Source organism: Moschus berezovskii, chromosome 22 (assembly GCF_049115385.1).
Source record: "Moschus berezovskii isolate FMDL1 chromosome 22, NW_MosBer_1.0, whole genome shotgun sequence".
NCBI lineage: Eukaryota > Metazoa > Chordata > Mammalia > Artiodactyla > Moschidae > Moschus > Moschus berezovskii.
This window is the reverse complement of record NC_142481.1, coordinates 37,448,264-37,515,809: the sequence shown is the minus strand read 5'-3', so window position 1 is coordinate 37,515,809 and position 67,546 is coordinate 37,448,264. Positions and strand designations below refer to the sequence as shown.

At 53.5% G+C, this 67,546-nt stretch overlaps 1 protein-coding gene across 1 annotated transcript; it reads left to right on the top strand.

Moving 5' to 3' along the window:
- Positions 1–11,960: 11,960 nt before the first annotated feature.
- On the top strand, positions 11,961–33,352 carry MMP15 (matrix metallopeptidase 15). Its single transcript, XM_055412648.2, has 10 exons — positions 11,961–12,759; positions 24,285–24,433; positions 25,063–25,191; positions 26,441–26,748; positions 27,077–27,238; positions 28,138–28,391; positions 28,982–29,120; positions 30,050–30,200; positions 30,313–30,428; positions 31,424–33,352. The coding sequence occupies exons 1-10, from the start codon at positions 12,598–12,600 to the stop codon at positions 31,876–31,878; spliced, it is 2,025 nt and encodes a 674-aa protein (XP_055268623.1). The 5' UTR covers positions 11,961–12,597; the 3' UTR covers positions 31,879–33,352.
- The last annotated feature ends 34,194 nt before the right edge of the window (positions 33,353–67,546 follow it).

The following is a 67,546-nucleotide window of genomic DNA, read 5'->3' as shown; positions in this document are numbered from 1 at the left end:
AAATTACCCCAGCTTGTTTGTTTATTCCAGGTCTCGGTACCAGGAGCCCCGAGGGGCCCGCAGCAGGGCGGCCAGGGGTTGGGGGTGGGGGGCTCCGGGCCTGCCTCCAACCCACCCTACCTTTCCTTTACTGAATGAGGGATCTTGGCCTCTACCTGAGCCAGAACCTGCCTTTTACCAATAAAGAGGTTGACCCCAAAAGGGGAGATCACCTGCTCAAGATGGCCCAGTAAATTAAAAGTTTAAAAAAGGTTGCCCAGTAAGTAAATTTGTGCTGGGCCGGAACCCCTAGCCTGGATTTGGATCCAGAGCTATTTGTATAACCTCTCACACCCCAGCAGGGTCTCAGAATGAAACTGTGCTGTGAAATGAGGTGTCTGGGATTTAATTCAAAAAGACTCCAGGACGAAAATGTGGGGAGAGTTAGGGGCTAGATGAAAAGATTGAGGCAAGATGTGGGTGGTGTTTCAAAGCCGGGTGACTGAGAATAGATAGATGTATATATATAACTGAGTCACTTTGCTGTACACCTGAAATTAACAAGACAATCAACTGTACTCCAATTAAAAAAAAACAACTGGGTTGGAGTTCACAGGGCTCAGACCCACTGGTCCCCTTAGGCCTTGGGGTCTGGCCAGAGCCATGGAACTGCAGACCCCTGTGATGGGTGCACAACCTACCTTGGAGCCCTGAGGTACCTGTAGGGGCCAAAACCAGTCACCAGAGAGAAAACAATGACCAGCCCTGACCATGGGTAAGCAGACAGCACTCCTTATGGTTCCTGGGCTCCCGTCCTTGCTGCTGCTGCTGCTAAGTCGCTTCAGGCGTGTCCGACTCTGTGCGATCCCATAGACAGCATCCCACCAGGTTCCCCCGTCCCTGGGATTCTCCAGGCAAGAACACTGGAGTGGGTTGCCATTTCCTTCTCCAATGCATGAAAGGGAAAAGAGAAAGTGAAGTCGCTCAGTCGTGTCTGACTCTTCACGACCCCATGGACTGCAACCTACTAGACTCCTCCGTCCATGGGATTTTCCAGGCAAGAGTAGTGGAATGGGTCGCCACTGCCTTCTCCCCTGTCCTTACTAGGGACCCCCTAAAAGCAAGCCTTTTTTTTTTAGTTTGCCAGTTGTGAATAAATATTATGAAAGATTGCAGTGCAATCAGTTACATGGAGACCCCTGTTGTCAGTTTCTGATGACTACACTACATTTCCCAGAAGGAAATTTCAAAGTAGAAATCCATTTCCCAAATGAGGGACCCCCACACAAAAGTTGGTGGAAATGGATGAAATTGTCCCCTTTGTCCAAACCTCAACTTCTTTTCCCTCAGGATGCTCTGTTCAACACCAGGTATTGTCCACCGTCGGTGCTGACCAAGATTCTGTGCTTGACCAAACTTTAACAAGGAACAGAGGCTGAGTTAGAACCCCATGTTTCTCTGTAAGTGAAAAGGCACCATGTTCAAGAACATACGGGCTTCTTGGGACTTCCCTGGGGATCTGGTGGCTGAGACTCCACGTGCCCAATGCTGGGGTCCTGGGTTCCATACCTGGTCAGGGAACTAGATCCCACATGCCACATTTAAGAATGAAGATGGAAGATCTCGACTGCCACAACTAAGACCCGGTGCAGCCAAATTAATTAATTTTTTAAAAAAGCATTAGTTTAAAAAAAATAAACATGGGGGCTTGTTGATTGACTGAAACCGTCTTCATATTCCTGTGGACCACACGCTTCTACGGCCATAGTACTGTCTGTTTTCACTGATAATACCTTACCCAAAACTCTAGAGCTAACACAGCCCCTCTTGGGGTTCCTGGAATCTGTTGAAATTAGTCTACCTAAGGGGAAGCCCTAGGGCAAAACAGAACTCAAATTTCTGATGCACGATGGTCCACTTTTTTCACTTGCTATGAAGAAGCCAAGAAGCAGCTGATTCAAACTATTGAAGTTCTTCAACAATGTCTTAGGAAAACATTTTCTGACCCAGTAAACCCCACAGACCCCTTCACAGTGCCTGAGTCCCCTTCCCAGCTCTCTATGACATCTGTCCTTCTCCCCAAAATGTCCTTCACCAGCAGTGGACATGGGTTTGATACATGGGGCATGCCATGGGGCAAATAAGCCCATGCGCCACAACTACCAAAGCCTGTGTGCCGAGAGCCCACACCCCACAACAAGAGAAGCCACGGCAATGAGAAGCCTGTGCACCAGGAGTGGAGGGTAGCCACCGCTCACCACAACTAGAGAAAGTCTATGCATAGCAAGGAATACCCAGTGCAGCCAAAAATAAAGAACGGGTTTTTTTTTTAACTTTCCTGATCTGCCGAAAGAAAAGGGAAAGATTTATTGAAGAACTGAAGAATGTCCTGGGAGCATACTCTCCAGATTCCCCAACTGATATCAACTTATCCCCCTACCAGTTGACCCTAGGGATGCTGCCCTTTGGTTTGGAAGGCCAAAGGGAACCCCATCTCTGAAGATCCTCAAGAGTCTCAGATGTCCCTGATTCTCACGGGAGAATGAGGGAAATAAGAGAAAAGTCACCAGGAGCCATCCCACCAAAACGGAGGGGTACTGTATTCAAAATTGTAAACAGCAAAGAGATGAGCTGTGGCTGCCCAGCTAGTTGATGGCTATCTCCGTCAATTAGAGACAACAAAGTAAGAGCACCCAGGGCTGGACCTGACCTCCCCTAACGGCCTCTGCTCTGACCACAAGCTTTGTACATGGCCTCAGGCCAGAGCTCCAGGACACATTACAGAGAAATAATATTAACGGGCAAAATGCAAACTTGTCTGACTCCAGGCATTAGCCCAGCATTATGAAGATGGTATTTCCAAAAAATTGCAAGCTTAAGGCACTGTAGTTAAAACAGCTAGAAGGACCTGAAAATTTTAATCTATGCCAAGCTCTAAAATCATGGTCCCCTCCTTCTGAAATTGTAAGAAAGAAGGACTTGAGTCTAGGAGTGGCCAGACCTCGAGAAGAGGGGAAAGCTACCCCTTAAGATAGAAATGGATCTTTCCATGCCCCTGCCTAGGATTCCCCAATAGCACTGAAAGCCACAAGGTCTTGAGGGGCCCTGACTGATAATCCAAGATTTATTAGAAAGGAAATGCTCAGCCCCTACTTCTAATCCATGCATGCCTCCCATTTGGGCCATCAAAACCCACAATGGGCAAGGAGGTTAGTCAGTCCAGATCTGAGATTTATTAAAATCATCAAACTCAGATTTTCCCTGATGCCAAATCGGAGCCCTATCCCGTCTGCTGTTCCTCCCAACACCCAATACTTTTCAGCCCTGAACTTGTGTTCTGCCTTGTTTAGGATTCCCCTTTATAAGGAATCCAGTACATGTTGCCTTCACCTGGGATAACCAATAACACACCTGGACTATTATGCCCCAGGGATTATTGAGGCTCCCACTTCCTTCTCACACATCCTGAATGTCATTTCCAGGGACTTAAAATTTCCAGGAGACTCCACTATAATCCAACAGGCATATGACGTCCTTCTATGTTCTGGCAGTCATGACAACCCCTTTTGGATGCTGAAGACCTTTCGAAGGCATTCGCAAGAAAGGGCCGCGAGGAGGCTAGAGACGAATTTCAGCTATGCTCTCTGTGTGTCTGCTATCTGGGTCATGATATTTCAGCTGCAGGGAAAACCGTCTCCCCAGACTCTGCTATTCAACATTTTTCCTCTCCCTGAAAGAAAAGGACAACTGCAGGGTTTGGGGGTCCTTTGGGATATTATAGGCCATCGAAACCTCATTTTCTTTAAGTATTTTTATTTATTTTTAAATTATTTCTGGCCATGCCAGGTCTTTGTTGCCGTGTGGGCTTGCTCTAGTTGCGGCGAGCAGGGCAGGGGCTCCTCTCTGGCTGTGGCGCGCAGGCTTCTCGTGGTGGGGGCTTCCCTTGAGGCAGAGCACAGGCTGCAGGGCAAGCAGGCTTCAGTAGTTGCAAAGCACTTAGTTGTTCCAAGGCATGCGGCATCTTCCCGGACCAGGGATCGATCCTCTGTCCCCAGCACTGGTAGGCAGATTCTTAACCACTGGAGCACCAGGGAACTCCCATAATTTCTCTGTGATTACCTCACCCCTCTATGCCATGACTGGGGAGGCACCCCCAGTCCCAGAAGTTCAGAACCCCCTTTCCAAAGATGCTTTCCAAGAACCTTTAGGGCTCTCTGCTTTCACTTCCCACCTTTGAACTTTCCAAGGACTCCCCGCCTCTTTTTTATCTGTGCATAAATGAGAGGGTCATGCCCTCAGAGTGTTATCCTAGAAGCGTAATGGACACCCAAGACCTCTGGGATATTATAGTTTGACCTTTGACCCACCGGCTACGGCCTATCCCCCGTGCCTGTGAGCCACGGCTACAACCACCACACTTGTCTGAGCTACCCCCGATTTAGTATTAGGTCATCCGCTTGATATATATGTCCCTTGTGCTCCACAGACCCTGTCACCTAATGAAAATACACCGTACTTTTCTTCATCTTGACTGACCTTTCATGAAAGCTACTCTCTCTCTGCTACTCTCTCTCCTCACGGTCCTATACATCAAAGTCAAAACCTTAACCCTGCTCCCTTGCTTCCTTTACCCACTGATGGGACATCCCTGATTGTGTCATTAACACTAGATCATTGTTCTGTCCTAGGCTAGATTTATCAGAAAAGCCCCTCCCCCAAGTCGACCTCACTCTTCAGAGGTCAATGGCTCCTACCTCTGGAAGGAAGATGAGGCCTTCCAGGCTGCACAGGCCATCACTGATCAACATAAACCTCGAGAATATCGAGGCTTGCCAAACGTCAGTTCAGCCCACGTAGCTGAGTTAATTGCTCTTACCTGGGCTTGCCTAAGAGCAGAAGGAATGAAGGTTAACATCTATGCTGATAGCCACTACACCTTGGGTTAGTGGATGATTTTGGTATATGCTAGAAATAGAAGATTCATGACAGTAGCTGGTACCCTGATCAAAAATGGGCCCCAAATAGCAGAACTTCTAAAGGTATTGTTATTACCCCAGCAGATCATGACAGTTAAAACTGAAAGACATAGCACAAAAAATTCCAGATAAAGTCCAATAAATACAATAAATTAGCAGCATCTTCCCCAACCACCCAAAAAATCTAAGCAGTTTCCATGCTTTGGGATGGAGCCCCCTGCATCCCTCTTTGAGGCCCTAGACCCCAGTGGGATTATTCACCTTCCCTCGAGGGACAGCACTAGTTTAGAAGGACTCCTGGGACTTTCCTGGCTGTCCTGCGGCTAAGACTCTGTGCTTCCAATGCAGGGGGTCTGGGTTCGATCCCTGGTTGGGGAACTAGATTCCACATGCCACAAGTGATCCTCCATGCCGCAACAAAAACTGAAGATCCCTCCTGCTGCAAGTCACCCGGTGCAGCCAAATTAATTAGTTTTTAAAAAAGAATGACTCCTAAGAAAATCATAAAAGAGGTCCACATGGCCCAGATAACAGCTTCAGACTCAGAAAGAATTGGATGGGGAAAGCTGTCTGTTCAAGCCATTCAGATGGACTCTGGAATCACCAAGATGTCTGCTCGGTAGCCCTTAAGTATTAATATCTCTCTCGAGTCTTTTCATATGGTTCACACAACATGACTCATACAGAAAGAACAGGATGCAGGATATATCAGGCAAAAGGTAGTGTGGACCATTTGGCTTTTATTTGGTTCAAGCAGTTCACTTGCCTCAATTGCCAGAAATATAAGTAAAAGTTGGGCAGGAAGGGAGGCAGCTCCCCCTCAGACCTTTCTTCACCGGCAAGTACTTTATATCCAGTCACCAAAAGCACGAGGCTACCAGTATGTTCTCACCGCTGTCTGCCTGTTTTCTAAAGGGGAAGAGGCTTTCCCCTGCCCAAATGCCTCAGCAATCTCAGTTGCCAAAGGGTTCCTGCAACAAATCTTCCCCACCTGTGGCATCCCCTCTACCATCTCTAGCAACAGGGGATCACATTTCACTGGTAAAATTATACAGGGAATGGAAAAGGCAACACAGCAGTCAAAGACTCCACTGTCCTTAGCATCCTCAGCCATCGAGTGCCATAGAAAGAGCATAGAGATACCACCCTCAAGGCCAGACTGGCTCCACTGTCCAAAGGACTGGGCCCACACGCCCACAAGCCCTGCCCCTTGCTCTCAGGACTCTCACATCGTCACCCCTATCTTCAGGCAAGCTATCTCCCTTTTTTAAAAAAATATTTATTATTTTTAATTATTTATTTATCCGGCGGTGCCGGGACTCAGTTACAACACGTGGTTCCTTTAGCTGTGGTAGTATCTTTCAGTTGTGGCAATGCGGGATCCTTAGTTGTGAGGCATCTGGGATCTAGTTTCCTGACCAGAGATTGAACCCAGGCCCCCTGCACCGGGAGCACAGAGTCCTAGCCACTGGACCACCAGGGAGGTCCCAAGCTATCCCAGGCCCCCTGCACCGGGAGCACAGAGTCCTAGCCACTGGACCACCAGGGAGGTCCCAAGCTATCCCCTTATGAAACAATCACAGGAAGGCTCATGGGGACGCCTTATTCATCTTGACTAGTGGAAGATTCTAACTTTATTCAAGGTGACATCCTTAGATACTGTCAAGAATCAACAAAACACTTGATCCTAAATCAACAAGTCAAGGTTCCATTAACTGCCTTCCCTTTAGAACTTCCTGATTATCCTTCATGTGACTACAATAAGCAATCTAGTATTCTAGAAATGCCACTGTCAAAAAAAACAATCTCAAGCCTAGAAGGCTCAAGATTATTATATCACTTTACTCATCACTAATGCTGCTGTCAAATCACTGGGTATTCAACACTGGAGTTGTGTTTCATAACTAAAGAAATAAGAGTCACATATAAGCAAGCTCATATAACTCAACATCAAAAACACAAACAACCTGATTTTTTTCAATGGACAGAAGAACTGAATAAATATTTTTTCCAAAGAGGAAATGCAGATGGCCAATAGGCACATGAAATGATGCTCCATATCGCTAATCATCAGGGAAATGTAAACCTACATCACAATGAAAAGGACTTCCCTGGTGGTCCAGTGGACAAGAATCCACCTGCCAATGCAAGGGACACAAGTTTGATCCCTGGTCTGGGAAGATTCCACATGCCGAGGGCAATTAAGCCCACATAACCCAACTACTGAGCCTGCACTCTAGAGCCTGCAAGCCACAACTAATGAGCCGCTGTGTCCCAAGTACTGAAGTCCATGTGCCTAGAGCCCATACTCTGCAACAAGAGAAGCCACTACAGTGAGAAGCCCACTCACTGCAACTAGAGAAAAGTCTGAGCAGTAATGAAGACCCAGCATGGCCAAAAATAAATAATTTTTAAAAGACAATGGAAAAAACAAGGGAGGAGTTCCCTCGTGGTTCAATGGTTAGGACTCAGCACTTTCACTGCCAGGGCCTGGGTACAACTACTGATCAGGGAGCTATGATCCCACAAGCCATGTGACACAGCCAAAAAGAAAAAAAATAAGGTGAGAAAACCACAATGAGGTATCACCTCACACTGGTCAGAATGACTATCATCAAAAAGAACACCGAGAACAAATGTTGGCAAGGATGCAGAGAAGAGGGAACGCTTGCACACAGTTGGGGGAAATGTAAATTGGTCCAGCCATTATGAAAAATGGTACGGAGGTTTCTCAAAAGTCTAAAAACAGAACTACTGCATGACCCAGCAATTCCACTCCTGGGTATATACCTGAAAAAAAAACACTTATTTGAAAAGATATGTGCACCCCAACGTTCGTAGCAGCATTTTTAACAATAGCCAAATATAGGGAAGCAACCTAGATGTCTATCAACAGATGAAAGGATAAAGAAAATGAGATATATATATTTAACGGAATGCCACTAAACCGTAGAAAGAATGAAATTTTGCTATTTCAGCAACATGGATGGATTTGGAGGGTATTATGCTAAAGTGAAATAAATCAGACAAACACTGCATATCACTCACAGGTGAAATCTAAAAAATACAACAAATTAGTGAATATAACAAAAAGGATGCAAATTCACAGATAAAGAGAACAAATTAGTGGTTATGGGGCAGGGGGGAGGAAAGGGGAAAGGGGAAAATACAGGTAGGGGTACGCACTATTAGGTATCAAATAAGCTGCAAGGATATACTGTACAACATAAAGCCCCCAAGCCACTACAGGAACTCTGCACATCCCTTATACAAGTGGAAATGATCCCACTGCCCCTCCCAGACTAATTGCTAGGAGATCAACCTCCCAGATCAACCACAGGAGGACTACCTTCAAACAAATCCTTTCCCCACCCAAGTTTAGCATCCTTTGGTTACCTTCAGCCATCAGATAACTATCTCTATAGCCCCTACCTAACTCCAGATGATTCTTATTTTGTCCATGGAACCCATGCTTATTGGTTGTTACCTACCATCTGGGCCAGATACTGCTACCTTGACAATCTCACCCATCCCCTCATCTTACTCTATTTCCCACGATCTCCTTCCTCTCTTAAACTATCTCTAAAACAGTCATCACTCCTTCAGTTTCATTTCCTCCCACTACAAGAACAAAAGGTATTCAGGACATCATCTACATCACCATCTACAAATACCCTTGTAGATGATCTCGGTTCCTGGGGAGCAATTTAGAAAAAAACAGTTATAGAATTGGGCCTACATTCCATCCACGACCTCACTACTACTTGGGGGTAAAGGTTTGCCACCTTTTGGGTACCATTCCCAGGAATCTATCATCTGGCTCAAGAGGTTAGACTCAACAATAGAATCACCTGCTCATTGCTGAAGCAATTCACCTTGTCCTCAGATAACATCGCCACTGGCCTCAAATCAGTGACTCACCAAGGATAACTGCAACAGCCTCGATATGACCCAAGAAGGGGACACATGCGCAGTGGTCAGAAGCAACTGCTGCATCTCTGTCCTTGGCAATCTACATGAAATCTCTGCCTTAACCAGGAAGGTTCGAGACATGAATGAAGAAGTGTGTGCATTACTTCCATCACCACCCACGGAGGAAGGACAACAGGTCTGGGGACTTCTTCTGGAGGCTCCCTGAAGGTCTACGAAGTTGGGCACAGGACCAGTTCGGCCTCTAGGCTTCATCTTTCTATTTATCTTCAAGGTATTTCCTCTCATCAAATGTCTGTGGATCCCACAGCACAGCAATTATCAACCCTCATCAAGTCTCAACAGATGATTCAGCTGGTTCTAAATGAATAAAAAGCAACCAAATGAAAAATGAATATATTAATATATTGATCAGAGGAAAGAAGAACGCCTCTGCTTCCCTGGAACAACGTTAGTCAGGCTCCCTTGAATCTTCTCCCCAGCAAGGCCCATCCCTGTACTTCCTTATAGAATCCAGTTTTAGCAAGAATCTTGCTAAGTCAATTTAGCTGAATACCCCACCCTTGACACCTGATTAAACTCAGCATCCCCACTATACCCTGGGGATATGTGATCACCCTCACCTACCTTCAGCCAGAATGGCCCCCAAAGACTTGATAACTCTTCTTAGTAATTTTCCATCCACCAAAGCTGCCCCACCCCCCACTTGCTCCTTGGCAGTAAATCCCCACTTGTTCTGGTTGTATTTTGAATCAGGCCCAGTTCTATATCCAAGTCTCTATTGCAATCTTTTTTTTTTTTTTTAATAAAATCTGTCTTGGCCATTTTAACTTCTGCCTGTTCTCTTTAACAGTGCTATTTTCTGGACTTCCCTGGTAATGCAATGGATAAGAATCTGCCTGCCAATGCAGGGGACATGGGTTCAATCCCTGGTCCAGAAGGATTCCACATGCTACTGAGAAATGGAGTATTTCCTGCCATATCAGTAAACAAGGATGTCCCAGGCATCAGCAATTCTGTCCCTCCAAATGTTAATTTCTGAGCTACAAGGGCACCCAGGAAGTACCTATAATCTGGTAGCCCTTAGGCTGCAGTCACTCCCAATGGTGAGCCTTGAGAAACTAAGGATATTGACCCCAGATAGCTGAGATGCATCTGAAAGGAAAGATTTCAGTGACCCTAGACTCTTACATCTTCCCCTACACAGAAAAGTGCTAAATTCCTTAACTTGAAATATCTGGTTTTACTTCCTAATAATCTTTAGATGGTCAGATTACCTGCCCTGTTGCAAACTTCTATATAACCTGATCCCCCTGACACACACACCCTCATACCACCCCTCTCCTCAGACCTGTTCTTGAGAACAGGTCACTTGAGATGCTGTCTCCCAGGCTTTAAGTCCTAAAAATTCCCACCAAATAAAACATAACTCTCAATTTTCAGGCTGTGACTATTTTTTAAGTTGACACTGCAGAGCAACTAAGCCAGTGTGTCACAACTACTGACCCTGCTGCAACAACTGAAGCCTGCATGCTCAAGGCCCAGGAGCCACAAGTACTGAGCCCATGTGCTGCAACTACTGAATTCCATGCACCCAGAGCCAGGGCTTTGCAATGACAGAAGCCACTGCAATGAGAAGCCTGTGCACCAAAACTGGAGAGTAGCCCCCACCCCCCCCCAAAAAAAAACTAGAGAAAGCCGCAAGCAACAAGGATGCCCCTGCTGCTAAGTCACTTCAGTCGTGTCCGACTCTGTGTGACCCCACAGACGGAAGCCCCAGCGCAACCAAAAAAATAAATAAAAAGATTAACCCCTCCCAATCCAATCTGAAGTGAAAGCAAGGCCATTTAAAAAAGAACAAACAGTGCTCTTTGTCTTCACCTGGCAGGTCGGTGAACAGGCCTTTTCTGAAGCCCTGCCAGATCTCTGCGGATTTCCAGGTTGGGAGGCCTGCCGGCGACCCCAGGGCTTACTCTACCGAAACCTGCCCTCAGGTAAAGAAAGCTCCCATTTCCGGGGCTGGGAGGAGGCTTCGGCGAGGTCTCCGCCCTCCTGGCCTCCCGCGGGCGCCATCACCTCCTGACCTGACGCCAGTCCGTCGGGTCAGTACTTCTCTAGGTCTGGAAGGTTACCTTTGTGAACCTTAGACTCCAGGCCTCCCACCTCTAGCCTTCAGCATCCAAACCAACCAGATCCTCAAATCGATCTTGGAATAAAATTAAATGAAAGTTACTCAATCGTGTCTGACTCTTTGTGACCACCTGGGCTGTAGCCCGCCAGGCTCCTGTGTCCATGGAATTCTCCAGGCAGGAGTACTGGAGTGGGTTGCCATGCCCTTCTCCAGGGGATCTTCCCGACCCAGGCATCGAGCCCGGGTCTTCCACATTGCAGGCAGGTTCGTTACCATCTGAGCCACCAGGGACTAGCACTTTAAAGTCCGCTCTGCGGGCAGTTTTGCCCACCCTCCCAGCACCCTGTGGGGCTGCACTGTCACATTTCATTTGTACAAAATAATGTTCTTTGCTTGGACACCCAACGTGTGCTAGGCCAGGAGCTGGAAGCATATCTTAACTGCCCACCCCAGCCCTTTGCCCTGCGTTCCAGATAAGGACTTGGCGGCTCAGAAAAGTTAAGTAACTTGCGCATCTCCATGCTGCACGTTTGTAGCCACCCAGGACGGCAACCTCATCTCTGTCGCATGGCATCCAAGGTACCCAACGCCTCACTGGGCAACTGAGAAAAGTCCTAAAAAGGGCCAAAGATAGCCCGAGGCTTTTGAAAAGAGGCCTTAAGCCAACCAATCTCTGGGTTTTTATCTTTTTTTTTTTTTCCAGCCTAAGACCAGACACTTGGATCCCCTTCCAAGGCCCAGCTTGCTGACCCCGCTGCCTCAGTTTACGCCCACCCACCCAATAGGCGGGAGAAAGAGGCGTCTTCATTCCTCCTTGCCCCTCCTTCTGTGGGGCGGGCCGCTTTGGGGGTGGGCGTCAATCCGGCTCCCCCAAAGCAAGGATGGGAGTGGCGGGGGCGGGCTGGAGAGGATTCCCGCCGTCCCGGAAGAGTAAAAGGGGCCGCGGGTCCCGCTCCACCGCCGGCACCTGCTACCTAGAAACCGCGGGCTGAGGTACCGCCCCCGGCCCCCGCCCGGGCCCGTGCGCCACAAAAGCGCTGGCCCTTTAAGAGCGGCGGTAGGGGATCGCAAGGAGGAGGGCCGGGAGCGCCGGGAGCTGCGCGGAATTCGCCGGGAACCTCGGGCGCCGGATCCCTGGCTAGCTCTCTCGCTCCGACCCGCGCCCTGCGCCTCGTTCTTAGGCGGCCTGGGGAGCCGGGCCGGGTCGGACGCGGGGCGAGCAGGGTTCACGGGCGGGAGGCGCGCGCTCCCGGCAGCTCCTGCCCCTCAGCATGGACAGAAGGAGCTGGGCGCGCAGGGCACGCCGCGGGATCGGGCGGCCGGAGCGCTGAGGCAGACAAAGGCTCCGGAGTTGCGCTTGCTCTCCGCCGGGCCCCGGGCGCCGAGGCTGCAGGACTCCGCGGCGGGCGGCTCCGGCCCGCCCTCCCCCTAGTGGGCCGGCTCCGCGCGCCCGGACCTGCCCGGCCCGCTTCTCCTCGGCCGTGGGAATTTGCCGAGGCTCGGGCGGGGAGCCAGGGAGCGTCGCGAGTTCCGAGCCGCGTGCGGGGACCCGGCGCCCGCCAGCGGGCGAGCCCCGCGGGCATGGGCAGCGAGCGGAGCGCGCCCGGACTGCCGGGCTGGGCGGGCAGTCTCCTTGGCGGCCGGGAGGCGGCTGCGCGGCCGCAACTGCTGCCGCTGCTGCTGGTGCTTCTGAGCTGCCTGGGCCGCGGCGCAGCGGCGGAGGACGCCGAAGTCAATGCCGAGGTAAGGACCCTCGCCAGCCGCTCTGCCGGGGGTTGGAGAACTTGAGGCTGGGGGACTGGAGGGTGGGGAGGAAGCCACGCCCGCAGCTTGAAGCGTGGAGGGGAAGCGCGCAGAGATGAGCCCCTGCCCCGGAGTTGGGGGCGGGGAAGAAAGGGGACCGGGCCAGCTGACCCTCTCCAGCTGGCCCTTGGCGGTGCACCTCTTCACAAACCCTGGAGGATGTAGGACTTGAGCCCACTCTCTACTCCTTCAGCCCTGTCCTGGGCACTGATCCTTCACAACCCGCCTCCCGGGAGCTGCTTCTGCGGCCCCCAGCCCCAGTTCCTCTCCCCTCTCTTCCGGACGCCCGATTCCTCGAGAGCCCTGCAGACGCGCGGTGACGTTCTTTGCTAACCGAGAGGGGGCTGCTCTGGGGACCGGAGGTGGGGGTGGGGACCTTGAGCACAGTGGCAGCGCTCCCGCCTAAGAGTTTGGGTGACACTGAGCCGCGTGCGGCGCTCTGGGGTAGGGGGAAGGGGTGCGAACCTCCGAGGCAGCCGATCAGGGTTGAGGGGGCGCTTTGGCGACTTTCTCGGACTCTTGCGCGCAAGTCGTGCCACCGCCAGATGGGATCAAGAGGGAGACCGGATCTCAGCCGGCGCTTCCACCACCGGCGCCCGTACGGCCAAGGCCGGGTCTAAGAGGGTGGACTCCGAACATCTTTTCATCAGGAACCCGCCTGACGTCCCTACGGGGACTCATCTCTGGATCGGTTCAATGTATAATGTATGATTAGGCGGGGCCTCCTGGCGTAGAGCTGAGTCCAGCCAGCGCCCCCGGCTCCACGGGGTCGCCGAGCGCTGTCCTCCGGACTAGGGACAGTGAGGGCACTAGCGCCACTCAGTCAGATCAAAAGCGAAGATGTTCTTTCTCCGACACCCAAAACGCTGCTTCCTGCCCCAGAGAAGAGGTGAGGTTTGGGTGCATGGTGGAGGAAGACACCATTCTCTGCACGTCCCCGGTTGGCTTGGGCCTCGGTGCCCTTGGGTCGGCCTGGAGCCGCCCGCCGCCCGGGTTACGGGCCTGAGTGCCGTTTCTATTTGCAGCCAGGCCGGTGCTCCCTCCCAGCACCAACCCCCCCAACCCTCCCTGCCCTGCGGCTTCCCCACCTCCCCGGCTGCCTGGGAGTTTTTTCCGATAGAAGCCTGCCCTTCCCCGCCCTACTTTAATAAAAGCTCGGAGGAAGGGCAGGGAATTCCTCCCAGCTCAAGTTACACCTCCCAGCCAGTTCCCCACCTGCTCTGCCCTCCCTCTACGGCCTGGCCAGGGAAAGCAGCAGGGAGCCAGGCCCTGGCAGGAGGCAGAGGGGGAGCCCAGGCCATGCCCAGTCCAGCTCCACCACCCCGCCCCTGATTCACACATGCAGACAGGCGGGGGCTTATTTGAAGACTCCTGCTGGTGGGAAATGGCCCTCAGCCTGCCTCCAGGTACTGGCCAGAGAGTGCTGTTTCCACCCACCTGCCACTCTCTGGAGTGGAATACCAAAGAATTGCAAGTCACAGACCCACCCCACAGGAGTTTATAATCTATTTAGAAATGGCATCTCTGAACAGAAAGCAGTCATGGACCAAACTGGGATTTGGTAGCTAGGTATTGTGATGTGGCATCTTAGATGGATAGGAGCTAGGGCACTGGGACCCGTGGTCTGAGGGTATTTGTTCTCTCCTTTGCTTCCGCTTCTCCATCACCCTCTCCTCTCCCAGCTGAGTGAGTACCTGCTGCCCAGGGTCTGCAGTGGGGGCTTCCCTGTGGGCTCTGATGGTAAGGAATTCACCTGCAATGGCAGAGACCCTGGTTCAATCTCTGGGTTGGGAAGATCCCCAGGAGAAGAGAATGGCAACCCACTCCAGTATTCTTGCCTGGAGAATTCCATGGACAGAGGAGCCTGGCAGGCTACAGTTTATGGGGTTGCACAGAGTGGGACACGACTGAAGGACTAACACCTTTCACCTTTCAGGGTCTGCACTGAGGGCACAGACCATGGTCCTGCGTCGGAGTGGCACTGACTAGGGATTGATTGACCTGAAGCCCCTCTCCTCCGGAAACTTGGGTTGGGCTATTGCGGGAAGAAACTCTGGAAAGTACAGGGGAACCTTGAATGCTGGAAGCCAAGGTAGATGGGGGGCTCAAGATTGGTGGGCTAGCCCAGATTGTACAGTTGGCTTTCAGGTACAGGCTGTTGCTCCTTAGGGTCCCATCAAGTCTGGCCAGATCTGGGCCCACAGCCAGCCCACTTGCCCCGAGGCTATAGGAAAACTGTGCCAAGTCCAGGCTCTCTAAGTACCAGCCTCCAGAGATTCATGGGCCTGGCTACACCCCGTGTCCAGAGTCTCTGTCCCTTGAAGAATGGCTTTGGTCCTTAACCATAGCTCCAGACCTTGGGTCAGGTCATGGCTAGGACAGTCTCTGAACATCTGAGTCAAGGCCAGCCCCTCTCGCCCTCCCTCCCTCCCTCCCAGGGCAGAGTTTCGTCTGGCTAAGGAATCAAGCAGGTGCTCAGAGCCAGCACACACCTGCAACCTGCCAGTCCCCAGCCTGGAGAAGGCTGTCTTTCTGGGGGAAGCCACCACTGAGCCACTCTGCCCTGTCCCACTCCCTCCCTGGCTGTCAAACCCCAATCTGCAGCCATTCTGCATGACCCCTCCCTGCCTGACTGAGGTGCTAGGTGCAGCTCCTGGCCTCCTCGGCCTGAGAATCCAGGCCCCCCTTTCTGTCCTCCTATCTCTGGCTCCAGCACCTAGTCTACTTAAGTGCCTTTGGTTTTCATCAGAGAAGCTTTGGTCTCTCCCCAGACACACCTCTAGGCCCTCAGCCCTCCTGCCCTGCCCCAGGCAGGTGACTCAGGCTGCCAGAGTTCACAGGTGTGGTGCCCCTGCCACTAAATCATGGGCACACCCACTTTCCCTGAGCAGACTCCTGGATGTCTTCCTTGCCCTTACCCAGCAGCTGAGGAGGAGAGCAGACGAAGGAGGGTGGGGGTCAGCTCAAACTCTGCCTTTGACCTTCAGGTCTAACTGGTGAACCACAGCCCCAGGCTTCCGGCGTTCCTCTGTCCACACTTCCGTGCTGGCCCCTGGGGCCCCGCGGGTGCGCTCATGTTAGTGCCCTGTCCTAAGTACAGAGCCGAAGCTGCAGGGGCCTCCATGCCCTCCCTCAAGGGGAAGAGGTGTGATGGTGTGAGGGCCTTGTCTTTGAGAACCTACAGAAGCTGAATCTTCTTTTCTTTCTGTTCTCTTATCAGTAGCAAGCCACTCTTCTCCATTCTTTGTTTCAAAACCCAGGGTGAACTGGGCTGATGAGTGCTGCCAGGGACTCAGGATCTGATTGGGCCACGCCCGCTATGCCAAGTCCTTCGCCAGGGCTCTGTGTTTGGGCTGCCCTGGGGTCCAGTCAGTCGGCTGCCTCCTCACAGAGAACAGACCTGCCTGTTCTGACCCCTGGACGCAAACTGCTTCATTTGTGTCCAAGGAGAGTGGGGAGGAAATAACCTATAAACACACTCTGATCCCCCCAACCAAAGAAGACTTCCCCCAGAATCCCTCCAAATACTTCCTTCAAAATCCCTCCCAATACTGCCCACGTTCTCTAATGCCAACTCAGAATAGCAGGACTGCCAGGCAAGGATAAACCTCTCCCCGCCAAGCACTGGGTTCTGGCCACCCCTCCGTGCCCTGCAGGTGTTCCCTGCCATGGGCCCCTCTGCCCAGCCAACAGTTTGTTCTGCCTGAGGCCAGCTCAGCTGTGGTGGTGGCTGCAGCTTCCCACCTCTGATTAAAGTTGTTGCTATAGACTGAGTGAAGCCCCTCCCCTCCCTCTACCTACCCCCACCTTCCTCAAATAATATGTTGAAACCTAACTTCCCCAAGGTGATGATATTTGAAGGTGGGGGCCTTTGCGAAGTGATTAGGCCATGAGGGCCGAGTCCTTGTGGGTGGGATTAGTGTTATTCTAAAAACTAGTCTGAGGGACTTAACTGGTGTTGCACTGGTTAAGACTCCAGGCTTCCAATGCAGAGGGTGTGGGTTTGGTCCCTGGTCAGGGAACTAAGCTTCCCTGATGGCTCAGTGATAAAGAATCCACCTGCCAATGCAGAAGACGTGGGTTCAATCTCTGGGTTGAGAAGATCCCCTGGAGAAGGAAATGGCAACCCAAACCCACTCCAGTATTCTTGCCTGGAGAATTTCATGGACGGAGGAACGTGGTGGGCTACAACCCATGGGGTTGCAAAGGAATCAGACATGATATAGTGGCTAAACAACATCAGTTAACTAAGATTCCACATGCCTCACCGTGAGACTGAGATGTAAAAAGATAAAATACAAAAACTGTTGGAGAAATCATCCTTGCCCCTTCCATCATGTGAGGACACAGCAAGAAGTTAGCAGCCAGACCAGAGCATGCTGTCACTCTGAACTTGAATTTCTTACTTCCAGAACTGGGAGAAATGTTGTTATGAGCCACTCAGCTTATGGTATTTTTATTATAGCAGCCAGGATGGACTAAGGCAGTTGGCACCTTCAATATTGTCCCAAGATTTATGTAGTTCACACAGCTGGCTCCTTAGGCAGGGGCCAGACCCCATGGCCAGCTCTGCCTTGGGCATGGAGAAGTGTTCTCTGGGTCAGCAGAAGCAGAGAGGGCTCGGGGCTCTCTGCTTAGAGCTTCTTCCAGCTCAGAGAGGGCCCCAGGAGGAGTCCACAGATGAAGGTGAGGACCTGGCACCCTGTCAGCTGCTGAACACGCCAGGCCTAAGGCACACAGTAGGTCCTTTCTGACTGGACAAGCCTCGACTGAGTTAGGCTCATAGGAAGCCATTCCCCAGCAGGACCCTGGTTTTAGGGATGCCTGAGCGCTTTAGGGGAGTAGCACAGATTTTTGCAGCTGTTTTTTTGGGCAAAAACAGCCGAGATGTATAAGGTGGGCCTGGATCAGAGAGACAAAAAGGAACGCCTCTCGCCAACTCCCATTTCCCTCATGGGATCAGCAGACAATGAACAAGTAGACCCAACTCAACCTCTAGGATCTAGACAGACAGCCCCTGGGTCCCAGCCATTAGCCAGCCCTCAGAGATGCCCCCTGGCCATGGAGGCTGGAGGCCAAGGTTTGGAGCTGCTCTCCAGGACTAACCCTTGAGCCTTGGACACCACCTTGTCCTCCTCCCAGAAGGTACTGACCACCACGACCACCACCACCCCCCAGGGGTGAGAGCCCAACTTCGAGTCCACCGTACTTGAGCACGGCACCTGGTACATAGGACGTGCTTACAAAATGGTGGCAAACTACAGTGAGAAGCAAATGGCATTTGCTGTTGGGCAAATCATTGACCCCATCTGAGCCTCAGCTAGGTAACACGGTTAGAGACGGTTCCATAGCATCACTGACTCAATGGACATGAATCTGAGTGAAGGACGGGGAAGCCTGATGTAATGTACTGTGGTCTATGGGGTCGCAGAGTTGGACTTAGCAACTAAGACAGACAGAGCCTCACTTTCCTTGTCTACAAAATGAGTGTGTTTGTATATAAGATACCCAGTGCTCCACACGGTGTCCCTCACGCGGTGCCCAGGGGAGGACCAGGTGTTACTTTTGAGCACCTTCAACATACTTGATTCCATCCTGGGCAGGGCCTACAGGTGTTTTGTAAGATTTTCACATTTAATCCTGAATTGGCTCTGTAGGTTTAGGTGCAATCATGACCCCACTGTACAGAGGAGGAAGTGGAGACTGAGGTGAGAGAAATCACCCTTGATCCTGCAGCCTGGATGGTAGCAGAGCCGGTCAGTGTGGCTTGGAGCCTGAGCTCCCAGCTCCCGGCTGGGTGAGAGGCTGCAGGTCAGAGCCCAGGGTGTCATTGTTTGGAAGTTCCATGGCCAGACTGGAGCCTGCTGGGCCAGAGCCAGGTGAGGAGGGGATGGGGGTGGGGCCAGGGCCTCCCTCAACCAAGTGAGCCTGGAGCCCTACCCCCATCTGTCCAGCCACACGGTCTGGGCCCACTGAAAAGACCACACCTACAGGGGGGTTTCCAGGTGGATGGCCCAGGCCTGGCCCTCAGCCAACCTGAAACTACCAGCTAACAGGGCCCTTTCACCCCACCCCTGCCCACCCACTGGCCAAAGGACCCGGCTGTTGTTTTCTCCAGGTTAAGGAGTGCAGGGGGAGCCCCTGGGGTAAAGAAGTGGCATCCCCTTCCTTCCTGTTTCCCCGGCTTGACATCCCTACCCCGCCAATTCTCCCTACCACCCGGAACCCCTTCCCCACCTACAGCTGTCCCATTTTGAGGGCTCAGATTTAAGCCCCAGAAGAGCAAGTGTATTCTCAAACCGCTTGAATATGAACCATGCTACCTCTAAAGGAAGTAAATGGTCCACCAAGGACAGGGCGGCCTGGCTTGGGGCCCCTGTAACTGGTCCCAGGACACCATGAAAGGTCTGTGTCCATTGCTGACAGGCCTGACAAGACGCCTTTTGTGCCTGTCTGGGCAATCCTGCCAGGGTCTGCCTGGCCTGCAGAGAAAGCGGGGTGACAGAAGCAGAGCTGAGCCAGAAGAGATTGCTCTTATCGTGTGGGGTCTGATAAGGCTGGGTGGGAGGGGGCTCCACTGATCTGAGCCTGGAGGAGCTGGCTGTGGGGTAGCTGAGGCTTGCCCCTACCCCGGAGACTGCTTAATGCACATTATTGATCTGGTGGCTCCTTCCCAGACACGCCCTTAGGATGGGGGAGGGCCTGCCTTGGCGAGGTCTCAGCAGTCCTGGGGAGCAGCCCTGCTGATGTGGCCCAGTGCCCAGACCCAGACGCCCATGGTGAGGAGGATTAGACTCCCTCCCCCAGTGTCCTCCTCCAGCACTGTGCTGGGCACGGTTCACCAGATGGGCCAGAGCCCAACATCCCCAGCCTCAGGCCAAGAGGAGCCAACAGTACTGCCTCTGGGCTCCAGTTCTACCCACAGACCAGCTGTGTGACCCTGGGTGAGCCATGCACCCTCTCTGAACCTTGCAGTCTGTGTAGTGGGGATGGGCTACTTGTGAGCATTGAATGGGGTGATGAGAATCGACAGCCTGGCTCCAGCAGATTCTCAGCCCCAGCTTCTCTATTTATGGCCTCTCCTATAGGGCCAAGGGGCCAGGAATGCCCCCACCCCCAGACTCTTGATAGCTCTACATCTCCTTGCCTGGGGCCAGCCACTCACCTGAAGCTTCTTTCCATACTTATGGGGTGGGGTCTGGAGCTGGAGAAAGCAATAGCTGAAAGAAGGCTTGGTGGGGGCAGTTCTCCCACAACAACCTCCCTCCCTGGGCTGCAGGAGGCAGGAGGGGGTCTCATGCTCTCCCTGTAGAACCCTTCCCTGCCTCCCACTGGGCAGTGGTCCTCACGGAGGGGATCTCCCTACTCTGCTGCTTATGGACCTGCCTGAGCCTCAGTTTCCCCTTGTGAGAAACAGAACTTCACTGCTTTCCCATCTGTGAAACTCAGGTGACAGGAAAAGGAGTCCTGGTAGAAGGGGGCAGGAGGTAGTGTTTATACCGGTAGGAGCAGCGGAGGCTTGAGCAAGCCTCTCCCCCACATTGAGGCCAGGGGTCTGTCGTGACTTTGGGAATTGCTCCCCATTTTTGTCCCATGGCTGCAGAGCCCCTCGGGAGACTGGAGTCAGGGCAGCACCTGCCATACACCGGTGCCTGCCCCTGCCCCTGCCCCATGCTCTTTTCCTTCCACCCCCAGGGCTCGTTGCACTTAGAACAGTAGGGTGATGAGAAATTTCCTCCTGGATACTGGCGGAGGCAGGGAGGGGGGAGCCCCAGCCCCACGGGTGGTGTAGACTGGTTGGTGCTTGGTCAGCTCCGAGTCCATTGCTTGCCAGTCAGGCGTCTCCATCAGCTCCTTCGCCTTATCATCCAGGGACTCAGCTGCTCTGCCAAGGCCGTTTCAGCCTAATCCACTCACGTCACCAGTCCTCAGCCTCAGCTTTCTACCCAGACACTGACCGAGAGACATTTGTCACCGGGAAGGCTTGGCTGATACGGAGGTGGAAGCTCTTGGCTTCCCTGGGGCTCAGAGGGTGCCTGGCAGTGTGACGGAGGGTCCACAGGCGCCCTTGGGCCTTTGGTGTCAGTCCCCGAGCTGCCTCAGTACTGAAGGGGCCCCTCTGCCCCTTCCGCCCCGCTGGGCTCTGGACCTCTTCACTGCAGACAGGCCCGGCTCCCTCCCTTGCCCTCCTCTCCCCTCCCCAGGGCCCCAGCCAGCCTCTCCCGCCTGCCCTGCCCTCCTCCTGTCACTCGCCAGACACCACTAATCAGCCCCTTGGTGGCCTGTGATTGCGCTCCCCGGATATTTTTACCTTATGCAAATAGGCGACAACGTAGAGGTGCCCTAGTCTGTCAGCTGCAGCCCCTAGCCCTCCCCCCACCTCCAGCTGGATTCCTCTCACTGTGAGAGCTAGCCAGCCTCACAGCCTCGCCTTCTAGATCTCTCCAGGCTTCTTCAGGCAACCTGTGTCCATCATAGGTGGTGGACGTCCCCTCTCCAGACATAACAGGAGCCTCTGGAAAGGTTTCTGTGCTTGGGAAGAAGGCTGTGGAGGGCTCCCGGAACACTGCCAGGGTCTGAAAGCTGGAGGGGTGAGGGGGGCCCCCAGCTGCCCTGCACCCACCTGAGGCTGGCTTGTCCCAACCTGGATCCTTCAGCCCTGTCGATAGAGGCAAAAGTCTGCCGTTCTAGGAACAATGGGGCAGTCCTCCACCCCTACCCCAGCCTCTGTCATTAGTAATACGTTTATTGAGCCCTTTCCCTGCCCAGCATGGTGCCCAAGGCGCCTGTGGACATCCCCATTTCATCCTCATGGAAACCCATGAGAAGAAGCAGGTCCTGATCCCACCCCTTTTACAGAGGCACAGGAATATAAAGGCGGCTGACGAGGCTTGTCCCCAGAGCCGTGGTGGTTTCTTAGTTCGGTGTCTCTGCCTCGTTCGTTGTCCTGTGACTGTCACCCAGGGCCCTGCGAGCCCTCCAAGCTGAGGCTCGGCATCCTCAGCCTCTGGCCGTCTCCCCACTCCGCCCTTGTTGGCTCAGCCTCCGCTCCCTCCAGCGGCAGCCTGGCATGGCTGAGCCGGGCTGTGTGGGCAGCCCGTCCGCTCCGGGGGCCTGGCCAGGTGCCAGGGTGGCACCGAGGGGAGCCAGTACCTGAGGAACTGGACGTGGCCCTGGTGGCAGACTGATGTGGGTGTGGCCCAGGCAGCTGGCACGTGGCTGTCGGCCCAGAGCAGCCTCTGTGTCCAGCCGCCATCTGCCCCACGGCCCTTGCTCTGCAGCCTCTGCCTTCCAGAGCCTCTCAGAGCAGGTCCCCTCACTCGGGTTTCAGAAACTGAGGATAACAAGGAAAGCTTCAAAGGACATGCCTCCGTGTAGCCAAGGCCCACAGCAGTCCCTGGCCTCTGTGCTGACCAACCTCCCACAGTGGTCACTGTGATGTCATTGCCTTGTGAGCACAAGGTGGGCAGGGCAGAGTCCCCTTTCTCAACACTACTCAGCGTGGCTCACTGGGGATCCCACCGTCGGGTTTCAACTGCAGTGGTCCTGTCTGCTCACAGACTCACAGGTGTGAACTTCTCTTCAGTGGGTCTCTGCAGGGAAATCGTAAGCCCCTGGAGGTCAGCCGCCTCCTCCTTGGCCTTCAGCTGGCATGGTGCCTGGCACAGAGAGGGTGCTCAGAAACATTTGGCAGGGTGGCTGGCTGGGTGGCTGGACAGACAGACAGATGGGTAGATGGATGAGAAGATTTGCCCAAGGACTTCCCTGGTGGTCCAGGGGCTAAGACTCCGAACTCCCAATGCAGGGGGCCTGGGTTCAATCCCTGGTCAGGGAACTAGATCCCACAGGCTGCAGCCAAGAGTTTGCACACCGCAACTAAAGATCTCACATGTCGCAAGGAAGATCGAAGATCCCACATGCGGCGATTAAGACCCAGCACAGCCAAATAAATATACAATTTTTTAAATCTTTTTTTTTATATCAGAAAAGAAGACTAGCCAAGCAAATTCTGAAGGGGATAGGCACCCCCACTGTGTCCCAGCCACTCTTCCCAGGGCCGTCTCTCTCACATTGCACCCACCAGTAACCCTATGGCTCCCCATCCTTCACATGAGAAAAGTCAGGCCCAGAGAGAACAGAGTGGCAGAGCAGAGACTGAACTTCAGGCCTCCGGGCCCACCCTGCTGGGTCTGGGTGAACTCCCTGAACCCGTCTGCTCTCCCTCCAGAAGGCTTAGGGTCTGGTGAAAGTGTTAGTTGCTCAGTTGTGTCCGACTCTTTGCAATCCCATGGACTGTAGCCTGCCAGGCTTCTCTGTCCATGGATTTCCCAGGTAATAAAACTGGAGTGGGTAGCCATTCCCTTCTCCAGGGTATCTTCCTGACCCAGGGATCAAATCCGGATCTCCCACATTGCAGGATGATTCTTTACCACCTGAGCCACTAGGGAAGCCCCATGGTTTTCCTGCTGCTGTGCTGCTGTTAAGTCACTTCAGTCGTGTCTGACTCTGTGCGACCCCATAGATGGCAGCCCACCAGTCTCCCCCATCCCTAGGATTCTCCAGGCAAGAACACTGGAGTGGGTTGCCATTTCCTTCTCCAATCCATGAAAGTGAAAAGTGAAAGTGAAGTCGCTCAGTTGTGTCCAACTATTAGCGACCCCATGGACTGCAGCCTTCCAGGCTCCTCTGTCCATGGGATTTTACAGGCAAGAGTACTGGAGTGGGGTGCCATTGCCTTCTCTGCCATGGTTTTCCTACTAGGTGAGAACTCAAGAGGTTCTAAACCCCATAGGGGTCCCAATGGTCTGCCTGGATGGTAGGGGACCCACCCCTGCAGGGACCAGTGCAATAATAAAGATGGCAACTGTGGGCTGTCCTCATGGACACAGCTACCATCCTTATGGGGGAAGACAAACGATAAACAGCCAAGTGAAATATAGTGTGTCAGATGGTGACAAGGGCAGGCAAGCAGGAGAGGGAGGGAGTACAGGGCACAGCAGGTGGGTGTGTTTTCTGTATTTGTCAGAGAATACCCCTCCAATAAGGTAAGGAAGCAGAGACCTGAAGACAGACAGGGCGTGAGCCATGCAGATGTCTGGGAAGAGCAGTCCAGGCAGCAGGAACAGCAAATGCGAAGGCCCAAGGCAAGAGTGAGCCCGGCTGGGCTGAATGATAAGAGTGACGTCTGAGAGCCAACTTGGGGCCCAGTAGCTCCTGTAAGAATTGGCTTTTCCTCTGAGACGGGGAGTCTTTGGAGGGTTCTAGGCAGAGGACTGATCAGACCCAGCCTTTTGTTCCAGCTCTTGTGTGAGAACAGACCACAGGAAGTGGAAGCAGGGAGAGTGATCCAGAAGCCCACACTGGTGGGAAGTGATGGTGGGGGGAGGTGGTGGGAGGCAGACTGCGCATGCTTGGAGGCCAGGGTGCCAGGACCTGCTGACCAGGCCGTGGCCTCTCCTTTGCAGAACTGGCTGCGGCTCTACGGCTACCTGCCCCAGCCCAGCCGTCACATGTCCACCATGCGCTCCGCCCAGATCCTGGCCTCGGCCCTCGCCGAGATGCAGCGCTTCTACGGGATCCCCGTCACGGGTGTGCTGGACGAAGAGACCAAGGCGTGAGTCCTTCCGTCAGGTCATTCCCAGACCCCACTAGCACCTGCCCTCCTTCCAGCCTGCTCTGATGAAGTCTTGGCCTGTGGAGTTTTCCAGGAAAGGGTGGCCTAGATACGAGGTGGCAAAGGGTTTGATCCTCCATGCTAGCTCTCATTGGTTTGGAAGGGCTGCTGCTGTCTTGTGTTGAGAAAGCTCCTGAGGCCAAAACCCAGCTCAGCAGGGTTTCTGCCACAGGCTTGGGAACGGGAGGTGCTGTGATTGCCTAGTTAGGCCTTGCTCTGCGTCTGACAGAGATGCTGTGACCCAGAGCCACATTCTTGATGAGCACTCAGAGCAGAAGGTATCAGGGATAAAAGGCCTCAGGGTAACTCACCTCCTGTTCCTGGACGATACTGATAAACAGGGGCTCTCCTTTGCAGAGCCACTCCTAGGCACCCAGTCTTCCAGTACCAGGTCATCATACCATTTTCCTGAGGAGGAGGTCAAAGCTTAGGGAGAGTCTTCTCACTGCCGCTGCCCTCATAATAGGTGCAGCTAGAGGCCGGTGGTCAGAGGGTGGGAGATGGTGGACTGCCTGGAAGAGGCAGTGCCCAGCAGGCAGGTGTGTTGAGAGGAGGCTTTGTGCTCCCAGGTGGATGAAGCGGCCCCGCTGTGGGGTGCCAGACCAGTTCGGGGTACGTGTAAAAGCCAACCTGCGGCGGCGGAGGAAGCGCTACGCCCTCACGGGGAGGAAGTGGAACAACCACCACCTGACCTTCAGGTAGAGACCCCAGCTGCCCAGGGTGGCAGCCCCTCAGGGCATGTTTCTGAAGTGCTGGGACCTCTGCTTCCCAGTGCGCTTGTCTGGAAGGCTTCCTTTCCCAGCAGCCCACTGCAGGGTGCCAGGCCTCCCCATCCAATCCCACCCCCATGCTGATTAGATCGCCCCTCCCCCACCGCAGTTTCCCTCGAGAGAAGGGTCGGACCCTTTGAACTCCGCTCTCTCCTCCTTTCCTCCCTCCTTGTACCCACCAACAGCCGAGGACTGGCCTCACCCACCCAGGTGGGATCCTACACTGGTGAGAACTGGAGGCTTCGGGGGTGTGAAGGATAAGGGAGGCCCTGGTGCATCTGGGCAGTCCAGCATCTGCCCAGGGGGGATCTGTGCACCAAGTCATCTGCACAAACCCTGCTTCAAATACCCCTCCTTCCTTTCTGCCAAGTTCTTTGGCAAGAAACCGCCCCCCCCCCCCGCCGAGCCTTGAGCTGCATGGCAGTCCTCAAGGGTCCCCCACGACCCCACCCTCAGCTCCATCTCCCGAGGTCCTAAGGGACCCAGGCCACCAGAGTGAACTCACGATCCATGAGCTGATTCATGATCTCTGATGGAGCTCTGTCTAGCACACAGATGCTTAACCTGCTTTAAATGGGAAATAACAGGCTTCACCATTCTTTTATCATGTGCAGGCACATATTCTACGTGAGTTAAACCATTGAATCCTCCCAGGGACTCCATAATAAAAGTGCTGCCTTCCTTTTCCCATTTTACAGATGAGAAAGCTGAAACTCAGAGAGACTTAAGTTGCTTGCCCAAGGTCACACAGAATATGTTAGAGTCCAGCCTTGAACCTGATTCAGCCTGACTCTGGAGCCCAATATTCATAACCACTTGGCCTGTGTTTCCCAAACCTCAGCCATTTGCATCCCACTTTCTAGGTCTTTCTCTTAGCTCTGTATCACCTATACTTTTAATTACTTAATGTTTTCTTAAAATAAGCTTATTTGGCAAAATGCAACCTTATTCAGTGATATCCTAATGAATTCCTGGGCTTGACAGCTTAGTTCTTTTTTTTTTCAAATTCACATCAGAGTAAATTAACAGTCGATATTCATGAGCCTCGTCCACGAACCAGCTCAGATCCTATGCCCTTTCCTTGAGACCGTGTGTCCCCGCCCCCAACCCAGTGGATGCTAGCAATGGACAGCAGCCCCGGCCGTGGGCTCACTCACGTATTCCCGTCTGCCTGCAGCATCCAGAACTACACAGAGAAGCTCGGCTGGTACCACTCGCTGGAGGCGGTGCGCCGGGCCTTCCGTGTGTGGGAGCAGGCCACGCCCCTGGTCTTCCAGGAGGTGCCTTATGAGGACATCCGCCTGAGGCGGCAGAAGGAGGCGGACATCATGGTCCTCTTTGCCTCTGGTTTCCATGGTGACAGCTCGCCATTTGATGGCACGGGTGGCTTTCTAGCCCACGCCTATTTCCCTGGCCCCGGTTTGGGCGGGGACACCCATTTCGATGCAGATGAGCCCTGGACCTTCTCCAGCACTGACCTGCATGGTGAGCACCTCTGGTCAGGGTGACAACAGGGGTTGGGGGTTGGGAAGGGTAGATTTGGGGGCTGGGAGGGGAGAGCATCTTCCATGCAGTTCTTGGCAGCATTGACTCTTGGTCTCAGTCTGCTGTCAATCATCTCCAAGGGCGGTGATAGGGAAAGGAAGGGAGGGATTGGTGTACCCATTTTCCAGATGGGGAAGATAGAGGACCAGAAGTCACAGTGGCTCAGCTTCTTCTGAGAGTGAAGCATGGGCAGGCTCTTTGGACCCCTCAACCCATAGTGGGGTGTCCTGGGCCAGGCCAGAGCTGACCCCACTGCCCACCATGACAGGAAACAGCCTCTTCCTGGTAGCAGTGCACGAGCTGGGGCACGCACTGGGGCTGGAGCACTCGAGCAACCCCAGCGCCATCATGGCACCGTTCTACCAGTGGATGGACATCGACAACTTCCAGCTGCCCGAAGATGACCTTCGGGGCATTCAGCAGCTCTACGGTGAGTGGGCGGCAGTGGAGGACGGGGGCTCTGCGCACCTGCTCTCAGCTCCCAGCCCCATGAAGCATAGGGACCGTGGCCACACCCACTTTGTAGATAAGGAAACTGAGGCCCCAAGAGAATTAGCGATGGTCCAAGTCATCCAGTCAGTAGAGGATGGTACTAGAAATCAGTCCAGGGCTGGCTGACTCCAGGCCCAGGCCCTCACCCAGAGATTCCATGGTGGCTCCAGGGGACACAGGTGGCCCCAGGGCCCCTCACTGCCTCCGTTTTCCTTGTCACCCTGAGGGATATCCTTATTAGACTCAGGGTGTCCCTGGGGTCCCTGTTCCTCCCACCGTCACACCCAGCCCAAGCATGTCCCACTGAGGCTCTCCTCTGAGCACTGCTGGTTTATCACTTCCCAGCTCCTTTGAGGCATGTAACACCCTGCACCCCCACCCCACCCCCACCAAAGAAGCCCCCAGTGGGGAGGTCTCTGGGGTCCAGTTCAGTGGGTCAGTGCCCACCCCAAGCCCTCACTGTGTTCACAGCCACCTGGGAACCACATTCTTCCCTCTGCTTGTGTCTACTGCTTCTGGAGCCTCCACTGGAACTGGCCAGCCTCCTAAGAGGAGCATCCCCAAGGAGAAGTGCAGCCAGGGGTGGCCTCAGGGCACAGTGACCCTAGCGCAGTGTGGGGAGGTCAATGCAGGGGCTGCGTGGAAGAGCTGGAGGTCCCCCCAAGCGATGGTAGTGTGGGGAGGGGTCCGCTGTGGTCAGATAGGGCCTCTCACCTGGGTGGGCTGCCCGTGGGGCATGGGTCTCCCCAAGCCGCCAAGGTTCCAAGTAGGAGAAGTTGACATCCTGGCTGGGTTCTGGGGCTACCCTCCTCACTTCCCCCTCCCACCCTTCTGCAGGCACCCCTGATGGCCAGCCACAGCCCACCCAACCTCTTCCCACTGTGACCCCCCGGCGGCCTAGCCGGCCAGACCACCGGCCCCCCAGACCCCCTCAGCCACCTCCCCCGGGTGGGAAGCCAGAACGGCCTCCAAAGCCAGGCCCCCCACCCCAACCCCGTGCTACGGAGCGGCCCGACCAGTATGGCCCCAACATCTGCGACGGGGACTTCGACACGGTGGCCATGCTGCGGGGGGAGATGTTCGTGTTCAAGGTCTGACCCCTGCCTATGCCTCCCGCCCCCCCAGCCCCTTGGCCCAGGCTCAGAGCAGAGAGCTCCCTCCCACTTCTCCCCCAGACTCCTGCCCCACATCCACCCGCCTCACTCAGCGGCCCCTGGGGAGCCCTCAGACCCTAGACCAAGAAGAAAACAGCCTGAGGGACAAGGGACTTGCCCGGGGTCGTACAATAAGCCTAGGGGCCCACACCCACCTGGGGCTCTCTCTCCTTGTGCACCCCACTTCCTAAAACCCCCTGCCCCAGACTCCCAGGCAGGGGGAGTTGTCCACGTCATCCACTGAGTCAAGGTGATGCTGGAAACCACCCAGAGCTGGCCAACTTCAGGGCCTGGCCCTCACTCAGCCCTCACCCAGAGCTTCCGTGGTGGCTCCAGGGGACACAGATGGCCCCAGGGCCCCTTGCTGCCCCTTCATCGCCCCAGTCCAAATATGTTACTAGACCGAGGGTGTTCCTGGGCTCCCAGGACCCATTCTTCTCCCTGTCACTCCAAGCCCAAGCGTGTCCCCCTGGAAGGGGTGGATGGGGGGCCCCCATGCCGTCCACTCACCCCCACGCCCTCCCCAGGGCCGTTGGTTCTGGCGGGTACGGCACAACCGCGTTCTGGACAACTATCCCATGCCCATCGGGCACTTCTGGCGGGGCCTGCCCAGTGACATCAGTGCCGCCTATGAGCGCCAGGACGGGCGTTTTGTCTTTTTCAAAGGTGAGTTGGGGCAGGTGGGAGGGAGGGGGCTGGGCAGCCTTCCTGCCGTCACCTGACCTCTGGCCTGACCTCTGACCCAGCTGAGCCTGAGGGAGGATGGAAAAGAAGGACCGCACATCTCGTCCTGTCGCCCACTGCGGGCTTACTCAGGGGGACCTGACCCTGGCAGCAGCGTAGGGGTGGGGGGGGTAGACAGAGGCCAGAGGTCCGGGGGGCAGAGGCGGACTGACTGAGGGCCTGTCCACCTCCTACAGCACAGGGGCTCCACCCCATCGCCCTTCTTCCTTGTATCCTAGGCCTCTTCCTTGCCCCTTCCTCATAAGAGTGGGTCCCCAAGCCCACTCTGGGGAGTGTCCCTGGGTCTGTCTACAGAGACAGCAGAGCTCCCTCCCCCCAGCCCCTACTCTGGGGCCTGCCCCCCAGGAAGGGCCTCAAGGGCAGCACCCCTGAAGGATTGGCTGTGTCCCCAGCCCCCCTGGCCTGAGTCTCAACCAGGCAGGAAGTCCCCAAGGACCGGGCGGGGCTCACACGAAAAGGGAGGAGCCTGGGCCATGCACTGGGGGACCCCAGGGACACAGTCCCCAGATCCAGAGGCCAGGCCTCTTCCCTCTCTGTGTGCAAGAACTGTGTGTGGGGGGAGTGGATGTTCAAACAGGATCGGAGGCTCATGTGTATTTTGAGTGTGTGGTGTGTGTGTCACTGTGAGCTGGCAAAGTGTATTCACGTAAATGGGTGCATTCCAGGTGTCCCTGAGTGCCGCGCGCGTGTGATGCAAGCGTGAGTTGTCTTGGGTGTGGAGTGTCAGTGTTTGTTCTATGTTCAAGGATGAGAGTGTGTGTGTGTGCGTGGTGAGTGTAGCGGTGAATGTGAACAGATTTGGGGACCCAGATTCTCACTCCCCGTGCCCGCCCCCCCAACCCCTCCCGCAGGTGACCGCTACTGGCTCTTCCGAGAAGCAAACCTGGAGCCGGGTTACCCACAGCCGCTGACCAGCTACGGCTTGGGCATCCCCTACGACCGCATCGACACAGCCATCTGGTGGGAGCCCACAGGTCACACCTTCTTCTTCCAAGAGGACAGGTGAGCGCCCTTCCACTAAAGGGAAAAGGCCCCCTTCCTCAGGCCCTCCCAGAAAGAACCCATGGCCTGGACAGACTGCGCGCAGCCCACAGCCTGGTGCTTTTGGCCACAGGTATTGGCGCTTCAACGAGGACACGCAGCGTGGAGACCCCGGCTACCCTAAGCCCATCAGCGTGTGGCAGGGGATCCCCGCCTCCCCTAAAGGGGCCTTCCTGAGCAACGATGCAGGTACCAGGGCCGGCCCCCACCCAGCCTGCCCAGCACCCACCATCCCCCCCGCCTCCATACACATGGGACAGGGCTTGGTTGCAGTCACCAGCATCAAGATGGCAGGCACGGGGGACCCAGCTGGGCCAGGAGCCCATTGACACCATTTACAGAGGCCACAGAGAGCTTGAATAAAGGGCCCCAAATCCCACAGTGAGGAAGTGGTGGAGTCAGGAGTCCAGCCAGGCCAGCCTGTGTCCAGAGCTGGTATTCAGGGCTGCCCTGCTCCCCACAGAGCCTTGAGCCCGGAGGGGTTGTGGGGTGAGCTTGAGCTCAGAGCCTCGGGAGCAAGAGTCCTCCCGGGGAACCCCCCCTTACCTGCCTGGCAGGGAAGCCTGATCTCTGTCGTTATAACTGAGCAACAGGGAGTTGCGGCTTTTATTTCTCCTGCGGGGTCTCTGGTGAGTTTCAGAATGCCCATCAGCCTTCAGGTTTTCAGGGGCTCAGGGGAGACCCGGCTGGCTTTGCTAATGTTCAGGCGGGTCACACGGCTTCCGTGCACGGTGGCTTCACTCTGCGGCTGCTGTGACCTCATTGTGCTCCGCTGAGCAGGGACGCATCTGGTGGCTCAAACCTGGTCCTTCCTGGGGTTTAAAGGATGTGGACAGAGTGCCCTGGACCAGAGATCTGGTCCGAGGGGGCATCAGGCTCCACTCGGGTCTTACTGTGTGGCCTTGAGCAAGACACTGTCCTCTCCAGTGTAGGAGGAAGCCAGACTGGATCCCCTGACTCTAGCCCCTGACCCAGCAGGCTCTAGGACCCCTCTTTGCACTGCCTTGGTCAGTGTCAGCCCAGCCAGAAAGCATGGACAGATTTAAAAATGCCCAGGGAAGCCAGTGAGAAAGAGGGTGTTTTAAAGCCAGGGCCCCTTTAGCTCTCCCTGGCTCTCGTCGTGGGTCTCTGGCTGGCAGGGAGCCCCCACCTAATGCTCCTCTGGCCTGCTTTGCCCCCTGCAGCCTATACCTACTTCTACAAGGGCACCAAATACTGGAAGTTTGACAACGAGCGCCTGCGAATGGAGCCCGGCTACCCCAAGTCCATCCTGCGGGACTTCATGGGCTGCCAAGAGCACGTGGAGCCGGGGCCCCGATGGCCCGATGTGGCCCGTCCACCCTTCAACCCCAACGGGGATGCAGAGCCCGGGGTGGGCGGGGACGGCGGGGAGGGTGGGGAGGGCTCGGAGGCCGGCCCCGGGGGCGGCGGGGCAGGGCCTGGTGAGGATGGGGACAGCCGCGTGGTGGTGCAGATGGAGGAGGTCACGCGGACGGTGAACATGGCCATGGTGCTGGTACCTCCTGTGCTGCTGCTGCTCTGCATCCTGGGCCTCACCTATGCCCTGGTGCAGATGCAGCGCAAGGGCGCGCCCCGCATGCTCCTCTACTGCAAGCGCTCCCTGCAGGAGTGGGTCTGACCCTCAGCGCCAGACCCTCCCGCTCCCCACGGTGCTAAGGGGCCGGGCTGGCCGCGCCTGGGGTTCTGAGACGGCTCCTGGGGCCCTTCGTCTGGAGCCTTCGGTGGTTCCTCAGCCCCCTGGTGGGGGTCCCTCCAGGCCCGCTGACATCCCTGCCAGCCCCGCCCCCTTGTTTATTTATGCCCAGGTATCTTTCTTTTTTTTTTTTTTTGCACACTAATTAAGCATTTCTTCCTACTTGCCTGACCAGGGCGGTCCCTCAGGGCAGGGGCTTAGAGGTTTCTAAATATACTTCTGCACCAGACAGGGAGTTAGGCTCCCACCCAGCCCTGGCTTAGCCAGAGGAGCAATGGGTCAGAAGGCCCTGTTGGAAGAGTGGTTGAAGGGCTGCTGGGTTGGTCTGCACCCTGAGCACGTGGGTCAGAGCCCAGGGCTCTGTTGGTTTTAGAGCTTGGTGGGACCTGACTGGTCTCCAGCCCCCTGAGTCTCAGGAAGAGCTTCCACCTGGTGGCAGCCTCAGGCCAAAGGGGCGGGGAGGCTAGGGGGTCCGCTGATCGAGAGACCTGTTGAGGTTTGGTTGCTTCCCAGCCCACTTCTAACAACCCCAGCAATCGGGATTCCTTAGGCCCAAGAACCCTGCCCGCACCTGGACAGCCCGGGGCCAACAGCCCCCAGCTCCCCTGTACCTCCTCCCCTCTCGGGAGAAGGGGCCCTGGGCCTGCCTTACCGAGGACCAAAGGGGGTCTGCCAAGGCCCCTCCCCCAAGGGTAGCGCCAGCCACGCCCCCCGGAGGGCTGGGCTTCTCTGAGCGGCGACTCAATTGGGTTCTTTCCCCGAACATCCTCCTTCCCCCGTCACCACCCACCCCCACCCACAGGGGTCTCAGAAGCCCACCAGCCTCAGGCTCAGCTGCCAGGGTCCTAGTTCTCCCGGGGAGAGAAGGGGTAATGGGTGCCCAGGCCGGGGCTGTAGATGTCCAGAGACGCATGCCCACCAGGTTTAAGGGGTTCCTCCCTCCCAGCTCGCTGTACCCCAGGGACACTGGTGGGAGTGGCGTGGTGTCCAGCAGCTCATCCTCTCTCTCAGACTATGGGGCGGGACTGTGAAGCCCCCAGAGGAGCCCACTGTAGCCTGGGGCCTCCCCCGATACTGGGTTCAACCCTGTGGATGGAGGTGATTCTGCTCTCTTTTCCTCCCTGAAACAAGCAGGAGGCGAGGCTGCCGTGGGAAATGGTACTGTAGAGCCGGCTCTGTCCCCACTGCTCCCCTAGCCCTGAGCAAGCTGGCCTGCCGCCCGGAATCCCTGAGACCCCTGGGGCGAGGGGCCCCTCATGGACTGGCCCCCAGTGCGGGTCCAGCAGCGTCCTCCCCACTTCCATCCTCAGAACCACCGGAGAGCCAGCCGAGGGGGGTGGGGAGGGGGTCAGTGTCTGTCTGTAAATAATCTGCACTGATTAAATCGTACGGCCGGCGACTGCGCCTCCTTTCTAAGAGGCCTCAGGCTGGAGCTTACAGCTAGAGGAGCTGCAGGTGACTTGGGGGCGTGGGATTGGGGGGACATGGTCCCAACTGGGATTTGGGGACTTGTTCCCCCCACGCCAAAGAGAGCTGATTCCCAGATCTGGGGGCTCCTTCCCAATTGGCCCTGGGAGGGGCAGGCCTCTAGGGAGGGCTGGGAGGTAGCTGCCCTCAGACCAAAGCGAGGTATGGCAGGGTACCAGGGGTGGCCATGCTGGCATCGAGCGGAGAAGGGATGGGGGGTTTACTGGTCATTCATTCATGGTGAGAAAGAGCAACCAGCTTCCAGTTGTCTCAGAAGGGTGGGAGAACCAGTCCAGGCCACCCAGCCTTCCCACCCGTCCAGATTGGTTCAGGGCAGCCTGAAGACCCAGCTTGGGCAAGAGGAAATGGGAAACAGTTCTTGCCACATGCTGCTCGGCCAGCGAGGGATACCCACGATCTGCCCTCTTTTTTGGGTTGTTTTTTTTTGGCTGTGCCACACAGCTTGTGACATGTAGTTCTCCAACCAGGAATTGAACCCCGGCCCTCCACAGTGAGGGCATGGAGTCCTAACCACTGGACTGTCAAGGAATTCCTTGCAATGTCAGTTCAGTTCAGTTCAGTCCAGTCACTCAGTCGTGTCCTACTCTTTGCGACCCCATGAACTGCAGCACGCCAGGCCTCCCCATCCATCACCAACTCCCGGAGCCTACCCAAACTCATGTTCATTGAGTCGGTGATGCCATCCAGCCATCTCATCCTCTGTCTTCCCCTTCTCCTCCTGTCCTCAATCTTTCCCAGAATCAGAGTCTTTTCAAGTGAGTCACATCAGGTGGCCAAAGTATTGGAGTTTACTTTCTATTTTTTCTTGGCTGCACTGCTCAGCATGCTGGATCTTAGTTCCCTGACCAGGGATCGAACCTGCGGCCCCTGCATTGGAAGCCTGAAGTCTTAACCCGTGGACCACCAGGGAAGTCCCATTCCCTCTTTGAAGAAGCAGAGAATCTCACGCTGGGAAGAGAACAAATGATACTCAGGAGCTCAGGAGAGAGGCATTGCCACCCTTGGGTCTGAGCATTGCTGAGGAGCCTTTTGCTCCACGTCCAGCCTCAGGCCCAGCCTACCGGGTGCTGACCTGTGCACCCAGGCCCATGATGCTCACCTACGGAGCAGGCCAGGCCCCCACAGCTCCTCCAAACTGCTCCAGGCCCCACCCTCCCCTGCAGCTGCACGCCCCCTCCCCAGCCCCCTGCATCCCACCCTTTCCTTTCTTTGTGTTGGAAACTGGCTGAAGAGAGTAGGAAACGCTGGCCCTCAGAAGCTGCAAAAGCCTCTTAGGCTTGGCTAGGAAACAGACTATGTGCTCCCCCACCCCAGGGGGCCTTGGGGGGCGGTGTGGGACTGGAGGGAGGGTCACAGATGGACACCATCGCATCAGCAGCCTTCCTGTGGCCACAGCCAGGTCTGCAGGTCCCACCAGCTCTGCCTCTTGCCTGAAGCCTTAGGGGTCACCCAGAAGCCCAGAGGTCAGCAGGCAGGTGGAGGGCGGTGTGGAGGCACAGGGAGGAGGAAGGACAGGATGAAAGGCCTCCTGGTTGAGTTCTTCCTCAGAGGCCGGCCAGAGGAGACTTGGCAGAGGCCTCTCCTCCTCAGGAAGCCGCCTGAGGACCTTCCACCCCCGAGCTCTGGTAGAATCTCTCAAAGAAACCCAGCGGCTGCAGGAATGGCTTATCTCAAGAGTTTGCCCTCTCTGGGGGTCCCACATGGATGAAGGTCTCTGAGGGGACAAGAGGCAGGTGAAGCACCTGGGCCCTGCCTCCCCATCCCCAGACAGCCCAGTGACCTCCCCCCACCTCCCCAGGATAAAACAGAAGCCCACATCTCTAAAGTGCTTTGTTTCTTTAAATCAAGCCGTAACCTAAATCACCTTGGACCCCTCCCAGCCCCTATTCTCTCAGCATCTTTTCTTTCTTTATATTTTTCTGATGCCCAAGTAAAACAATTAAGACATTAGAGATGAAGAAGAAGAAAAATATAAGTTGCTGTCACTCCCCCAGCCAGTGTTGACAGCTTGGCATATTTCCTTTCAGCCTCTTTTCCTCTGCTTTTGCACAGCTTGGGGTTTTAGAGTCCAAAACATCCTGGGCTGCAGCCCTGGTGTTCTGGTACTTAAACCTCCATGGAGGAGATCACATGACTCTATGCCACCGGCTGCTGGGAGGACCATCAGAGGATGGTGGTTGTCAAGTGCTGGCCAAGGCTAGTAGTATGATCACGACGACTCCACTCATCTTGCATCCTCCCCTGCTTACATTTCACTCTGGAGATGAGCAAGGCCCAGAGAGGTGAAGTGACCTGACCAAGGTCACACAGCCAGGAAATGGCCAATTTGAACCTAAACAGACCGACTTGTTCAGTAACCCACCCCCCACCCCCATGCTGCTGGAGAATCCAGCAGGGATGAGAGGGCCCCTGCCCACCCTGGCCTTCCCTTCTCACATGTTCTAGACATTAGAGACCCCAGGGCCACCAACAGAGCCTCCTTTCAAGCTGGGGCAGGGCCGAACTGGCTGCTTCCTCCCCCTCCAACTTGGCAGAAAAGCCTTTTTGTTGTGGCTCACATAGAGGCCATTCTCCTCCAGCTCACGGGAAGGAATGGCCGGCTTCCTGTCCATCCATAGCCGCCCAGGCTGCAGTGGCAACCCCCTCCATGTGTGTCCGAGAGGAGCAGGGCTCCCTGCCCCTCCACCTCAAGTTCTGCCTTGGGGGTCTGAGGTTGCAGGCTTTGCCCCTTCATCCGTGAAACCACACCAGGGAGCTAGACACTGCCTCTGCTCAGCTATTCTGGCACATGCTGGGGATTCCAGGCCTCAGGGCACAGCAGTACCACTCCTGGCCCCCTGCTCAAGTAGCCTCATAACCCACAAAGTGCTGGCAGAGCCCTCTGCCAGGCTGTTTGCTCTCTCCCAAATGTTCTCTGCATTTGCTTGCCTTTGTGCCTTTGCTTGTGCTGTTCCCTACATCTGGAAAACCCTTCCCTGCACGTTAAAAAAATTTTTTTGTTTATTTATGTATGTATTTGGTTGTGCCCAGTCTTAGCTGCAACACAAAGGATTTTCAATCTTCCTTGCAGCGTGCAGGATCTAGTTCCCCCACCAGGGATAGAACCTGGGACCCTGCCTCTGGAACACAGAGTCTTAGCCACTGGACCACCAGGGAAGTCCTCCTACACGTTTTATCCTGCTTGAATTGCCCAGATCCTTTAAGGCCTCCTTAATCCTTCAAGATTAAGCCTTGCCTATTCCGGATTTCCACCCTTCCTCCTGAAGATGATTGCGCTTCCTTCCGCCCCTAGCTCAGCCAGCACTTGTGTCCTGACTATTCCTTGCCTTTGACTCCAGTCAGCCCATCCTACCAGGCACCCAGATGCTGCGTGTGGCTCCATCACCCACAGGCTGTGTGTCCTTGGGCAAGTCTTCTCACCTCTCTGAGCCCAGATTCCCATCTGTAGAACTCGGCTAATAGCCATGCCTGTTTCATACAGCTGTGAGGCTTGATGCAGCTGATTCGTGTAAACACTTAGAACAGCCCACAACAGGGTCTCAAGTGTTAGTCACTAATATCTCTTTTAGGTACAGGTACCTGGTGGACACTGGACTTCCCAGGTGGCTCAGCAGTAAAGAATCCTCCTGCCAATGCAGGAGACTCGGCTTCGATCCCTGGGTCAGGAAGATCCCCTACAGAAGGAAATGACAAACCCCCTCCAATATTCTTGCCTGGGAATTCCCATGGACAGAGGGGCCTGGTGGGCTACAGTCCATGGGGTCGCAAAAGAGTCAGACATAACTTAGCAACTAAACAGTAACAACCTGGTGGGCACCAAGGAGATGTCCCTCCTTGACTTCCTTCCCAGGAGTGTTTGTGGGATGGGGTCAAAGGTCGACAAGCCCTGGAACAGGTGCCAGGAAGAGGAACATTCCTGTCCTCCCAGCTCCTCTCCTCAGCTGCCAAGGCCTCACCCTGCCGACCCCAGGGGCCCAGCCCCTCTTTCCAGATCTTAAGCATGAGGCCCTGGCTCAGGTTTTCTCCCCCAGCTCCCTGTCATCTCCCACCCCTACATTTTTCACCCAACTCACTCTGCCAGAAATAGCCTGCAAACTCCCCTTCTCTTGCAGACAATTTAGCAGGCCCCTCCTGGAAAAACTATATCATTCCCCTGCCAGCATGGATCATGGCAATAGCTGGATTCCATTAAGAAATTATTCCGAGTCAGTGGAAAGGGAGGGGTAGCTATGCCCCCAATAATTGCATCATAAAATTACACTGCACCATCCTAAAACCTGTCGACTTCAGCCAGATCAATCTTCCTTTATAGACTAAGACCCTGAGGCCTGGACGGTGGGTTGATTCGGCCACAGTCGCTCATGGAGTCTTTAATCTGATGCCCAGAGAGACTCCTACAGCCCCACCCTCTCTCACCACACCCCCCACACCACCTCCCCACCCGTCGGGGGGCCTCCCTCTTCTTCACTTTGGAAGAACTGAGGGCAGAGTGTTGTGGTTATTCCAGCTTTCCTGATAAAAGGCATTTGACAGAGCTAGAGAAGAAGGGTCCTGCCCTCTGCAAATATCCCCCTCCACCACACTCCGCCCCCACCCCCCGCCTTGTTCCAGGAGAATAAGACCCTCCTCTCCTTCCTCCCAGTCCATGGATTCCGGTAGAGCTGGCCCCATTCCCTTGGTGGCCAGAGAATCTCGTGACCTAGAGCCCAGCCAATCAGAACCCCAGTGCATGATCCAGGGGTGGGCAGAAAACCCAAATCTGGCCAGGTCAGGGACTCCCTGTGACTTTTTCTGGAGCCCCAGGAAGAAAGAAGCCATGTGTCTGCTGTTGAGCTACTGGAGTGTGACTCTGGAGTTGCTAATGGGTGATCTCACCACCACACATAGACAGCTTTCCTCAGAGCAGAGACAGTAAAGAAAAATAGAGCCTTGAAGACTCTAGAAGGCACCTTCTGAGCACCTGGATCCAGCTGTGCCTAAAGCTCTGGCAGTTACATGTACCAATACACTCCTTTCATTTCTTAGGCCAATGTGAATTATTACTGGGCTGCTGTTGTTGTTTGTCCTCTGATGCCCAGGGCGCCCTGAGTTCCAAACTTGTGCTGAGCTTGACACATTCCTCTTGCCAATCTAAGACTCTTGTCAGAAAGCACCAAACCCCAGGGCCACATAGCACCGTCTCTTCAAGACTTCAATATTTGCTTGGGTCCCTGACACTACCCCCCAGCCTCAGTGATGCTGCCTAAGACAACACAGGCCCCCTGAGTATTCACCAGAGGCCCCGGGAATCACATAGCCAAATGGTAGCAGGTGAGGAAGAGTAGGAAGGGTCACTCAACTGTGACGTGGACTTTTTCAGATTTCATAAGGTAACAGACAATGAGGAAATCACAGAAAAGCCAAAGCAGTCTATGAAAAGTGCCAGCAATTTCCAGTCTCCTGCCAAACAACCGTAACATTTTTTTTTTTTTTTCTGTGCTGAGAAGCTGACAGGATCTTAGTTCCCCAACCAGGGACTGAATCCATGCCCTCCACAGTGGAAGCACAGAGTGTTAACCACTGGACCACCAAGGGACATCCCCAACCTTGACAGTTTAAATGTAAATCCTACAGGCTTTCCCTTATGAGTATATATTTTATTTTTTAAAAGTAAGCTCATACTTTTGAACTGTGCTTTTGATGCTTTTGTACTGTGGTGTTGGAGAAGACTCTTGAGAGTCCCTTGGACTGCAAGGAGATCAAACCAATCAATCCTAAAGGAAATCAGTCCTGAATATTCATTGGAAGGACTGATGGTGAACCTGAAGCTACAATACTTTGACTACCTGACGTGAAGAGCTGACTCATCAGAAAAGACCCTGATGCTAGAAAAGATTGACAGCAGGAGGAGAAGGGGACGACAGAGGATGAGATGGTCGGATGGCATCACCAACTTGATGGACATGAGTTTGAGCAAGCTCCGGGAGTTGGTGAAGGACAGAGAATCCTGGCGTGCAGTCCATGGGGACGCAAAGAGTCAGGCACGACTGAGTGACTGAACTGAGGCTCATACCAGACATGTTTTTTTTAAACCTTTCTCATTTACTAATTTGGACGAGTAACTTGACCTGCGGAAGACCTTCACTTTATTTGTTTCTTGAATTTTTCTGAGCACGCTCTATATGCCCATCATGATGAAATAAGTGAGTAAACAGTGTATCTTCAGCCCCTTTTCCTGTCCACAGATTGATTTCTACACATGCTTTTTGTTGGGTGCATTCTATGAACTCCGTGGAGCGGTTTCCTCAACCAAAACCATAACAGTTACAGATAATGTTTTGGAAACATCCATAATTATAGAGAACAGTTCTTGAGGGCTCACACTGTAGCAGACTTTTTTTTTCAAACTTTAAGCTTTTTATTTTGTATAGGGCTATAGTTAATTAACAATGTTGTGGTCATTTCAGGTGAACAGCAAAGGGACTCAGCCATATACACACATGTATCCATTCTCCCCCAAAACCCCGTCCGGTCCAGGCTGGCACATAACATTGAGTAGAGTTCCATGTGCTATACAACAGGTCCTTGTTGGTTATCCTTTTTCAATATAACAGTGACTGCCCCAGACTTCACCCACTTTACTAAAGTTAATCCTGATAAGAACCCCATGGGGTAGTTCTTCTATTTGTACTTCACACCAGAGGAGCCCGAGGCTCAGGGAGGTGATGGAACTTGATCAAGGTCACACAGCTAATCAATGGCAGAGCCGTAACTCATGCCCCACCTGCTCTCAATTGTTTACTTATTCAATAAACATCTACTGCTGTTAAGGGACAGGCCAAGGATCCAGCAGGGGATAACACAGAGCCCTCACGGGGCTCACATTCGAGGAAAACAAGCATCCCAGGCAGAGGTAATAGCCCGAGCAAAAATCCTGAGGCTGGATCAAGCCTGGCAAATTTGAGGAAGAGAAAGAAGACAAGCAGGGTGAGAAGGAAGGTGATAGAGAGACAGTGAGACCAGGCGACAGGGTCAAGAATTGGATTTATTCTAAGCTTGACAAGAAACCTTTGGAGTATGGGAGGGAGGAGGCTTTGATTTTATTGCAATAGAATATTTTTCTGCTACTGTATGCTCTGCTAGACTACACTTGCAACATCCATGATTCTTGCCTCTAGAGAATTTTCTAGTTGTGAAATCAAAGTGGACTCACCAGCCCACAATGTTCTAAGGCTTTTATTACAGACTGACAAAGTACCCTCCAGAAAGGTCACACCTGTTTCTACTTCTCCCGGGCAGTGGCTGAGTGCTCATCCACCAACCCCTGACACACCTGGAATGAGATCACCTTTATCAACATGACTGGTGGAAGAAGCATTGTTTGGTTGGTTTTACTTGTAGTTCTTTGCCACTGAGTTTGAACATTTTTTGCATGTTTGTTGTTAACCATTTAGAAGTTTTTTGTTTTTTTTTTTTAGGGGAGGGGAGGTTCTTGGCCTGCTTATGTCCACTGCTCAGTTTTCCTTGGGGGCATTTCTTCTTATTGATTTGTTGGAACATTTTATAGTATGAGAAAATTGACCCTTTGTCAATCAATGAGTTTTAGAGCCAGAAAGTTCTTAGCCCAAGCTCCTTGTGTACAGACGGGTTAACTGGGGCCCAGACAAGAATGGGTACTGGTTCTAGTTCCAGGCAGTGCTCCGAACTCTCCGGGGTCTCGCTGATTCCAGAAAGATGCCTCTCCAACTGGGTTCATTGTCTAGAGAGATCCCCTCCCCTCCTGCTGGCCCCTCCTGGTGTCTTTCCCTACTCCTACCACCAACTCCCCACCAGATCCTCTTAGGGGTTTCAGGTAGACAGGAAGACATTCTGCAGGCCACTGGCTCTGTGTGTGCAAGTGATGTCACTGACGGAGGAATGGGTCTCAGAGAACAGTTTCCTGGGAGGGGTAAGGGTGAGGGGGTAGTACCCCTGAGTACCCCTGTCCTTCCCTGTCTCCAGATACCAGGAGGGGCCGCAGAGTCTGGCTGGGAGACTAGCTGCGGGCACGCCCTGCACCAGCAATCTTCCTTGGCTAGTGGGGGACCACAGGAGCATGAAGCATGAAGGGGATATCAGAGACGGGGCAGCGGGGTGAATCAGAAAAAGTCCTAGATCAGGGCTCAGAAATCCTGGGTTGGAGACCAGATTTGTCTGGACAGCTCTTTGAGCTCTCAGCCTTTGCATGAAATGGGGCATTTTTCCTCCCAGAGCCGGTGCTAAGAATCGGTGGAATGATGGATTTCAGTTCAGTTCAGTTCAATTGCTCAGTTGTGTCTGACTCTTTGTGACCCCATGAATCACAGCACGCCAGGCCTCCCTGTCTATCACCAAATCCCGGAGTTCACTCAAACTCACCTCCATCGAGTCGGTGATGCCATCCAGCCATCTCATCCTCTGTCGATCCCTTCTCCTCCCGCCCCCAATCCCTCCCAGCATCAGAGTTTTTTCCAGTGAGTCAACTCTTCGCATGAGGTGGCCAGAGTATTGGAGCTTCAGCTTTAGCATCCGTCCTTCCAATGAACACCCAGGATTGATCTCCTTTAGAATGGACTGGTTGGATCTCCTTGCAGTCCAAGGGACTCTCAAGAGTCTTCTCCAATACCACAGTTCAAAAGCATCAATTCTTTGGCGCTCAGCTTTCTTCACAGTCCAACTCTCACATCCATACATGACCACTGGAAAAACCATAGCCTTGACTAGATGGACCTTTGTTGGAAAAGTAATGTCTCTGGACTTAAACATGTGCAAATATGAAGCAGTGTTTACTTTGGTGGCAACGGTGCTTTTGCCTGCCAAGCACCCATCTTCCCATATCTTGGCTCCTCTAGGGAGCTACCCCTTTCCTACTCTGAGTTCATGAAGTGCAGAAAGGCTGCCCCTCTCCCCAGTTCCAGGGGCAGGCGAGACCCAGGTGGAGGCAGCTCCCTATCCCCACCTCCATCTCTACCAGGGATGAGCAATGTCCAAGTCATCTCTGGCCTTTGTCCACACATGGAACTGCCTGCTTGAAAATGAGTAGCACACAAGGGAACAGAGACACAAGACAGAAAGATGGCATTGTTTGAGCCCCTGGATACAGCCAGACCTGATGGCCATCCCCCTCACTCTTATGAGAGACAATAAGTACTCTGGTCATTCCAGTTTGAATAGGAATTTCCGTGATTTGTAACTCAAAAAAAAAAAGGACAACCAAACACAATTGTCATTTAATTCAGTCCTTCAGTGCCAAAGTCTGGGGCTCAGTGACAACAGACTTGTTCCAGGTCACATACCACTTAGCTGCAAAGTGAGAGTTCTGGAAGCCCAGACACACGCCTCCACAGCCTTCCAGCTCCTTCCCCTGCTGGCCTGGTCAGGATATGCAGCCCAGTCACTCCCCCACTTCCTTGAGGATTTTCAAGTTAACAGAAGGCTTTGTAAACACATGATCTTGGGTTGGCTTGTTTGTTTTTTCATAAACAAATCAAGCAGAGTGTAGATCTGGGTCTAGGGTGGCCGTGGCACCCCCACGGGGCTGGTCTTGTGCCTCGACTTGCCCTTTAGTGTCCAGTGATCCTGATCACACCTCTGTTAAACCACTAGAACATTTTGATGGGTCTGTGTGAAGAGAATTCTGTATCATGCCTGGGCTGGAACTGATACAGCTGGAGAGAAGGTGAAATTGCCAGGTCCCTGGACGTGTTTGTTGTCTATTTGAATACTTGCTTCCACGTTGCCCTTCCAGGTCACATGACAGAGCACCTGACCAGGTCACTGGGCACCCCAGTGGGAAGTTGGGGGTGTGGGGCTCCCTCCATGGGTCCCTGCACTGCCCGTGAGGTGCAACCTCAGGTTCTGGCTGATGGACAATCACACCCTGGGGCATGCAGGGCCACTTCTGGCTGGATGCATGCTGAGGTGCATGTGAGGGGCCCAGGCCCCACCAGCCACTAGCGGCCACTGCCAACTGAGACCGGCCTGGGGTGCCTTCCCCTGTCCTCTCAGGGGCAGGACAGAAACTTGACAAGCGTGTTTTCACCAGGGTGAGAGTTTCGGCCCCTCTTTGGGGATTGTTTGTGTTTCGGGTCACGCTGGTGGCTGCCCCCGCCCCTTTCTTTCCTCTGCCAAAGTGACATTCCCCGGGGCAGCTGGGGCTCCAGGAAGCTGGCAGTCCCTGCCCTGAGCTGCCCAATGGGAACCTTCTTGTCCTGTTCCAGGCACATCCATATCCTCAGTTATACTTCATCCTCTCATCACAGTCCAGCAAATGGTGAGCACAGCCCCCATCTTACAGACAGCTGAGGCCCAGCAAGGGAAGGTAGCTTGCCCGAGGTCACACAGCAAGTGTGGGGCTGAGAACATGAAAACTGATCCCCAGCCCAGTATCCACTCCCTACTTCCCAACCAAACCCAAACGCAACCATGGACAAGGATCAGAAAAATGTCAGTCCCTCAGTCATGTGAGACCCCATGGACTACAGCCCACCACGTTCCTCTGTCCATGGAATTCTCCAGGCAAGAATACTGGAGTGGGTACTTTTCCTTTCTCCAGAGGATCTTCCTGATCCAGAGATTGAACCCGGGTTTCCAGCATTGCGGGGAGATTCTTTACCATCTGAGACACCAGGGAAGCCCAAGGGTCAGGTCTGATAGCAATCCCACCCTTTCCAGTTCATCCATTCATTCAACAAATACTGAAGCTTCCCAGGCACCAACCAGGTTGGCCCTGGACCAAAGCCCACCCACCTCCTGTTTTTGTAAATAAAGCTTTGTTGGAACACAGCCACTCCCCGCCATCTGTTTATGTGATGGTTGCTTTCTGCTGCTGGCAAAGTTCAGTCAAAACAGAGACCACCTGGCCCCCAAGCTTAATATATTTACTATGGGGCCCTTTATAGTAAGAGTGTGCCAAGGGCCACATTATGAATTTCTGGGTACTTTTGCACCTTGGTGAATCCTTCCCTGTAAAAAAATTATACATATTTATGTACACATGAATCTGAGTCCCCCTAAAACCAAACCCCCTGAGTTTATGATTAACATCTCTATCCAAAACCTGACCCGCCTGCCCTGTCTCTTCTAACTTCAACCTCTTTCTTGTACCCTCTGATCTCCGTCCTGTGCTAACTGAGCCCTAATCAACCTGAGTCAGATGACTCAGATTGCTGTTGTCCGTAACATCATTAATGTTCTAAGATTGCTATTATAGATTCATCATTAATATACAAACCTGGGTTGTTTCTCCAGGGCAAGATGAGCTCACAGACAAGCCCCTTAGCCTCACCTGAGCCATGGACCACCTGGCCAGAGAATCATAAGCTCAAGACATCCTGATTCCCAAAAATACGATTAGGAAATGTCACAGAATGTCACAAGACAAGGATTAATCACAGTTCCTTTGTTGTTAACCTTTTAAACACCCTTAACTCCAAGACCAAGATGGAGTGGCTCTGAGGCTTGGCTCCCACCTCCTAGCTTGGTGCCCTGCAAATAAAGCTTTATTTTGCTGCACACTCGATACACTCGGCCGTCAGAGTTTGGCTGTCTGCACTGCACTGTGGGCACAGGAGTCCTTGCTCGGTGACCTACACATATAATTATGGATATAGGTATAGACATAGATACAGGTATATCAGTGTGTGTCCTTAGTCGCTCAGTCGTGTCTTTGCAGTCCCAGGGACTGTAGCCCGCCATGTAGTCTCTGTTCATGGAATTTTCCAAGTAAGAATCCTGAAGCAGGTTACCATTTCCTACTCCAGGGGATCAGATAGGTATACTTAATTATGTTTTATGACCCTGTTAGTAAAAAGACAAATATAATCTCAGCATGATTGTATTCTTTTTCTATTGTTTTAAACCAATTCCAACATTTCCATGAGCCCCTGGAACTCTTGTGGACCGCAGGCACTTCACCTGCTCTGCCTCATGGAAGTCAGGCCTGAGTTGGCCACAGGTGGACCCCATATTGCTGAGAGTAGAACCCCAAAAGGAGACACCCCAGTGTTTAGCCCTCACCTTGGTCCTTACCCCAGCAGTAGAGGTCGCGTGGAGAAGTTTTGACAGCTCTGAAGGGAACTATTCAGGACTCAAAGTGATTGCATACATTTCTTAGGATGAAAAATTGCATTCCCTTTCAAATGCCTATATTTTGTATTTCTAAATTTTCAATTAGTTTGGTGGGATAAATAATAGATGCACACAAGTTAAGAATATGTTGAATGTCCCCAGTGAATTGCAAAAGAATATAAGGCTCTCTTCTACTTCTGCACCACCACCCCCTTCCTATGGCGGGTGTGAGTCCTTCCAAGCAGGCTGTATTTTCAAGATGTGTGCACAGCTTACCACACAGACTGTTCCACTCTTGGCTCTTTTCCCCTCTTAAGTCTACATTCTTATGCATAAATTCATCTTGTCTTTATTGAATAGCTCTTTAGCACTCCACTGAATGAATATACCATAGTTAGGATGTGTGGGTATTTCCAACATTTTTCTCTTTTTTTTTGACCTCTTCACGTAGCTTGCAAGATCTTGGTTCGCCGACCAAGGATTGAACTCAGGCCCCCAGCAGTGGAAACGAGGTGTCCTAACCACTGGACTGCCAGGAAATCCCTCCAGTATTTTTCTTTTTCTTAAAACATAATTTTATTTATTTATTTATTTACTGGCTGTCCTGGGTCTCTGTTCCTGCACAGGCTTTTCTTTAGTTGCAGCAAGCAGGGGCTTCTCTCTTTGGCTGCAGTGCATAGGCTTCTCGTTGGGGTGGCTTCTCCCATTGTGGAGCACGGGCTCGAGGGCGCGTGAGCTTCAGTAGTTGCCATACACGGGCTCTACAGCAGAGGGTCAATAGTTGTGGTGCCCGGGCTTAGTTGCTCTGTGGCATGTGGGATTTTCCTGGACCAGAGCTCAAACCCATGTCTCCTGAATTGGCAGGTGGATTCTCTACCACTGAGCCACCAGGGAAGCCCCCTCCAATATTTTTCTATTACAGCCCAGCAACAGAGAATATATCTGTTCAGACTGGCTATGCCTGAATATTCAGCAACTTTGTTCTCCTCCAAAAAATCTTTCTCAGAAAAGAGGAAGTCCCTTTACTGTATATATAAGTTCTGATAAAGGCTCCCATTACCTGAGAATTTCTGATTCCTTTATTTCAAACAAGGAAGGTACTACTTGTGGAAGATACAATAGCCTGAAATGACCTCAGCGAATTCTAATTTGAGATATTTATGGCGGACACTCAACAGAATTGGCTGTGGGGGAGAGAGGAGGCAGAGGCATTTAACACACATGCCGTAATTTTTCCTGGGGATATGACTTCACAGTTGCAAGTGTTAAAATAACACTGTAAACAAATCTTTTTCAAGATTACTTTAGAAAGCAATGCTTTAAAATTAAGAATGTCCCTCACCAGACACCATTAAGAAAATGAAGAGGAAGTCGCAGAGCAGGAGAAGATACTTGCAATCTGTGTATCTAACAAAAGATCTGTATCCAAAATGTATAAAGAACTTCTGTAAAACAAGAAGGGAGAAAAGATGATCCAGAAGAAAAATGGGCAGAAGACTAGGTCAGTACTTTATTTTAAAAAAGATATACCGATAACCAATAAACATACGAAGACATGCTTAATTTCATTAGCCATCAGGGAAATGCAAATGAAATCAACAAAGCAATCCTGCCATCTACTCACCAGAATGGCTAGAAGGAAAACAGAAGATAATGCCAAGTGTTGACAAGGATATGGAGCAACCAGAACTCTCACTGGAACTTTTCATTGGAAAACTGTTTGGCATCATATGGGAAAGCTGGACATACGTACACTCTCTGAGCCAGCAGCCTTGCTCCATATGCAGCAAAAATGCTCACATATATTCATGAAACGGAGAAGGCAATGGCAAGCCACTCCAGTACTCTTGCCTAGAAAATCCCATGGATGGAGGAGCCTGGTAGGCTGCAGTCCGTGGGGTCGCTAAAGGTCGGACACGACTGAGCGACTTCACTTTCACTTTTCACTTTCACACATTGGAGAAGGAAATGGCAACCCACTCCAGTGTTCTTGCCTGGAGAATCCCAGGGACGGGGGAGCCTGGTGGGCTTCCGTCTATGGGGTCACACAGAGTCGGACACGACTGAAGTGACTTAGCAGCAGCATATTCATGAAAAGGCATGTTTAAGAAAATTCAAAGCAGTACTATGATATTGTGATTGATAATAAAAAATATACGTTTGGTCTTCCTCTGGGTTCCTGGCACACAGCTTCTGAATCTCTTGGAATTTCCTAAGTGATGAGAGTGATAAAAGTATCTTGTTACGCTATTGAATTGACATTTGGAAAGCCCCCAGGTAAGCTAAGATCGGGGCACGTTGTCAAGGGAACCAACCACAGGATTGGAGGGTTAGAGCTTTCAGTCCTACCCCAGTTTCTGGTGAGGGAAGAGGAGTCAGTGATTAAGGTCAGTCACCAATGGCCAATGATCTGCTCTACCAAGCCAACGTAATGAAGCCTCCATAAAACCCCCAAAGGGTGGGGTTTGCAGAGCTTCCAGGCTGGTGAACACATACAGATGTGGGCAGAGTGGTGCTCGGAGAGGACACAGACATTCTGAGTCCCTTCCCATATACCTGCCCTATGCACCAAGTCCGTCCAGCTATTCCCGAGTTGTTCTTGAGTCGCGAAGTCGTGTCTGACTCTTTCGCGACCCCATGAACTGTAGGATTTCCCAGGCAATAATACTGAAATGGATTGCCACTCCCTCCTTCTCCAGGGAATCTTCCTGACATAGGGATCAAACCTGGGTCTCCTGCATTGGCAGGTGGGTTCTTTACCATCTGAGTCACCAGGGAAGCCCAAAACAAGTCTCAGTTCAGTTCAGTTCAGTCGCTCAGTCGTGTCCGACTCTAAATTGCAAAGCCTACATAGTGAGTCAATGGATGTTCATTGTACAATTCTTTCTACTTTTTTGTATGTTGAGAATTTTCATAATAAAATGTTTTGGGTGGAAAGAGGCTCAGTAATTAAGGATGTGTAAATTATGAGAGTCTATCTGCCACCCCTGGATCGAATCAGAGCAGGACTCTATCTTCTACTCCCTGGACTGACAAAGATGTTAAAGACTCAGGATACAGTAGACACACAAAAGTGTGGGGAGTCTCACACTAGGTGGACGGAACCGTGGTGGTATACCCGCAAAGCCACCAGCCCTGATACCCCACATGTTTCTTTCCTATCCCCTTCCTGCCCTGATATTCTTATTCTTTACATACGATGTCTACAACGTTGTATCCTGTTTTCCCATCAGCTTGCTATCAACATTTCCCCCCTTCTTTAAAAACGCTTTGTAAACATCGTGCTTAAAAGAAAACAGGTATTGCAGGATTTGGGTGTGTGTGCTTTTTTTCAATGGTGACAAAGTTCACTTTGGAAAAATTGGAATTTCAGAAAAGAACAAAGAAGAAATAAAAATCTCCTGATACTCTCTGTTTTGACCTTTCATTGGTACCTTTTTCTGTCCCATCTTTGTGCATGTCCGGGTACACACACACACACACACGCACACATTTTTGTTTGTGTGTATTTTAACAAAATTGGGATTCTACAGGATATCATGTTTTATTGTTTGCTTTTCTTAATAAAATTCTTCTGGGGCTGTGGTTTTACAGGCTGCCTGGTTCTCTAATGAGGGATCTTTTTGTTTCTCCATTGTTGGGGTTTGGGTAGGGTCAGCCCGGTGCTCACCACACCCTTGGGGAGCCCAGAGCAGGGACAGTCCCAGTGACACCCATTTAGAGACATGTGCACCTCTTGGGTCAGAGGGCCCAGTAGAAGCACGCCCTGATCCGGGGGGAGCTTCCTTGGCCTGGCTGCTGGCCCCTGGTCTGGCTGCCCCAGCTGCTCCCATCACCGCCTGGGTCCAAGCTCAGCTGGGAGCCGAGCCCATCACGGCTCTTCCCTCGGGGGTTCCGCTGCCTGTCCTGGCGTGTGCTGGCCTGTCCTGAGCTGCCCTTGTCTGGGCCGGGTGGGGTGAGGGTGGGCCCCGAGGCCTCCGAGGACTGTGGGAAGAGCTGGGTATCCGAGGCCAGTGGCCAGGGAGACTTTGCTTCAGCAGAGCCTTTGGGCCAAGAAGCCTCCTCAGTCCAGCCCTCGGCCTGGAGGAAACCCCTGCGCCCCAGGCCTCATTGTATTGTCAGGATTTCCTGTTTCCTGACCGCCTAACCTATTTATGGGCCACAATGGCCGCTTCCCAGGGGAGGCCCCTACTGTACTTGGGCTGTTCTCCATAGATCCCATCGTGGGCCCAGCCCGGCCTTTCTCTGGGGCAGGGATACTGAACGGGTCACCTCACGTGCTAATCCAGTGGGTTGACAGAGCCTGCCAGACATAGCATGAGGACTCTGAGGCTCCATCTGGGCTCAGCAGGTGCTCCATCAGCCATGAACACTGTGCGGGGCTGGGTGACGGCTGTCCTAACTTCCCATCTCCTACTTCCCTTCCCTCCACCGCAGGTCCACTCCCTGCTCTGAACATGCCCTGCCTTTTCCCAGGCTTCCCTGGTAGCTCAGAAGGTAAAATATTCGCCTGCAAGGCAGGAGACCTGGGTTTGAGCTGAGTTAAGCAGATCCCCTGTAGAAGGGAATGGTAACCCTCTCCAGTATTCTTGCCTGGAGAATCTCATGGACAGAGGAGCCTGGCGGGCTGCAGTCCATAGAGTCAGATATAACTGAGTGCTTTTTCCTGCCCTAGGGCCCTTGCTCGTGTTGCACCTCTCATGTCTCAGGTCCTCAGCAATTCAATCAGGCAAGATTGACACAATGGACACAAGTTTGAGCAAACTCTGGGAGACAGTGAAGGACAGGGAAGCCTGGCATGCTGCAGTCCATGATATCGCAAAGAGTCAGACATGACTTAGCGACTGAATAATGACAAGATATATTACATGAAACAGGCACTGTTCAGCTCAACAATTCTTACTCAACCTTCAAGGCCCGATTCAAATGTCACCTCATCCAGCAGGCTTTCCTGTGCCCCTAAGACTGCCTCCCCGTTCCTCTTCCCCAGCCCTGATGTTATTCTATAAGCAAGGTCACCAGGTCAATTCTGTGGGTGTCTGAGCTCAAGCTCCCTAGAAGCAGAACCTGAGATGCAATATTTATGCGAGTGGTTTATTGAGAATCTCAATTTGTGTGAAAGTGAGGGAAGCAGGGAACAGGGCAAAGGAGGCAGCCCAACAGGATGCGGCTTCAGAAGAACTCTTGCCTCAGCCTGATCCCCGGGGACTCCGGAGGGTGAATGGTACTGAAGACACTTTGGACTCTGGAGGCTGGGGGACCGCGCTGCTATCTGCCCACATTGGTCAGCCTCAGTTCATTACCTCCCAGGCATCTGTGGGTTATGCAGCTCCCGTTAGCCAAGGGCAGCCTCAGGAGGGGGTGAGCTGAGAGCAGCCCACTGCACAGCACCAGGCGCACCAGCCCGGGGATCTGGGCGCCCGTAAGCAGTGCCTGCTTCATGGAGAGTCCAGCGTCCCCACCAAGTGGGAGCTACCCAGGGCTGCTGTGGCATCTGAGGCACCCCAGAGCTCAGAACCGTGCACCGAAAGATAGACGTGACACGTGACAGCTGAGCCCAGGGAGGGCAGCGGCTTCAGGGCTGTACTGGCTGACTCGGTGGCCCAAACCCGGGTGTGCCTTCCCAGGAGGCCTGGCCTCATCTCCTCTGGCTGTGTCCCACCTCCCTCCCCTTGGTCGGGCTGGCTGTGCGTCCAACAGGCTCTAGGAGAGCTGCAAGCCTCTATGCCAAGGATGCTCGGGACCTCTTCCCAGCCCTGTCCACCTCCCACTCCTCTCTCTGCCTTGGGCATCATCCCTACACAAGTCACCCCTAGACGGGCAAGTGGAGTGGAGTGGTAGTTGCTCCGTCGTGTCCGACTCTTTGTGACCCTACGGACTGTAGCCTGCCAGGCTCCTCTGTCCATGGGACCCTCCAGACAAGAATACTAGGGTGGGTTGCTATTCCCATCTCTAAAGAATCTTTCTGACCCAGGGATCGAACCCAGGTCTCCTGCTCTACAAGTGGATTCTGAGCCACTAGGGAAGTGGCAAGCAACTCCCTAAATAACCTCCTCCTCCTGGAAGCCTCCCCAGACCCAGACTCAGGAAGTAGGTGATACTGGGGAAGGAGCAAGGTTTGGGCTACTTCCTGTCCCCTGCAGGTGGGTAGGGGGCAGGGGCGAGATGGGGAAGGGGGTAGGAGGTGGTCTCCAGGCTGACAAACCAAGGAGCTGGTCTCAGGGGCCTTGGTCATCCAGCCAAAGGCCATGGGGTCTAGACCCTGATGAGGGGGGTGGGGGTACAAAACTGGGGTCTGGAGAAGGGCTGGGTCCCTCCAAGCAGCCTGCGGGGGGAGGCATTCACATCCAGAAAGGGGTGGGGCCAAGGGGGTGTCGAGATGCCTCACTCAGCATCCTGACCCTGCTCAGGCCCCTGTTCGGGGAGGGGTGGGAAAAGTGGCGGGGCTGGGGCCAGGCAGAAGAGCGGGAGGAAGGGGAGTGTGCCTGTGTTGATAACCCTACCAGGAACCAGTCTGTGCATAAAGGAAGGAAGAGAGAAAAACAGCCCACACCCGGGACCACCAGGCAGGAAGCTGGAATCCCAGCTCTGCCTCACGTGCTTTGCAACCTGAAGCTCCGGGCCCCTGGGCCTCAGGCTCCTCAAATGAGTGACAAGGAGTTGGAGCAGATGGCCTCTGGGGAAACTGGGCCAGAAAGGGCCCTGGTCCCTGGAGAGAAGCTGCTCTTCATGGGGGCGGGTCAAGGAGCCTCAGAGCCCTGGAGGGGGGAGGAGGCGCCTCGAGGCAGTACCTGCAATCAGTCAGACCGGGCTCCAGTCTCAGGACAGCCACTGCCCCATCTCTGAGCTGGGAAAGGGGGACAGTAATAGCAGCGCCTGTCACCAGGAACAGTATGAGTGCAGTGGGCATCCAGGGGCCTCGGGGACATGTTCCTGCTCCGCCCATCTTGGCGTCTGTGACCCTTACATCAGCCCTATTAGGGAAGTGAGACAAGGGGGCACGCCCATATCTCAGATGACAAAACTGAGGCTCCAGGTGCTCGGCTCAGGCTGCCTCTTTCCCTCTGATGCACCCTGCCTCTCCCACGCCCATGGCTGCAGGCGATGATGGCCAGGCAGCACCTGTATGCACATGTGTGCACACACACTCACATGCACACTCACACACACACTCACACGCACATACACACACACCCCGCCCCCTCTGCAGGGCCACCATGGGTTCAGCTCTGCTGAGGTGGGAGTTGGGAGCACAGCACGGTTTTTCCAGCTGCTGGGCTCCTCCTGCCAAAAGGGGAGGGAGGAAGGAATGGAGCTGGTGGCAGGAGGCGGGTAGGGTGGGGGTGGAGGGGTGAAGTGGCGGGAGGCTGCCTGTTCCATGGAAGGATGGGTTTTTCCCTGGAAACACTCCTGCCCTCCACCCCCTCCCCCAGCTGCCTTTTCCTGGAACAAAGGCTGAGGGTGGAGAGGAGCTGGTCCCACCTGGACAGACGCTGTGACTCCTGCCAGCCCGCCTTGACCCCAGAGTTCTGGCCCCAACCCCATCGGGGAACTCAGGCCCCTGACCACCACTCTGCCTCATAGGGGGAAACCAAGGCAGATGGTCAGAAGACCACCTTCCTCCAAAATATTGGGTCCTGTCATCCCAGAATAGGGTGGTGCAGCCCACGCCCTTGGAGAGGTCTTGGTGGCCAGTCCCCTGCCTCGGGAAGGCCAGGGCTCCAACAAGGGGGCACTTCCCTTGAGGGCCTGTTCTGTTGTTTCATTAAAAAGTTCCTGCTTCTGTCCGACTCAGTTGTGCCCAGTGGAGGACAGACCAGCCCCCGCCAGGCCCCCACCTCCCTCCCAGGCCAGCGAGGCCTGGGGTGGGTTTGTGGGGCGTGGGGCGGGCAGTGGGAGCTCAAGGCTGGGGAGGTCTGGGGAGGAGCCCTCTGGCTTTTCACTGGCTCCGCTTTGTGCTCCGTGTGGCTCTGGATCTGCGTAGGCCTGCCTCACCCTCTCCTTCCCGCACGCTTTGCCCCTGTCCTGCTCTCTCCCATCACCCTCTCTTCCTCGGAGTCTTTCTTGCTCTCTCCTGCGTGTGTGTTCCTCTCTGTCCTGGCTGCTCTCTCACCTTCGCTTTCCTTGGCTTTCTCCGTCACTGCCTTGGTCCTTCTCTCTTTTCCTCTCTCTCCCTGCTTTGCTCACCCCTCCCAGTGTCCCCCTGTCTCCCCCTAACTCTCCAGCACTCTGCTGCCTGCAAGCCAGCTTCCTGCAGGCATCTCCCCAGCTCCTCAGCCTACCCCTCCTCCCTCGGTGCTCCCCCAGGGTCTCACCGTCCCCCGCCCGGGCCGCCATGTGCTCCCCACGTCCGCCTGTCTCCCTCCAAAGGCAGGTCTCTGTCCAGGAGAGAATGTCAGAACTGCAGTGTGAGGGACCTGACACAGATTAGGGCTGAGAAATCCAGGTAAAGATGAGCCTGGAATGAACAGACCCAGGAAGAGGCCAGTGGAGGCGGCACCCCGGAATAGCAGAGCTGGGGTGGGGGGTTCCGAAATTACCAGCACAATGCCTGCCCTTTGCAGCTGTAAGTTGGGACGCCCACTGCGGGGTCCTGGGCAGGCAGCCCCCTGACCCAGTGGTGCAGAACTCTCTGGTCGATGCCAGCCCAGCAGGCAGCCCTGGGGCCCAGCAGACTGTAAATCATCACCATTGTCTGGCCTGGCCCCAGTCTCGCACATACTTTAAAAGGAAGGACACAAATCTCCCAGAATGCGGCCCCTCTGCCCGCCAGTCCAGAGAGGGCTGACACGGCAGAAGAGAAAGAGGGTCTTTATGCCCACAGGCAGAAGGGCACTGCATCCCCTCCAAGTCCCCCGACATTGCCCTCTGGTGAAAGGAGCCTCTGTGATGCTCCCTGAGACGGGCCAGAGCAGACACAGCATCCTCCCCAGACAGGAGGCAGAACAGGCGGCTGGGGGGTGTGGGGGTCTCTGCCCCTCAGCGAGGATGGTCACAGGCCCCACTGGGGGAGGTCTCTGGGCCCAAGGACCTGAGGAAGAAGCCCTGGGAGGGCTGAAAAGGAGAAAAGAGACACTCACACGGCAGCGCGGAAGCGGGGTTAGAGTGGTCGTGTCCTGTGTCCACATAGCCCTGACCTTTCACAGCTGCGGAGGAGCGAATTCCTATGGAACTGGTCACAGAGGAGGGGTTGCCCCTCCCCGCCCCCTGAGTCTCGCTGACCACATTCTCACCTCCTCCAAGCCTCACCCACTCTGCTTTCCCTGCTTCTTGAGTCACTTGGCACAGCCCCTGCAGGTACTTTGCAGTGCTGTCCCTCCCACCTAGGACACTGTTCCCTGAGTCTACACTGTCCCCTTCCCCAGCAGCCCCCACCCCTCAAGGCTGGCTCTATTTCCTCTTAGCCCAGCTCCTCACCTTCCAGCCTACTGTGTCATTTGTTATGACTGTATTTTTACACAAAGCCTTTTAAAAATTATTTCTTTATGTTTGGCTGCACTGGGTCTTCTTGGCTGCATGTGGGCTTTCTCTAGCTGCAGAGAGCGGGGGCTACTCTCGAGGTGCAGTGCACAGGCTTCTCATTGCAGTGGCTTCTCCTGTTGCAGAGCACAAGCTCTTGGCCCGTGGGCTTCAATAGTTGTGGCACACGGGCTTCATTGTTCCATGGCATATGGGATCTTCCCGGACCAGGGATCGAACCCCTGTACCCTGCATCGGCAGGCTGATCCTCAACCACTAGACTATCAGGGAAGTCCCTGTTATGTCTGCATTTTGGGGGTCAGTCTCCCCAGTCGCAACGTGAGTTCGATGAGGAAGCCCGCATTCATTTGTCATTTATCTCTTGTCCCAGGGCCTGACACACAGTAGGTACTCAATGACTGTTTCTTTGAATGAGCGTATAGATCATTTCCCTTCTCCTTTCTCCTACCCTGAGGGAGAGGCATAATGGTTCTCCATCCAGAAACTGAGGGATACTTCTCAAGTTATATAGTGAAAAAGAAGTGGAACTGGGATTCAGATTCAAGGCTATCTCACCCCCACGAAACCATGCCTTTAATCCTATCCCCCTGTGACAGCCACCCCTACACACCAGGACTCGGCCAGATGGGACCCCAAGGAGAGAAGGGCTTAGCCCTGAGGGAACATTTGGATGGCCCCATGCCTCCCTTTCAGGTTGGATGGGGGCCCAAGGCCAGGTCCTCCAGCAGAGCTCGGTCCCTGTGAGAACCAGGGAGCAGCTGCCCCATCCCCCACACCTCACCCCTGCAAGTCTGCCCCTGCCCAGCTGTGCATCATTAGGCTGGGTTCCTACTCCTTCTGGAAATTTAGCGACCCCCTCTCCACCCCTCATCGAGTGGGGCAGCAACACCTGCTCAGCAGATGCACCTGTGAGCCCCACAGGTGCGAATGTGCAGGAACGGCTCCCGGGACCGGCCCAGAAAGCCGCAGACCCCTCTGCAAAGGCCTGAAGCTGGCCAGAAGCTGGGGTGGGAAGGGCTCCAGGGAAAGTCTTGGTCCCCCTCGGCCCCCAGCTGGAGGGAGGGTTCAACTCGGGGCTGCCAAAGCCCTGAGTCAGCCGGCCCTGAAGAGCCAGGCAGCCAGGGAGTGAAGCACCAGGGGCCCTGGGGGCCTACTCCATGGATGAGGATGGTCTCCCCACGGGAGAGTAAAGCCACTCAGGCCAGGAGCCATTGGAATCTGTCTCATCCAAGCCTGATCCAAAGACCTGGGTGATGCTAGCAGCGGTCCCTGTAAAAGGGGCTTCCTTATAAAGGGTAAACATGGGGCTACCCAACCTCTCCAGGCTGCCTTCATGCCCCCATCCTACCACCCCATCCCCATGAGTCCACAGTGTCCCCTAGGGCCCCTCCGAGCCAGGGACAGGGCCTTAGCAGATAGTGAGCTGGACCCTTCATCGTGCAGATGCGGAAATCGTCTCAGGGAGGAGCAGAGAGCTGCCGGGGGTCACACAGTCAGCCAGCGGGCCCAGTTCTTTCTGCCCCAGGCCTCGCACCTGGCTCGGCTCCAAGGACAAGCTGCTCAAGCACAGCTGTCTCTCATGGTGCGGGTTGGATGCTCTGCAAAGGCAGGCTCTGACCCTGGAGTGGAGACCCCGAGACCCTTCTTGCACTTCCTCAAGCTGGTTCTCTGTAGCCTTTGCCCACGCCGTCCCTTCTGCCTGGAAGGTCATCTCCCCTTTCTTTTTCCTGGAAAATCTGTGCAAACCGTAGACATTGGTTCCTCCAAGGAGCGCTCCCTCTCCTTCCACTTCCATGAAGCCAGGGCTCTGACACCCTCTCTGGGTTTCTAACCATTGTAAAAGCTGTGCTCCAGCTCCCAGCACTGTGGCCAGTACACAGCAGGGGCTTAATGTTTGCTCATTAGGGCGACTGTGAATGAACCGAATGAGCGCCTCATGGTGGAGGGTCTCTAGGATTGGGGGCAGGCCGCAGGGAGCATGGCCCTCCTCTCTCTCAATCTTGCCCCTCTGGACAGAGGGGAGAAGAAGAGGTGCTACTCTTTCCCCAACCACCTTCCTCTTGGAGGGGCCGACTCCATCCCTATTCTGTTGGGCCCACTTCTCACCAAGTCCAGCTGCTAACTGTCCCCTTCTCTATTTCCCTGTTCAGATTCCAGACAGAAGGACTTGATGGCCATGTCCTGGGTCACTGACCAGCCCTCAAGTTCATCATCCAATCTCCTTCTGGCAGGGGCCCAGGGGCCACCTCCCAGGCAGCTAATCCACTAAAAAAAATTTTCATTCATTTATTCATTCAAAAAATTTGCTCTGAGCACTAAAATGTGCCAGCCACTATCCTAGGTGCTGGGGATACAGCAGGGAAGAAATAGGATGCGGGCCCTGTCCTTTCAGGAGCACGGTCCTGCGGGCTGGGCTCTCTTTCCTACATTCCTGGGAGCCTCCGTCTTCCTTCCCGGGAAAGATGTCTTTGTTTCTCCTTGCCAAGAAACCCCTTGAATCTGGCAGAGACACCTGGGCCAGAAAGAGGCTGACCACCAAGACACCCGTGAGGATGATGAGCTGAGAACAACTGTCCCCATGACAACACCCGCCCAGGGCTGGGTCCTGCCCTGAGCACAGTCCCCTCAAGCTTTCAGTGAACCCTGACAGCAGGCCTATGAGGTGAACGTCACTACTGTCATTCCTGTTGCTGTAAAGCGGGAAGGCTCAGTCGCTGAGTTCACAGGGCTGATAAGCAAGCAATGGAGCCGGGATGCAAGCCCGCACTGGCACACCCTACAAGGAAGGGCTTAACCGCGGGCCACTTGGCTTTTCCAGGCTTAGAGGAGGCACATCCATTCATCTCCCTGCCCTACAGTGACCCCACAGGGAGGAAGGCCAGATGTCCCAGAGGCTCTGGTCTCCATCAAACTTGCTTTCTGCTGGGCGGGCGGTGCTGGGGAGGGCCTGCCTGGAAGATAGGGCACTATGGCCAGGCAGCCCAGTCGCCTACAGGCAGCTCGTTCAGTGAGAGACACCCCCACCCCTACTCTGCAGCCCTAGTCCTAGTCCCGGGGACTCCCGGGGCCCATCTGGAGAGGCTGTCTCCACCTTCCCCACCCTCTCCAGCTGAGTCCGACTACACTCATGACACGGGCTCTGTTTCCTACATCCCCTGTCTGGGGCCTCCTTCCTCCCCAGGCCGTCACTCTCCCCTACACCCCGTCTCAGTGAGGACCATGGCCTCCTCCCCAACACCCTCCGTAATCAATCATGGCTCTGGTCCTGCTTGCCAACCCCATGGCCAGGCCCCGACGTGGCCATCCACCTCTCCTGGTCAGAAGCCAGTGACCAACTCAAAATAACTATTTCCCTTCCCTCCAACACAACTGTCTTTCACGGGGAAGACAACAGCTGCAAGGGATTAGGTGTGGGGAATGGAACCAGAGAACCCCCCACCCACCGAGCTGGAGGCTGGGGCCAGGGAACATGGAGTGGGAACCTGCCCCACCCCAGTGTCCGGCGCCCAGGGCTTCCTGCTCCCCTGGAATAAAGTCCTCATCCCCAGGAGCAGGAGGTGAAAGGAGAAGAGCACGGCGCCTGCCCCAGCTCAGCCCACCTGTGGCCAGACTAGGCCCCCCAGCCTGAGGTTGCTGCTTGAAAGTCAGATGTGAAGGCACTGCGTGATCTGGTAACAGGAAGCCGGAGTTCCCACTTCCAGGCCTTTGCTCCTGCTGTTCCCTCTGCCTGGACTTGCCCTTCCTCCTACGGCCTGGTGTCCACACCTCCTGGCCCCCAAAGTCCTCCTCCACAGAGCCTTCATGTGGTGAAATCTCCCCTCCAAACTGGAGTCTATTACGGGATGAATAGACTCATCCCGCCACGCCTCTAACAAAACTTACAGACTGAACGTTATACCTTTCACCTGATTACACAACCATTTCTGATGGTCCTGCTCATGAGAACGGACCCCGGGTGAGGGCGACTCAATGAGAGGGCACGGCCACCCTCAGCTGGAGGAGTTGGGAGGGGGGGCTCTTTGAAGACTCCGGAGTTGAACTGAACTGGACAGGCTTCACTTGGAGCAGTGACCCCTCACCCAAGGTCAGCTCAGCCAAAGGAAAGGGCAGACGTGATGGGTCCGGGGAGCGAGCTCTGAGCTGAGTCCCCCAGGCAGGGCTGTGTCACAGGGGCTCCAGCCTCGGTACACATTTTCCCCCCACCTTGGGGGCTGCGGCTTCTCTGCGGACGGCCCCTCTGTGCCTGTGTCATTCTGCCCTGGGGCCACTCAGAGGTCACATTGCCCCTCACTCGCATCTGCGGCTCCTCCTCACTCTGCAGACAGACACCCATGGTCCTGGCGTCCCTTCCCTGAGGCAGCCGGATGGATTGTGCCTTTCACCCTGCAGGTCTTGGTCACAAGGGCTCTCAAGCCACACTTTCAGGCCAGCCCTTCCCTCAGCAAACACGAGAGTGAAAGCTAGTGTGTCGACACAACTTCGTCAGGCAGGAGGCATGTCGCCCTCCCACCCCCAGCCCATCACGTCCGGATGAGGTTACACAGTGACCAAGGTCAGTGACCGAGGTCAGGAGTAAAAGGCAATGCTCATCCCTCATAGGTTTTGAATTTGCGTCCCACTCCTGAGGCTCATCACCTAAAATCCACCCTAAGTGTCTGTAACTAAGCCTCCAATTCCTTGTGGCTCAAAGGGAGGTGCATGGATCAGCAGCATTAGCACAACCTGTGAGTTTATTAGAAATGCAGAATTTAGGGGCTCACATCAGACGTGCTGAATTGAAACTCACGTTTTTAACAAAATCCCTAGAGGATTCCTAGGCACCATTAACATTTGAGAAGCCTGCTCAGATCCACTTTTAAGGAAACGATTCTGCTACATTGAACTTTTTTGTATGTCTGACTCTTTGCGACCCCATGGACTGTAACCTACCAGGCTCCTCTGTCCACAGGATTTTCCAGACAAGAATACTGGAGTGGGTTTCCATTCCCTTCTCCTGGGGATCTTCCCGACCCAGGGATGGAACCTGGGTCTCCCGCATTGCAGGCAGATTCTTTACTGTCTGAGCCACCAGGGAAGACCCTTTTTTGACAGTGGTGGTAAAATCGTGTTTTGTTGAAATAAGCATTTAAATCAGCATTGTCCCATCAAAATTTCCTGTATCTGCATTGCCCAAGATGGTGGCCATCAGCCATGTGTAACTATGGGATGCTTGAAATCTGGCTAGCACAACAGAAGGATGGAATTTCAACTTTATTTTAAATTAATTAAAATTTAATTTAGATAGACACAGGTGGCTAGTGGTTACTGTATTAGCATGAACCCACTTCATTTTCTTCAGGTCTGCCAACCCAGGAATCTGCTGCCTGGCTCCCTTCTCCAAGAGAATATGCACAGCCCTGAACTCCTTGTTTCAGTGTGAAACTGTGATATAAGAAGAAACACAGATTTTGGTCTTTGGCCCCAGCTCTTGGCCAGAGCTCCTAAAACCTTTGCAGTTTTGTAAGCTCCTAAGCAGTAAAGGTGCTTCTGTTCTGATATTTGGCCTTTGACCTCAGTTCCTGACACAGAGGTCTAAATCCCTGGGGATTTTCTGGGTGATAGGAATGTCTTGTTCTAAAGAAATGACTCTTGGTGGGTTCCTGGATGGGAGCTGGTCACTTGGAAGACCAAACCATAATTAGAAGTTCAGAACTTTCAGCCCCTCCCCATCCTCCAGGGAGAAGAGTGTGGCTAAAGATTGAGTTAACCATTAATCACACCTACGTGATGAAGGCTCCATAGAAATCCCTAAAGTACAGGCTTTGGGGAGCTTCTGCACGGAGATCACACCCACGTACAGAAAGATGGTGCACCCCAACTCCACAGGACAGACGTTCCTGCAGTCAAGACCCTTCCAGACCTGGCTTTCTGTGTCTCCCATCTGTATCCCTGACCACATCCTTTGCTACATAATAAACCAGTAAACGCATTTATTCTGTGAGCCATCATGGCAAATTATCAAAGCTGAGGAATGGGTCAGGGGAATTCCCAATTCGTAGCTCAGTCAGACACAAGTGTGGGTAATCTGGGGACCCACTACTGGCACTCAGCCTCTGAGTTGGGGGTGGAGGGGGGCTACCTTGTGGAACTGAGTCCTTAGCCTGTGAAATCTGATATGAACACCAGGTAGACAGCATCAGAATTGAATTGTAGGATGCCCAGCTAGTGCTGGGGTTTCCCTGGCAGCTCAGGTGGTAAAGAACCCACCGGCAATGTGGGAGACCCGGGTTTGATCCCTGGGTGAGGAAAATCCCCTGGAGAAGGAAATGGCAGCCAACTCCAGTTTTCGTGCCTGGAGAATCCCATGGACAGAAGAGCCTGGTGGGCTACAGTCCATGGGGTCGCAGAGTCACACACGACTAAGCGACTAACACACACACACACACAAACACACACAGCTGGTGCTGGAAAACTGGTTGGTATCAGAAGTATTGTATGACTAGAAGAAGACGTCAAAGTTTTTCTCTTACGTGGTTTCACAGACAAGGTGGGAAAACTGGCGCCTCTGAGGACCAGGGAGTCCCCAATTGCAGGGAAGGTGGCAGCCACCCCGGGTCCCCACACCAGGTGAACTCAGCCTCCCAGGGAATGAGTGATGCCCTGAAGCATCTTCCGCCTCAACCGCTTCCTCAGGCGAGGGCAGTAGAGAGGGACAAATCTAATGCACGAATCCCACTGGGAAGCCCAGGGGCCCCTAAGGGGCTCAGCTTCCCTGCTCCGTTTCTCTTCCTTAGGGTTTCCTGGGGGTGAGGACTGGTGAAGGCCCTCGCCCCTCTCCCACTGCTCTGCTAGCCCACTGACCAGAGTGAGTACAACTTGTGGGAACGAATCTCTACTCCCTGTAAGCAGTGCGGTTATATCAGAAATACCTTTCCCTAAGAAATAAAGAAGGAGAAATTCTTTCCACTGGGGAAGTGAGTCAATTCCAAAATATGCAATAGCCAGAAGCGTTTTACATGTACCTCTGTCTGTCCCCGTTAATATGGGGCATGCATGGGAAGTTGGCAAGCCCAGACCTTCAGAACGGTTTAGTTTGGAACTCAGCTCATCCCTCCTCCCACCTGCGCACACTTAGCAGAGAATCCACATGTGGTCCTGCTGTCCACACGGCCTCACAGTCCCCACACAAGTGTATCATGCGACAGTGCACAGACAGTTCGCCGAGCTTTAGGAACAGGTGACATGAGTCTTTTTTTGCATGCTCACTGTCAGTTTCATACTTGTGGTCTGAGACGTGCTTTTATAACACACCACGTGCAGTAGCTGGCTCGGAGGGGAGAGATTTTAGCTTTCCTCTACCTCCTCTGACAGAGGGTCCCAAGGGTCACCAGGACCCACATGTTGGCTAAGGTCAGTTTCCAGCACCAAGAAGAGAGGCCCAGGCTTGGGAGCATGCTTTAGGCTTCAAGTGACCATGAAGGCAGCACCAGATGGGAGGTGGATTTGAGGGTGACTTGGAACTCAAGTAGTCATGTATGGATGTGAGAATTGGACCATAAAGAAAACTGAGCGCACAACAATCGATGCTTTTGAACTGTGCTGTTGGAGAAGCCTCTAGAGAGTCCCTTGGACAGCAAGGAGATCAAACCAGTCAATCCTAAAGGAAATCAGTCCTGAATATTCATTGGAAGGACTGATGCTGAAGCTCCAAAACTTTGGCCACCTGATGTGGAGAACTGACTCACTGGAAAAGACCCTGATGCTGGGAAAGATTGAAGGCAGGAGGAGAAGGGGACGACAGAGGATGAGATGGTTGGATGGCATCACTGACTCGATGGACATGAGTTTGAGCAAGCTTCGGGAGCTGGTGATGGACAGGGAAGCCTGGGGTGCTGCAGTCCATGGGGTCACAAAGAGTCAGACATGACTGAGCAACTGAACTGAACTGAACTGGAACCCAAAGGCTAGTGTGTGTGTGGACTGATTCTACTGTATTTCCTGATTTGACTGTATTCCCTCCCAAATACCAGAAGGATTCACAGCTTAAGACTTCATGGAAAAAAAGAATTGGGGGGAACCCATGTGATGAGGGAACTCACAAAGGCCCTTATTAATATTTATTACCCTCACGCAATAAAACAGCAGAGTTCTCAGTGCCATTTTACACCCTTCAATAAGGGGTTCTGTCCAATGTGTTTCCATATCCCACCCTTGCACACTGTTTTGCTTTGCTTCAGACACCATGGATACCAAGAAGCACAATTTTTCCAAGGCTCACGCTCCATCCAGATGTTCAATGCCTTATGGATTTACAATTTGGAAGGGCCTCTATTGCAGCCCAGAAGCACTCGTGGTTTGCATTACAGGACTCCATATTTTCAGGTTACGGAAAAGGAATAAAGATGTAAAGTTATGCACTAGAATTGTGTAGAAAGGCAACGTAAGGATCTGGGAGGTAGGGGGCTGCTATGGGCACCCGTGCCAGAGTTGGTTTGCGTTATTTACACTCTCCTTCCCTCCCTGCATCTGACTTCTCCACACTCAGAGGCACCACTTCAATGCTTGCTTGCTGCACCTTGGAGCAGCTTCAAGTGACAGAAACATCAAAACCCACCAGGGGCAGATGTCGATCTGGGCCAGATTTAGATCTCCTGAAAGAGAATCTGCATTTTGATGAACTGGGCCCCAAGAGTCTACATTTTAATAAGCTAGGGCTAAGTCATCTAAATTGGACATTTTTTTAAACTTGAGAAGCATAATCAGAAGAATATATTCAACGGTGTGTGTAATTCAAAGAGTAATGAAGCAAACATCCACGAGTAAAGACTGCCCAGGTTAAGAAATAAAACATCGATGGTCCTGAGAAGCCCCTAGAGTGCCTCCCCCATCGCTTTTGTCCCATACTCCCAACCCCCACCTCTAGGCAAAGCACTCTCCTGAGTTTTGAGATAGTCTTCTGCCTGTTGCTACAGGAGTCCCCAGAGGGATACATTCCAAGACACCCCATGGATGCCTGAAACCCTGTAATAAGCATGAACTCAGTCGTTTCCAACACTTTGCAACCCCATGGATTATACAGTCCACCAGGCTTCTCTGTCCATGGGATTCTCCAGGCAAGAATACTGGAGTGGGTTGCCATGCCCTCCTCCAGGGGATCTTCCTGACCCAGGGATCGAACCTGGGTACCTGGCATTGGTAGGTGCATTCTATACCACTGAGTACATTCCAAGACCCGCCATGGATGCCTGAAACCCTATATATACTACTATATATACTATTTTTCTCTGATATACACATGCCTATGCTTGTGCTTAGTCACTCAGTCATGTCTGACTCTGTGTGACCTATTCGACTGTAGCCTGCCAGTCTCCACTGTCCACGGGATTTTTCAGGCAAAAATAGTGGAGTGGGTTGCCATTTCCTTCTCCAGAATATATGCCTATGATAAAGTATAACTTATACTTTAGGCACAGTAAGAGATGAACAAATAATAAAATAGAACATGTGTAACAATACACTGTAATGAAAGTTATGTGAATGTGGTCTCTCTCAAAATATCTTACTGTACTATACTCCTCATTCTTCTGGCAATGTGAGATGATAAAATGCCTACCTGATGAGAGGACGTGAGTTGGGTGACACATTAGGCTACTACTGACCTGACAATGTCAGGTGGAGAATCATCTTCTTCAGGTGATCCTGTGTCATCGAGCCACAACAGTGTCGATGGTGGACGGTCAGAGGCAAACGATGGTGATGGTTGGACAACCCAGGTACAGCACAAGATTTCATCATGCTACTCAGAATGCCCCACAATTTAAGACATTAATTATTTCTGGAATGTTCCATTTAAAATGTTTGGACTGCAGTTGACTACAGAGAACTGAAACCAGGAAATGCAAAACTGTGGATAAAGTGGGACTACTGTATAGACTGTCATTTATGAATGCATCCTAAACAATATATTGTTTTGACTATTTAAAAAATGTATATAAGTAGAATCATCCCTTCTATATTTCGCCTTGCTGTCTTCATGCTGCATTATGGTTGTGTGGTTCTTCTGTTGTTGCACCTAGCTGTAACTTGCCCCTTTTCATGGCTGTATAGTATTCCCTTGGGTGAAGTTAACACAAGAGATCTAATCTATTGTTCATAGGTGGACACCTCACCCCACCCAGCTCTTAGGTAAGTTTCATTAGTTTTATTGTGAGGCTACTGTTAGGAGGAAACAGCAAATTAAAGAAGTCAAGTGATTTAAGAGTCCAGCACAGGAGTTAAATAGCATGAGCTTGAAACCTGCTTCTACTACCACTGTGTGAGCTTGGTTTTCTCATCAGTAAAATAAGAATAATAGTTTCTATTTCAGTGTCATGATAATTCAGTAAAACAAATACATGTAAAGAAGTTAAAAGTTAGTCTGGTCCATTCAAATACTTTCAGTTCAGGAATGGGAACGATGACTTTATCTTATCCATATTTTATGGACTGTTTGAATTTTCCATGAGCCTATGCTACTTTTATAATCCATTAAACACAAACCTTTGCCCCATGGCTTTCTATCCTCAGCCTCAGGCCCTGAAGTTCAGCTAAAGTGCAACCATGAAGGGACACCCCAGGTGAGCCCTCACCACAGAGGCAGAGCTGAGTCTAGTCTTCCTGAGCAGCCAACTCTGGCCTGGCCCAGCCTCCCAGGCAGACACTATCTTTGTTTGTTTTTTCAATATTTTTGTTTATTTGACTGCAATGGGTCTTGGTTGCAGTGGGCAGGATCTTTCAGCGATGGCTTGCAAACTCTTAGTTGCAGCATGTGGGATCTAGTTCCCTGACAAGAGTTTCAACCCGGGTCCCCTGCATTGGAAGCTTGGAGTCTTAGCTATTGGACCTCTAGGATATCCCCCCACAAAGGCATTGTCTGCCCCATCAATGCATCTACAAAGAGGACAGCCAGCCATGGAGGAAGCAGGGGAATGCCAGCACACAGGAGGACAAGGATGGCATATGACTCCCACCAGGGTTCTGTGTCCTTGTTCCACTCCTGCTGCCATAGGAGTCGCTCAGCCCGACTCAGTGTCCTCATCAGCAAAATGTGGGAAGAGAGGGCTAGACAGGAAGAGCTCCAATATCTTCTCCAGTGAATTCCTGACACTTGAGGATTTTGGCGAATGCTGCTGAGGAGCTAAGAAAACTAGCTTGGGGGGCTGTTCTCTGACATAGTTGCCTCCTTGAGAAATGCCCCAGGAGGTGGCTGGACCAGCATGGTCAGTCTTACTGGCCTGGCTGTGGGGAAGCAGTCACAAATAAGGGTCGTAGCAGGTAGGCTCTCCCCTGAGATGGGCCCTGTTGGGAACGACTGCCTGCCTGTCCACTCCAGTTCACACCAATTAACCAACACCCCTATTTGGGAGGGAACTCCTTCTAAAACACACACCATGGCTTCCAAGGAGCCAGTTAACGTGACCCTGCCTGCTCCAGTTTCCTCAATCTAAGGTCACCCTGGGCCCGGATCCGTGCAGGAGGCCTCTGGGCCCTGCAGCCTGTCCCTTCCTTCCTCCTTCCCTTGGCCCCATAATTAGCCGTCGTCATCTTCCTGGGGAGCTGGAGAGTGGAGGGGCAGGGGCCGGCGCTGGTGCCACAGTTCACACTGGCCGGGGTTCAGCTTAGATAATACATCCCATCACCCTCCACGCCCCCTCACTTCCTCTCGGATGGATATATGAAGCATCTGTGAAGTCAACAGCTGCCGCCTTCCACCCTGAAGAGGGTGGTGAGGTAATCCCCGTACTTGGTCTGACAAGGGCCGGGGGGAGAAAGGGGCTCTGTGTGGAGTGTTGCTGTGTTTCTCCGGACTTCCAGGAGCACTCCGCCGATGTCCCGGCACCGGAGAGAGAGAAGTTGACTGGGTTTTCTCGCCTCCACAAAAGCAGCTTTCATCCCACAACAGACTCCAGATTGGAGGGGAGATTTCACCACACAGCGGCCGGAGACAAGAAACTCTGTTGACGTCCCGGAGCGCCCCACCCCCACCCATTTCTGAGGCCCCCTCTGTAACCGGGAAGGCTCAGGACAGACACACCGAGTCTAAGCACGGGAACCCTTGGGTGTTTAAGGATGGAGAAGCAGGGTCAATGTTCAGATGTGACTGGGGGTGGCCCTGAGAGCGCAGGCTGTCACCTGGGCCGACGGCTGTTCTGTGACAGAGCCGTGGTGACTCTCCAAGGAGAGCCACCATGGTGAAGGTGGCGCCATCCGGTTAGCAGAGGAGGAAGGCAAAGTCATCTTGGCTGAGCCCACCTTAGTGTCAGGCCCCCGACAACCATGAGAAGAAACAAGAACTCAGCCAGTGTCTGAGGCAGCAGCAGGGCACCCTCCCTCCAGCCCTCCACATCCTCAGGGTCTCAGCCATGCTTATCCAGAGAGCACGCTGGAGGATAAGGATGTGGGACAACAGGGCTCCTTGCCACTTCTCAGGAGGCAGCCATGGTAATGACCAATTCAGCCCTGTGGTTTTTTTTTTTTACTTCTAATCAAAGTCAAAATGCCCACAATTCCGGTCTTATCCTGTGGGATGAAGCCAAATCCG

What these genes read in the sequence shown, in the direction of transcription:
- MMP15 (XM_055412648.2), top strand. Translation starts at nt 12,598, where the DNA reads ATGGGCAGCGAGCGGAGCGCGCCCGGACTGCCGGGCTGGGCGGGCAGT. An exon ending in CTCCAGCACTGACCTGCATG is followed by an intron (nt 26,749 to 27,076) that starts GTGAGCACCTCT and finishes CCACCATGACAG; the next exon opens with GAAACAGCCTCTTCCTGGTA. An exon ending in TTCTTCTTCCAAGAGGACAG is followed by an intron (nt 30,201 to 30,312) that starts GTGAGCGCCCTT and finishes TTTTGGCCACAG; the next exon opens with GTATTGGCGCTTCAACGAGG.